We start from the raw sequence: 72,089 nt of genomic DNA, 5'->3' as shown, positions 1-72,089 counted from the left end.
AAACTGTCTTTCTCTCACACACACACACACACACTGGGAAACTGTCGCACATGCACAGAGACACTGGGAAATTTTCTCACACACACACGCACACTGTGAAACTGTCTCACACACACACACAAACTGGGAAACTGTCACATACACAAACACTGGGAAACTTTCTCACACACACACACAGGGAAACATTCTCACACACACTGCAAAACTTTCTCACACCAACAAACAAACAGACTGGGAAACGTCCCACACACACACACACTGAGTAACTGTCACACACACTGGGAAACTGTCTCACACACACACATTCCGGGTAACTGTTTCAAACACACACACACACCGGGTAACAGTTTCACACACACACACACAAACACACACTGGGAAACTGTCTCACACACACACAGACACTGGGAAACTGTCTCACTCACAAACACACACACTGGGAAACTGTCTCACAAAAACACACACACACAAACTGGGAAACTGTCTCACACACACACAGACACTGTGAAACTGTCACACACACACAAACACACATTGGGAAACTGTCACACACACACAAACATACACACACATGGAAAACTGTCTCACACACACACACACACCGGGTAACTACTTCACACACACACACACAAACACTGGGAAACTGTCTCACACACACACAGACAGTGGGAAACTGTCTCTCACACACACATACCGGGTAACTGTTTCAAACACACACACACACACACACACACACACACACACACACACACACACACACACACACACTGGGAAACTGTCTCACACACACACAGAGACACTGGGAAACTGTCTCACTCACACACACACACACACAGGGAAATTTGTCTCACACAAACACACACACACACAAACTGGGAAACTGTCTCATACACACACACAATGGGAAACTGTCTCACACACACACATACCGGGTAACTGTTTCAAACACACACACACACCGGGTAACTGTTTCACACACACACACACACACACACACACACACACACACACACTGGGAAATGTCACAAACACACACACACACACAATTGGAAACTATCTCACACATAGACACACATTGGGAAACTGTCTCACACACACGCACTGGGAAACTGTATCTCACACACACACACACACACACACACACTCACTGGGAAACTGTCTCACACACACACACACAGACAATGGGAAACTGTCTGTCACACTCACACACACACTGGGAAACATTTTCAGACACACACGCTCTCTAGGAAACTGTCTCACAGAAAAACAAACACACACACACACACACTGGGAAACTGTCTCTCTCACACACACACACTGGGAATCTGTCACACACACACACACTGGGAAACAGTCTCACACACACATATACACTGGGAAACTGTCTCACACACACACACACACTGGGAAATTGTCCCCCACACACACAGGGAAACTGTCTCTCTCACACACACAGTGGGAAACTTTCTCACACACACACATTGGGAAACTTTCTCACACACACACGCACACTGGGCAACTGTCTCTCTCACAGACACACACACCCACTGGTAACTGCCTCACACACACACACATTCAAAACTGTCTCACACACAAACACACATTTGCAACTGCCTCACACACACACATACACACACACATTGGGAAACTGTCTCACACACACACAAGTGCACACAGAATCTGAGAAACTGTCTCTCACACACACACACTGGGAAACTGTCTCACAGACACTCAAACTGGGAAAATATCTCATACAAACACACACAGACTGGGAAACTGTCACACACACAGACTGGGAAACTTTCTCATACACACACACACACACACACACACACACACTGGGAAACTGTCTCACACAGACACGCACACACTGGGTAACTATCTCATACGCACACACACACTGGGAAAATCTCTCTCTCACACGCACACACACACATAATGGGAAACTGACTCACAAACACACACACACAGAAACTGGGAAAATGCCTCACACACACACACACACACAATGGTAAACTGTCTCACACACACACACATACACACACAATGGAAAGCAGTCTCACACAAACACACACAAACACTGGCTAACTGTTTCACACACACACACACACTGGGAAACTGTCTCTCACAGACACACAAACAAACTCACACTGGGAAACTGTCTCATACACACACACAATGGGAAACTGTCTCACACACACACATACCGGGTAACTGTTTCAAACACACTCACACACCGGGTAACTGTTTCACACACACACACACACGCACACACACACACACTGGGAAATGTCACAAACACACACACACACACAATTGGAAACTGTCTCACACATAGACACACATTGGGAAACTGTCTCACACACACGCACTGGGAAACTGTATCTCACACACACACACACACTCACTGGGAAACTGTCTCGCACACACACACACAGACAATGGGAAACAGTCTGTCACACTCACACACACACTGGGAAACTTTTTCAGACACACACGCTCTCTGGGAAACTGTCTCACAGACACACAAACACACACACACACACACACTGGGAAACTGTCTCTCTCACACACACACACTGGGAATCTGTCTCACACACACACACTGGGAAACAGTCTCACACACACATATACACTGGGAAACTGTCTCAAACACACACACACACTGGGAAATTGTCCCACACACACACAGGGAAACTGTCTCTCACACACACACAGTGGGAAACTTTCTCACACACACACATAGGGAAACTTTCTCACACACACACGCACACTGGGCAACTGTCTCTCTCACAGACACTCACACCCACTGGTAACTGCCTCACCCACACACACATTCAAAACTGTCTCACACACAAACACACATTCGCAACTGCCTCACACACACACATTGGGAAACTGTCTCACACACACACAAGTGCACACAGAATCGGAGAAACTGTCTCTCACACACACACACTGGGAAACTGTCTCACAGACACTCAAACTGGGAAAATATCTCATACAAACACACACAGACTGGGAAACTGTCACACACACACTGGGAAACTTTCTCATACACACACAGACACACACACACACACACACACTGGGAAACTGTCTCACACAGACACGCACACACTGGGTAACTATCTCATACACACACACACACTGGGAAAATCTCTCTCTCTCTCTCACACACACAATGGGAAACTGACTCACAAACACACACACACACAAACTGGGAAAATGCCTCACACACACACACACACACACACAATGGTAAACTGTCTCACACACACACACACTGGCAAACTGTCTCACACACACACACATACACAGACACTGGGAAAGCAGTCTCTCACACACACACACAGACACTGGGAAACTGTCTCACACAAACAAACACACAAACTGGGAAACTGTCTCTCTCACACACACACAAACTGGGAAATTGTCCCACACACACACAGGGAAACTGTCTCTCACACACACACAGTGGGAAACTTTCTCACACACACACATTGGGAAACTTTCTCACACACACACGCACACTGGGCAACTGTCTCTCTCACAGACACACACACCCACTGGTAACTGCCTCACACACACACACGTTCGAAACTGTCTCACACGCAAACACACATTCGCAACTGCCTCACACACACCCATACACACACACATTGGGAAACTGTTTCACACACACACAAGTGCACACAGAATCTGAGAAACTGTCTCTCACACACACACACTGGGAAACTGTCTCACAGACACTCAAACTGGGAAAATATCTCATACAAACACACACACTGGGAAACTGTCACACACACAGACTGGGAAACTTTCTCATACACACACACACACACACAGACACTGGGAAACTGTCTCACACAGACACGCACACACTGGGCAACTATCTCATACACACACACTCTGGGAAAATGTCTCTCTCTCTCACACACACACACAATGGGAAACTGACTCACAAACACACACACACAAACTGGGAAAATGCCTCACACACACACACACGCAATGGCAAACTGTCTCACACACACACACACTGGCAAACTGTCTCACACACACACACATACACACACAATGGAAAGCAGTCTCACACAAACACACACACACACTGGGTAACTGTTTCACACACACACACACTGGGAAACTTTCTCTCACAGACACACACACACACTCACACTGGGAAACTGTCTCACACACACATACACAGACACTGGGAAACTGTCTCTCACACACACACACACTTTGGGAAACTGTCTCACACAAACAAACACACAAACTGGGAAACTGTCTCTCTCACACACACACAAACTGGGAAACTGCCTTACAAACACACACATTGGGAAACTGTCACACTCACACACTTTGGAAAACTGTCTCACACACACACACACACAGGGTAACTGTTTCACACACACACAAACACACATGGAAACTTTCTCAAACGCACACACACACACTCAGTGGGAAAATGTCTCTCTCTCTCACACACACACACACACACACACACACTGGGAAACTGTCTCACACATACACACACACATTGGGAAACTGTCTCATATACACTCACTGGGAAACTGTCTTTCACACACACACACACACACACACTGGGAAACTGTCACACACACATACACATACACAAACAATGGAAAGCTGTCTCACACACACACACACACACACACACACACACACACACACACATACACTCTGGAAAACTGACTCGCACATACACACAAACACACTGGGTAACTGTTTCTCACACACTTACACACACTGGGAATCTGTCTCTCACAGACACACACACACAATGGGAAACTGTCTCTCACACACACACAAACACAGAGACACTGGGAAACCGTCTCTCACACACACACCCAATGGGAAACTGCCTCACTCAAACACACACACAAATAGGGAAACTTTCTCACACAAACACACAGACACAAACACACAGGGAAACTGTCTCACAAATACAGAAACCTGGAAACTGTCTCACACACATACACACTGGGAAACTGTCTCACACACACACACACACACTGGGAAACAGTCTCACACACACATGCACCCTGGGAAACTATCTCTCTCACACACACAGAGGAAAAATGTCTCACACACACACACCGGGTAACTGTTTCACACACACACACACACTCACTGGGAAACTGTCTCACAAACAAACACACACACTTTGGGAAACTGTCTCACACAAACACACACTGGGAAACTGTCTCACACACACACAGAGGGAAACTGTCTCACACACACAAACACACACACACTGGGAAACTGACTCACACATACACACACACACTGGGAAACTGTCTAACATACACATACTGGGAAACTGTCTCTCTCTCACACACACACACACACACTGGGAAACTGTCTCACACATACACACACACATTGGGAAACTGTCTCATATACACTCACTGGGAAACTGTCTTTCACACACACACACACACACACACTGGGAAACTGTCACACACACATACACATACACAAACAATGGAAAGCTGTCTCACACACACACACACACACACACACACACATACACTCTGGAAAACTGACTCGCACATACACACAAACACACTGGGTAACTGTTTCTCACACACATACACACACTGGGAATCTGTCTCTCACAGACCCACACAGACAATGGGAAACTGTCTCTCACACACACACAAACACAGAGACACTGGGAAACCGTCTCTCACACACACACCCAATGGGAAACTGCCTCACTCAAACACACACACAAATAGGGAAACTGTCTCACAAATACACAAACCTGGAAACTGTCTCACACACACACACACTGGGAATCTGTCTCACACACACACACACACACACTGGGAAACAGTCTCACACACACATGCACCCTGGGAAACTATCTCTCTCACACACACACACACACAGAGGAAAAATGTGTCACACACACACACCGGGTAACTTTTTCACACACACACACACTCACTGGGAAACTGTCTCACGAACAAACACACACACTGTGGGAAACTGTCTCACACAAACACACACTGGGAAACTGTCTCACACACACACACAGGGAAACTGTCTCTCTCTCACACACACACACACACACACACTGGGAAACTGTCTCACACACACACACACTCAAACTGGGATAATGTCTCATACAAACACAAACAGACTGGGAAACTGTCACACACACAAACACAGTCTGGGAAACTTTCTCAAACAAACACACACACACACACACTGGGAAACTGTCTCACACACGCACACACTCTGGGAAACGGTCTCAAACACACACAAACGCTGGGAAACTGACTCACACACAGACGCATACACTGGGAAACTGCCTCACACACACACACACACAAACACTGGGAAAATGTCTCACACACACACACAAACACTGGGAAAGTGCCTCACACACACACACATTGGGAAACTGTCACACACACACACACACACTGGGAAACTGTCTCACTCACACACACAAAGGAAAATGTCTCACACACACACACACTGGGAAAATGTCTTTCTCTCACACACACACACACACACTGGGAAACTGTCTCACATACACAGAGACACTGGCAAATTTTCTCACACACACACGCACACAGGGAAACTGTCTCACACACACACACACACAAACTGGGAAACTGTTACATACACAAACACTGGAAAACTTTCTCACACACACACACACACTGGGAAACATTCTCACACACACTGCAAAACTTTCTCACACCAACAAACAAACAGACTGGGAAACGTCTCACACACACACACTGAGTAACTGTCACACACACATACACACACTGGGAAACTCTCTCACACACACACATTCCGGGTAACTGTTTCAAACACACACACACACACAGGGTAACTGTTTCACACACACACACACACACACACACTGGGAAACAGTCTCACACACACACAGACACTGGGAAACTGTCTCACTCACACACACACACACTGGGAAACTGTCTCACAAAAACACACACACACAAACTGGGAAACTGTCTCCTACACACACACTGGGAAACTGTCACACACACACAAACACACATTGGGAAACGGTCACACACACACAAACATACACAAACACTGGGAAACTGTCTCACACAAACACACACAGGAAAATATCTCTCACACACACACACTGGAAAACTGTCTCACACACACACACACACGCCGGGTAACTGCTTCACACACACACACACAAACACTGGGAAACTGTCTCACACACACACAGACAGTGGGAAACTGTCTCACACAAACACATACCGGGTAACTGTTTCAAACACACACACAAACCGGGTAACTGTTTCTCTCTCACACACACACACACACACACACACACACACACACACTGGGAAACTGTCTCACACACACACAGAGACACTGGGAAACTGGCTCACTCACACACACACACACACACAGGGAAACTGTCTCACACAAACACACACACACACAAACTGGGAAACTGTCTCATACACACACACAATGGGAAACTGTCTCACACACACACATACCGGGTAACTGTTTCAAACACACACACACACCGGGTAACTGTTTTGCACACACACACACACACACACACACTGGGAAATGTCACAAACACACACACGCACACAATGGGAAACTGTCTCACACATAGACACACACTGGGAAACTGTCTCACACAGACACACTGGGAAACTGTCTCGCAAACACACACACACACAATGGGAAACTGTCTGTCACACTCACACACACACTGGGAAACTTTCTCACACACACATGCACTCTGGGAAACTGTCTCACAGACACACAAACACACACACACACACACACTGGGAAACTGTCTCTCACACACACACACACTGGGAATCTGTCTCACACACACACACTGGGAAACAGTCTCACACACACATATACACTGGGAAACTGCCTCACACACACACACACACTGGGAAATTGTCCCCCACACACACACACACACTGGGAAACTGTCTCTCACACACACACACAGTTGGAATCTTTCTCACATACACAAGCACACAGGGCAACTGTCTCTCTCACAGACACATACACCCACTGGTAACTGCATCACACACACACACATTCGAAACTGTCTCACACACAGACACACATTTGCAACTGTCTCACACACACACATAAACACACACACACTGGGAAACTGTCTCACACACACACAAGTGCACACAGACACTGAGAAACTTTCTCTCACACACATATTCTGGGAAACTGTCTCACAGACACTCAAACTGGGAAAATGCCTCATACAAACACACACAGACTGGGAAACTTTCTCATACACACACAAACTGGGAAACTGTCTCACACAGACATGCACACACAGGGAAACTATCTCATACACACACACACACTGGGAAAATGTCTCTCTTTCACACACACACACAATGGAAAACAGACTCACAAACACACACACACACAAACTGGAAAAATGCCTCACACACACACACACACACAATGGTAAACTGTCTCACACACACACACACACACTGGCAAACTGTCTCACACACACACACATACACACACAATGGAAAGCAGTCTCACACAAACACACACACACGCACTGGCTAACTCTTTCACACACACACACACACACTGGGAAACTGTCTCTCACAGACACACACACAGACACACAGTGGGAAACTGTCTCACACACACATACACAGACACTGGGAAACTGTCTCTCACACACACACAGAGACACTGGGAAACTGTCTCACACAAACAAACACACAAACTGGGAAACTGTCCCTCTCACACACACACAAACTGGGAAACTGCCTTACAAACACACACATTGGGAAACTGTCACACTCACACACATTGAAAACAGTCTCACACACACACACACACACACACACACAGGGTAACTGTTTCACAAACACACAAACACCCATGGAAACTTTCTCAAACGCACACACACACACTCAGTGGGAAACTGTCTCTCACACACACACACACACTGGGAAACTGTCTCACACATACACACACACATTGGGAAACTGTCTCATATACACACACTGGGAAACTGTCTTTCACAAACACAAACACACACACACACTGGGAAACTGTCTCACACACATACACATACACAAACAATGGAAAGCTGTCTCACGCACACACACACACATACACTCTGGAAAACTGTCTCGCACATACACACAAATACACTGGGTAACTGTTTCTCACACACATACACACACTGGGAATCTGTCTCTCACAGACACACACACACAATGGGAAACTGTCTCTCACACACACACAAACACAGAGACACTGGGAAACCGTCTCTCACACACACACCCAATGGGAAACTGCCTCACTCAAACACACACACAAATAGGGAAACTTTATCACACAAACACACACACACAAACACACAGGGAAACTGTCTCACAAATACACAAACCTGGAAACTGTCTCACACACATACACACTGGGAAACTGTCTCACACACACACACACACTGGGAAACAGTCTCACACACACATATACACTGGGAAACTGTCTCACACACACACACACACTGGGAAATTGTCACACACACACACAGGGAAACTGTCTCTCACACACACACAGTGGGAAACTTTCTCACACACACACATTGGGAAACTTTCTCACACACACACGCACACTGGGCAACTGTCTCTCTCACAGACACACACACCCACTGGTAACTGCCTCACACACACACACGTTCGAAACTGTCTCACACGCAAACACACATTCGCAACTGCCTCACACACACCCATACACACACACATTGGGAAACTGTTTCACACACACACAAGTGCACACAGAATCTGAGAAACTGTCTCTCACACACACACACTGGGAAACTGTCTCACAGACACTCAAACTGGGAAAGTATCTCATACAAACACACACACTGGGAAACTGTCACACACACAGACTGGGAAACTTTCTCATACACACACACACACACACAGACACTGGGAAACTGTCTCACACAGACACGCACACACTGGGTAACTATCTCATACACACACACTCTGGGAAAATGTCTCTCTCTCTCTCACACACACACAATGGGAAACTGACTCACAAACACACACACACAAACTGGGAAAATGCCTCACACACACACACACGCAATGGCAAACTGTCTCACACACACACACACTGGCAAACTGTCTCTCACACACACACATACACACACAATGGAAAGCAGTCTCACACAAACACACACACACACTGGGTAACTGTTTCACACACACACACACTGGGAAACTTTCTCTCACAGACACACACACACACTCACACTGGGAAACTGTCTCACACACACATACACAGACACTGGGAAACTGTCTCTCACACACACACACTTTGGGAAACTGTCTCACACAAACAAACACACAAACTGGGAAACTGTCTCTCTCACACACACACAAACTGGGAAACTGCCTTACAAACACACACATTGGGAAACTGTCACACTCACACACTTTGGAAAACTGTCTCACACACACACACACACAGGGTAACTGTTTCACACACACACAAACACACATGGAAACTTTCTCAAACGCACACACACACACTCAGTGGGAAAATGTCTCTCTCTCTCACACACACACACACACACACACACTGGGAAACTGTCTCACACATACACACACACATTGGGAAACTGTATCATATACACTCACTGGGAAACTGTCTTTCACACACACACACACAAACACACTGGGAAACTGTCACACACACATACACATACCCAAACAATGGAAAGCTGTCTCACACACACACACACACACACACACAAACACACACACACACACATACACTCTGGAAAACTGACTCGCACATACACACAAACACACTGGGTAACTGTTTCTCACACACATACATACACTGGGAATCTGTCTCTCACAGACCCACACACACAATGGGAAACTGTCTCTCACACACACACAAACACAGAGACACTGGGAAACCGTCTCTCACACACACACCCAATGGGAAACTGCCTCACTCAAACACACACACAAATAGGGAATCTTTCTCACACAAACACACACACACAAATACACAGGGAAACTGTCTCACAAATACACAAACCTGGAAACTGTCTCACACACATACACACTGGGAAACTGTCTCACACACACACACACACACACTGGGAAACGGTCTCACACGCACACACACCTTGGGAAACTATCTCTCTCACACACACACAGAGGAAAAATGTCTCTCACACACACACCGGGTAACTGTTTCACACACACACACACGCACTGGGAAACTGTCTCACAAACAAACACACACACTTTGGGAAACTGTCTCACACAAACACACACTGGGAAACTGTCTCACACACACACACAGGGAAACTGTGTCACACACACAAACACACACACACTGGGAAACTGACTCACACATACACACACACACTGGGAAACTGTCTAACATACACATACTGGGAAACTGTCTCTCTCTCACACACACACACACACACACTGGGAAACTGTCTCACACATACACACACACATTGGGAAACTGTCTCATATACACTCACTGGGAAACTGTCTTTCACACACACACACACACACACACTGGGAAACTGTCACACACACATACACATACACAAACAATGGAAAGCTGTCTCACACACACACACACACACACACACACACACACATACACTCTGGAAAACTGACTCGCACATACACACAAACACACTGGGTAACTGTTTCTCACACACATACACACACTGGGAATCTGTCTTTCACAGACACACACACACAATGGGAAACTGTCTCTCACACACACACAAACACAGAGACACTGGGAAACCGTCTCTCACACACACACCCAATGGGAAACTGCCTCACTCAAACACACACACAAATAGGGAAACTTTCTCACACAAACACACACACACAAATACGCAGGGAAACTGTCTCACAAATACACAAACCTGGAAACTGTCTCACACACATACACACTGGGAAACTGTCTCACACACACACACACACACTGGGAAACAGTCTCACACACACATGCACCCTGGGAAACTATCTATCTCACACACACACACGCACTGGAAAAATGTGTCACACACACACACCGTGTAACTTTTTCACACACACACACACTCACTGGGAAACTGTCTCACAAACAAACACACACACTTTGGGAAACTGTGTCACACAAACACACACTGGGAAACTGTCTCACACACACACACAGGGAAACTGTCTCACACACACAAACACACACACACTGGGAAACTGACTCACACATACACACACACACTGGGAAACTGTCTCACATACACACACTGGGAAACTGTCTCTCTCTCTCACACACACACACACACTGGGAAACTGTCTCACACACACACACTCAAACTGGGATAATGTCTCATACAAAGACAAACAGACTGGGAAACTGTCACACACACAAACACAGTCTGGGAAACTTTCTCAAATAAACACACACACACACACACTGGGAAACTGTCTCACACACGCACACACTCTGGGAAACGGTCTCAAACACACACAAACGCTGGGAAACTGACTCACACACAGACGCATACACTGGGAAACTGCCTCACACACACACACACACAAACACTGGGAAAATGTCTCACACACACACACAAACACTGGGAAAGTGTCTCACACACACACACATTGGGAAACTGTCACACACACACACAAACACACACACACACTGGGAAACTGTCTCACTCACACACACAAAGGAAAATGTCTCACACACACACACACTGGGAAAATGTCTTTCTCTCACACACACACACACACACTGGGAAACTGTCTCACATACACAGAGACACTGGCAAATTTTCTCACACACACACGCACACAGGGAAACTGTCTCACACACACACACACACAAACTGGGAAACTGTTACATACACAAACACTGGAAAACTTTATCACACACACACACACACTGGGAAACATTCTCACACACACTGCAAAACTTTCTCACACCAACAAACAAACAGACTGGGAAACGTCTCACACACACACACTGAGTAACTGTCACACACACATACACACACTGGGAAACTCTCTCACACACACACATTCCGGGTAACTGTTTCAAACACACACACACACACACAGGGTAACTGTTTCACACACACACACACACACACACACACTGGGAAACAGTCTCACACACACACAGACACTGGGAAACTGTCTCACTCACACAAACAAACACTGGGAAACTGTCTCACAAAAACACACACACACAAACTGGGAAACTGTCTCCTACACACACACTGGGAAACTGTCACACACACACAAACACACATTGGGAAACGGTCACACACACACAAACATACACAAACACTGGGAAACTGTCTCACACAAACACACAGGAAAATATCTCACACACACACACACACTGGAAAACTGTCTCACACACACACACACACACACTCACACCGGGTAACTGCTTCACACACACACACACAAACACTGGGAAACTGTCTCTCACACACACAGACAGTGGGAAACTGTCTCACACAAACACATACCGGGTAACTGTTTCAAACACACACAAAAACCGGGTAACTGTTTCTCACACACACACACACACACACACACACACACACACACACACACACTGGGAAACTGTCTCACACACACACAGAGACACTGGGAAACTGGCTCACTCACACACACACACACACACAGGGAAACTGTCTCACACAAACACACACACACACAAACTGGGAAACTGTCTCATACACACACACAATGGGAAACTGTCTCACACACACACATACCAGGTAACTGTTTCAAACACACACACACACCGGGTAACTGTTTCGCACACACACACACACACACACACACACACACTGGGAAATGTCACAAACACACACACGCACACAATGGGAAACTGTCTCACACATAGACACACACTGGGAAACTGTCTCACACAGACACACTGGGAAACTGTCTCGCAAACACACACACACACAATGGGAAACTGTCTGTCACACTCACACACACACTGGGAAACTTTCTCACACACACACGCACTCTGGGAAACTGTCTCACAGACACACAAACACACACACACACACACTGGGAAACTGTCTCTCACACACACACACACTGGGAATCTGTCTCACACACACACACTGGGAAACAGTCTCACACACACATATATACTGGGAAACTGTCTCACACACACACACACACTGGGAAATTGTCCCCCACACACACACACATACTGGGAAACTGTCTCTCACACACACACACAGTTGGAATCTTTCTCACATACACAAGCACACAGGGCAACTGTCTCTCTCACAGACACATACACCCACTGGTAACTGCATCACACACACACACATTCGAAACTGTCTCACACACAGACACACATTTGCAACTGTCTCACACACACACATAAACACACACACACTGGGAAACTGTCTCACACACACACAAGTGCACACAGACACTGAGAAACTTTCTCTCACACACATTTTCTGGGAAACTGTCTCACAGACACTCAAACTGGGAAAATGCCTCATACAAACACACACAGACTGGGAAACTTTCTCATACACACACAAACTGGGAAACTGTCTCACACAGACATGCACACACAGGGAAACTATCTCATACACACACACACACTGGGAAAATGTCTCTCTTTCACACACACACACAATGGAAAACAGACTCACAAACACACACACACACAAACTGGAAAAATGCCTCACACACACACACACACACAATGGTAAACTGTCTCACACACACACACACACTGGCAAACTGTCTCACACACACACACATACACACACAATGGAAAGCAGTCTCACACAAACACACACACACGCACTGGCTAACTCTTTCACACACACACACACACTGGGAAACTGTCTCTCACAGACACACACACAGACACACAGTGGGAAACTGTCTCACACACACATACACAGACACTGGGAAACTGTCTCTCACACACACACAGAGACACTGGGAAACTGTCTCACACAAACAAACACACAAACTGGGAAACTGTCTCTCTCACACACACACAAACTGGGAAACTGCCTTACAAACACACACATTGGGAAACTGTCACACTCACACACATTGGAAAACAGTCTCACACACACACACACACAGGGTAACTGTTTCACAAACACACAAACACACATGGAAACTTTCTCAAACGCACACACACACACTCAGTGGGAAACTGTCTCTCTCACACACACACACACACACTGGGAAACTGTCTCACACATACACACACACATTGGGAAACTGTCTCATATACACCCACTGGGAAACTGTCTCTCACACACACAAACACACACACACACTGGGAAACTGTCTCACACACATACACATACACAAACAATGGAAAGCTGTCTCACACACACACACACACATACACTCTGGAAAACTGTCTCGCACATACACACAAATACACTGGGTAACTGTTTCTCACACACATACACACACTGGGAATCTGTCTCTCACAGACACACACACACAATGGGAAACTGTCTCTCACACACACACCCAATGGGAAACTGCCTCACTCAAACACACACACAAATAGGGAAACTTTCTCACACAAACACACACACACAAACACACAGGGAAACTGTCTCACAAATACACAAACCTGGAAACTGTCTCACACACATACACACTGGGAAACTGTCTCACACACACACACACACACTGGGAAACAGTCTCACACACACATACACCCTGGGAAACTATCTCTCTCACACACACACACGCACTGGAAAAATGTGTCACACACACACACCGTGTAACTTTTTCACACACACACACACTCACTGGGAAACTGTCTCACAAACAAACACACACACTTTGGGAAACTGTGTCACACAAACACACACTGGGAAACTGTCTCACACACACACACAGGGAAACTGTCTCACACACACAAACACACACACACTGGGAAACTGACTCACACATACACACACACACTGGGAAACTGTCTCACATACACACACTGGGAAACTGTCTCTCTCTCACACACACACACACACTGGGAAACTGTCTCACACACACACACACTCAAACTGGGATAATTTCTCATACAAACACAAACAGACTGGGAAACTGTCACACACACAAACACAGTCTGGGAAACTTTCTCAAACAAACACACACACACACACACTGGGAAACTGTCTCACACACGCACACACTCTGGGAAACGGTCTCAAACACACACAAACGCTGGGAAACTGACTCACACACAGACGCATACACTGGGAAACTGCCTCACACACACACACACACAAACACTGGGAAAATGTCTCACACACACACACAAACACTGGGAAAGTGTCTCACACACACACACATTGGGAAACTGTCACACACACACACAAACACACACACACACTGGGAAACTGTCTCACTCACACACACAAAGGAAAATGTCTCACACACACACACACTGGGAAAATGTCTTTCTCTCTCACACACACACACACACTGGGAAACTGTCTCACATACACAGAGACACTGGCAAATTTTCTCACACACACACGCACACAGGGAAACTGTCTCACACACACACACACACAAACTGGGAAACTGTTACATACACAAACACTGGAAAACTTTCTCACACACACACACACACACTGGGAAACATTCTCACACACACTGCAAAACTTTCTCACACCAACAAACAAACAGACTGGGAAACGTCTCACACACACACACTGAGTAACTGTCACACACACATACACACACTGGGAAACTGTCTCACACACACACATTCCGGGTAACTGTTTCAAACACACACACACACACAGGGTAACTGTTTCACACACACACACACACACACACTGGGAAACAGTCTCACACACACACAGACACTGGGAAACTGTCTCACTCACACACACACACACTGGGAAACTGTCTCACAAAAACACACACACACAAACTGGGAAACTGTCTCCTACACACACACTGGGAAACTGTCACACACACACAAACACACATTGGGAAACGGTCACACACACACAAACATACACAAACACTGGGAAACTGTCTCACACAAACACACACAGGAAAATATCTCACACACACACACACTGGAAAACTGTCTCACACACACACACACACCGGGTAACTGCTTCACACACACACACACACAAACACTGGGAAACTGTCTCACACACACACAGACAGTGGGAAACTGTCTCACGCAAACACATACCGGGTAACTGTTTCAAACACACACACACACCGGGTAACTGTTTCACACACACACACACACACACACACACTGGGATACTGTCTCACACACACACAGAGACACTGGGAAACTGTCTCACTCACACACACACACACACAGGGAAACTGTCTCACACAAACACACACACACAAACTGGGAAACTGTCTCAAACACACACACAATGGGAAACTGTCTCACACACACACATACCGGGTAACTGTTTCAAACATACACACACACCGGGTAACTGTTTCGCACACACACACACACACACACACTCTGGGAAATGTCACAAACACACACACACACAATGGGAAACTGTCTCACACATAGACACAGACTGGGAAACTGTCTCACACACACACACTGGGAAACTGTATCTCTCACACACACACAAACACGCACACACTGGGAAACTGTCTCACAAACACACACACACACACAATGGGAAACTGTCTGTCACACTCACACACACACTGGGAAACTTTCTCACACACACACGCACTCTGGGAAACTGTCTCACAGACACACAAACACACACATACACACACAGGGAATCTGTATCACACACACACACACACACACTGGGAATCTGTCTCACACACACACACTGGGAAACAGTCTCACACACACATATACACTGGGAAACTGTCTCACACACACACACACACACACTGGGAAATTGACCCCCCGCCCCCCCCCCCCCACACACACACAGGGCAACTGTCTCTCTCACAGACACATACACCCACTGGTAACTGCATCACACACACACACATTCGAAACTGTCTCACACACAGACACACATTTGCAACTGTCTCACACACACACATAAACACACACACACTGGGAAACTGTCTCACACACACAAGTGCACACAGACACTGAGAAACTTTCTCTCACACACATATTCTGGGAAACTGTCTCACAGACACTCAAACTGGGAAAATGCCTCATACAAACACACACAGACTGGGAAACTTTCTCATACACACACACACACTGGGAAACTGTCTCACACAGACATGCACACACAGGGAAACTATCTCATACACACACACACACTGGGAAAATGTCTCTCTTTCACACACACACACAATGGGAAACTGACTCACAAACACACACACACACAAACTGGGAAAATGCCTCTCACACACACACACACACGCACAATGGCAAACTGTCTCACGCAAACACACACACACAATGGCAAACTGTCTCACACACATACACACACTGGCAAACAGTCTCACTCACACACACACATACACACACAATGGAAAGCAATCTCACACAAACACACACACACACACTGGGTAACTGTTTCACACACACACACACACTGGGAAACTGTCCCTCTCAGACACGCACACACACACACACACACACACACACACCTGGAAACTGTCTCACACACACATACACAGACACTGGGAAACTGTCTCTCTCTCACACACACAAACTGGGAAACTGTCTCACAAACACACACATTGGGAAACTGTCACACTCACACACATTGGTAAACTGTCTCACACACACACACACACAGGGTAACTGGTTCACACACACAGACACACACACATTGGGAAACTTTCTCAACCGCACGCACACACACTCAGTGGGAAACTGTCTCACACACACACACACACACACACAACTGGGAAACCGTCTCACACACACTCAGACACAATGGGAAACTGTCTCTCTCACACACAAACACACACTTGGAAACTGTCTCACTCATACACACACACATTGGGAAACTGTCTTAAATACACACACAAGGAAACAGTCTCTCACACACTCAAACACACACACACAGGGAAACTTTCTCACACACACAAACACACACACACTGGGAAACTGTCTCACACATACACACACACACTGGGAAACTGTCTCTGTCGCACACACACACAATGGGAAACTGTCTCGCACACACACACACAGACAATGGGAAACTGTCTCTCACACTCACACACACACTGGGAAACTGTCTCACACACACACGCACTCTGGGAAACTGTCTCACAGACACACTCACACACACACACACACACACACACTGGGAAACTGTCTCACACACACACACACACACACACAGAGAGACACACACTGGGAATCTGTCTCACACACACACACTGGGAAACAGTCTCACACACACATAAACACTGGGAAACTGTCACACACACACACACACACAGGGAAATTGTACCCCACAAACACACACATACTGGGGAACTGTCTCTCACACACACACACAGTGGGAATCTGTCTCACATAAACATGCACACTGGGCAACTGTCTCTCTCACAGACACACACACACACTGGTAACTGCATCACACACACACACATTCGAAACTGTCTCACACACAAACACACATTCGCAACTGTCTCACACACACACATACACACACACACTGGGAAACTGTCTCACACACACACAAGTGCACACAGACACTGAGAAACTGTCTCTCACACACACACTCTGGGAAACTGTCTCACAGACACTCAAACAGGGAAAATGCCTCATACAAACACACACAGACTGGGAAAATGTCTCTCACACACACACACAGACTGGGAAACTTTCACATACACACACACACACACACACACTGGGAAACTGTCTCACACAGACATGCACACACAGGGAAACTATCTCATGCACACACACACACTGGGAAAATGTCTCTCTTTCACACACAGACACAATGGGAAACTGACTCACAAACACACACACACACAAACTGGGAAAATGACTCACACACACACACACACACACACAATGGCAAACTGTCTCACACAAACACACACACACAATGGCAAACTGTCTCACACACACACACACACATACACTCTGGAAAACTGTCTCGCACATAGACACAAACACACTGGGTAACTGTTTCTCACACACATACCCACAATGGGAATCTGTCTCTCACAGACACACACACACAATGGGAAACTGTCTCTCACACACACACAAACACAGAGACACTGGGAAACCGTCTCTCACACACACACCCAATGGGAAACTGCCTCACTCAAACACACACACAAATAGTGAAACTTTCTCACACAAACACACACAGCCAAACACACAGGGAAACTGACTCACAAATACACAAACTTGGAAACTGTCTCACACAAATACACACTGGGAAAATGTCTCACACACACACACACACACCCTGGGAAACTGTCTCTCTCTCACACACACACACACACTGGAAAAATGTCTCACACACACACACCGGGTAACTGTTTCACACACACACACACTCACTGGGAAACTGTCTCACACTCACACAGACAGTGGGAAACTGTCTCACACACACACATACCGGGTAACTGTTTCAAACACACACACACACCGGGTAACTGTTTCACACACACACACACAGGGCTACTGTCTCACACACACACAGAGACACTGGGAAACTGTCTCACTCACTCACACACACACACAGGGAAACTGTCTCACACAAACACACACACACAAACTGGGAAACTGTCTCATACACACAGACAATGGGAAACTGTCTCACACACACACATACCGGGTAACTGTTTCAAACACACACACACACACCTGGTAACTGTTTCGCACACACACACACACACACACACACACACACACACACACTGGGAAATGTCACAAACACACACACACACACAATGGGAAACTGTCTCACACATAGACACACACTGGGAAACTGTCTCACACACACACACTGGGAAACTGTATCTCTCTCTCACACACACACACACACACACACACACACTGGGAAACTGTCTCTCAAACACACACACACACACAATGGGAAACTGTCTGTCACACTCACACACACACTGGGAAAATTTCTCACACACACACGCACTCTGGGAAACTGTCTCAGAGACACTCAAACACAAACACACAGGGAAAGTGTCTCTCACACACACACACACTGGGAATCTGTCTCACACACACACACTGGGAAACAGTCTCACACACACATATACACTGGGAAACTGTCTCTCACACACACACACACTGGGAAGTTGTCCCCCCCACCCCACACACACACACACTGGGAAACTGTCTCTCACACACAAACACAGTTGGAATCTTTCTCACATACACAAGCACACAGGGCAACTGTCTCTCTCACAGACACATACACCCACTGGTAACTGCATCACACACACACACATTCGAAACTGTCTCACACACAGACACACATTTGCAACTGTCTCACACACACACATAAACACACACACACTGGGAAACTGTCTCACACACACAAGTGCACACAGACACTGAGAAACTTTCTCTCGCACACATATTCTGGGAAACTGTCTCACAGACATTCAAACTGGGAAAATGCCTCATACAAACACACACAGACTGGGAAACTTTCTCATACACACACACACACACACACTGGGAAACTGTCTCACACAGACATGCACACACAGGGAAACTATCTCATACACACACACACACTGGGAAAATGTCTCTCTTTCACACACACACACAATGGGAAACTGACTCACAAACACACACACACACAAACTGGGAAAATGCCTCACACACACACACACACATAATGGCAAACTGTCTCACACAAACACACACACACAATGGCAAACTGTCTCACACACACACACACTGGCAAACTGTCTCACTCACACACACACATACACACACAATGGAAAGCAGTCTCACACAAACACACACACACACTGGGTAACTGTTTCACACACACACACACACTGGGAAACTGTCTCTCTCAGACACGAACACACACACACACACACACCTGGAAACTGTCTCACACACACATACACAGACACTGGTAAACTGTCTCTCACACACACACACGCTGGGAAACTGTCTCACACAAACAAACACACAAACTGGGAAACTGTCTCTCTCACACACACACAAACTGGGAAACTGCCTCACAAACACACACATTGGGAAGCTGTCACACTCACACACATTGGTAAACTGTCTCACACACACACACACAGGGTAACTGGTTCACACACACAGACACACACACATTGGGAAACTTTCTCAAACGCACGCACACACACTCAGTGGGAAACTGTCTCACACACACACACACACACACAACTGGGAAACCGTCTCACACACACTCACACACAATGGGAAACTGTCTCTCTCACACACACACACACTTGGAAACTGTCTCACTCATACACACACACATTGGGAAACTGTCTTACATACACACACAGGGAAACTGTCTCTCACACACTCAAACACACACACACAGGGAAACGGTCTCACACACACAAACACACACACACTGGGAAACTGTATCACACATACACACACACACTGGGAAACTGTCTCTGTCGCACACACACACAATGGGAAACTGTCTCGCACACACACACACAGACAATGGGAAACTGTCTCTCACACTCACACACTCACTGGGAAACTGTCTCACACACACACGCACTCTGGGAAACTGTCTCACAGACACACTCACACACACACACACACACAGACACACACTTTGAATCTGTCTCACACACACACACTGGGAAACAGTCTCACACACACATAAACACTGGGAAACTGTCACACACACACACACACACACACAGGGAAATTGTACCCCCCACACACACACACACTGGGGAACTGTCTCTCACACACACACACACAGTGGGAATCTGTCTCACATACACACGCACACTGGGCAACTGTCTCTCTCACAGACAAACACACACACTGGTAAATGCATCACACACACACACATTCGAAACTGTCTCACACACAAACACACATTCGCAACTGTCTCACACACACACATACACACACACACTGGGAAACTGTCTCACACACACACAAGTGCACACAGACACTGAGAAACTGTCTCTCACACACACACTCTGGGAAACTGTCTCACAGACACTCAAACAGGGAAAATGCCTCATACAAACACACACAGACTGGGAAAATGTCTCTCTCACACACACACAGACTGGGAAACTTTCACATACACACACACACACACACTGGGAAACTGTCTCACACAGACATGCACACACAGGGAAACTATCTCATGCACACACACACACTGGGAAAATGTCTCTCTTTCACACACAGACACAATGGGAAACTGACTCACAAACACACACACACACAAACTGGGAAAATGACTCACACACACACACACACACAATGGCAAACTGTCTCACACAAAAACACACACACAATGGCAAACTGTCTCTCACACACACACACACACATACACTCTGGAAAACTGTTTCGCACATAGACACAAACACACTGGGTAACTGTTTCTCACACACATACCCACACTGGGAATCTGTCTCTCACAGACACACACACACAATGGCAAACTGTCTCACACACACACATACACATACACTCTGGAAAACTGTCTCACACATAGACACAAACACACTGGGTAACTGTTTCTCACACACATACCCACACTGGGAATCTGTCTCTCACAGACACACACACACAATGGGAAACTGTCTCTCACACACACACAAACACAGAGACACTGGGAAACCGTCTCTCACACACACACCCAATGGGAAACTGCCTCACTCAAACACACACACAAATAGTGAAACTTTCTCACACAAACACACACAGCCAAACACACAGGGAAACTGACTCACAAATACACAAACTTGGAAACTGTCTCACACACATACACACTGGGAAAATGTCTCTCACACACACACACACCCTGGGAAACTGTCTCTCTCACACACACACACACACACTGGAAAAATGTCTCACACACACACACCGGGTAACGGTTTCACACACACACACACTCACTGGGAAACTGTCTCACAAACAAACACACACACTGTGGGAAACTTTCTCACACACATACACAGGGAAACTGTCTCACACACACAAACACACACACACTGGGAAACTGACTCACACATACACACACACACTGGGAAACTGTCTCACATACACACACTGGGAAACTGTCTCTCTCACACACACGCACACACACACACACTGGGAAACTGTCTCACACACACACACTCAAATTGGGATGATGTCTCATACAAACACAAACAGACTGGGAAACTGTCACACACACAAACAAAGTCTGGGAAACTTTCTCAAACACACACACACACACACTGGGAAACTGTCTCACACACACACACACACTGGGATACGGTCTCAAACACAAACAAATGCTGGGAAACTGACTCACACACAGATGCATACACTGGGAAACTGCCTCACACACACACGCACACACTGGGAAAATGTCTCACACACACACACACAAACACTGGGAAACTGTCTCACTCACACACACACAGGAAAATGTCTCACACACACACACACTGGGAAACTGTCTTTCTCTCTCACACACATACACACACACACTGGGAAACTGTCTCACATACACAGAGACACTGGGAAATTTTCTCACACACACACGCACACTGGGTAACTGTCTCACACACACACACACACACAAACTGGGAAACTGTCACATACACAAACACTGGGAAACTTTCCCACACACACACACACACTGGGAAACATTCTCACACACACTGCAAAACTTTCTCACACCAACAAACAAACAGACTGGGAAACGTCTCACACACACACGCACTGAGTAACTGTCACACACACATACACACACTGGGAAACTGACTCACACACACAAATTCCGGGTAACTGTTTCAAACACACACACACACTGTGTAACAGTTTTACACACACACACACACACACACACACACTGGGAAACTGTCTCACACACACACAGACACAAGGAGACTGTCTCACTCACACACACACACACTGGGAAACTGTCTCACAAAAACACACACACACAAACTGGGAAACTGTCTCACACAAACACAGACACTGGGAAACTGTCACACACACACACACTGGGAAACTTTCTCACACACACACGCACTCTGGGAAACTGTCTCACAGACACACAAACACACACACACACACACTGGGAAACTGGCTCTCACACACACACACACTGGGAATCTGTCTCACACACACACACTGGGAAACAGTCTCACACACACATATACACTGGGAAACTGTCTCACACACACACACACACTGGGAAATTGTCCCACCCCCCCCCCCCCCACACACACACACTGGGAAACTGTCTCTCACACACACACACAGTTGGAATCTTTCTCACATACACAAGCACACAGGGCAACTGTCTCTCTCACAGACACATACACCCACTGGTAACTGCATCACACACACACACATTCGAAACTGTCTCACACACAGACACACATTTGCAACTGTCTCACACACACACATACACACACACACACTGGGAAACTGTCTCTCACACACACAAGTGCACACAGACACTGAGAAACATTCTCTCACACACATATTCTGGGAAACTGTCTCACAGACAGTCAAACTGGGAAAATGCCTCATACAAACACACACAGACTGGGAAACTTTCTCACACACACACGCACTCTGGGAAACTGTCTCACAGACACACAAACACACACACACACACACTGGGAAACTGGCTCTCACACACACACACACTGGGAATCTGTCTCACACACACACACTGGGAAACAGTCTCACACACACATATACACTGGGAAACTGTCTCACACACACACACACACTGGGAAATTGTCCCACCCCCCCCCCCCCCCCCCACACACACACACTGGGAAACTGTCTCTCACACACACACACAGTTGGAATCTTTCTCACATACACAAGCACACAGGGCAACTGTCTCTCTCACAGACACATACACCCACTGGTAACTGCATCACACACACACACATTCGAAACTGTCTCACACACAGACACACATTTGCAACTGTCTCACACACACACATACACACACACACACTGGGAAACTGTCTCACACACACAAGTGCACACAGACACTGAGAAACATTCTCTCACACACATATTCTGGGAAACTGTCTCACAGACACTCAAACTGGGAAAATGCCTCATACAAACACACACAGACTGGGAAACTTTCTCATACACACACACACACACACACTGGGAAACTGTCTCACACTGACATGCACACACAGGGAAACTATCTCATACACACACACACACTGGGAAAATGTCTCTCTTTCACACACATACACAATGGGAAACTGACTCACAAACACACACACACACAAACTGGGAAAATGCCTCTCACAAACACACACACACACACAATGGCAAACTGTCTCACACAAACACACACACAATGGCAAACTGTCTCACACACACACACACTGGCAAACTGTCTCACACACACACACACTGGCAAACTGTCTCACTCACACACACACTGGCAAACTGTCCCTCACACACACACATACACACACAATGGAAAGCAGTCTCACACAAACACACACACACACTGGATAACTGTTTCACAAACACACACACACTGGGAAACTGTCTCTCTCAGACACGCACACACACACGCACACACACCTGGAAACTGTCTCACACACACATACACAGACACCGGTAAACTGTCTCTCACAAACACACACATTGGGAAACTGTCACACTCACACACATTGGTAAACTGTCTCACACACACACACAGGGTAACTGGTTCACACACACACACACACACACTGGGAAACTTTCTCAAACGCACGCACACACACTCAGTGGGAAACTGTCTCACACACACACACACACACACACACAACTGGGAAACTGTCTCACACACACTCACACACACTGGGAAACTGTCTCTCTCTCACACACACACACACTGGGAAACTGTCTCACACATACACACACACATTGGGAAACTGTCTTACATACACACACAGGGAAACTGTCTCTCACACACACAAACACACACACACACATGGAAACTGTCTCACACACAAACACACACACACTGGGAAACTGTCTCACACATACACACACACCCTGGGAAACTGTCTCACACACACACACTGGGAAACTGTCTCTCTCGCACACACACACACACACTGGGAAACTGTCTCGCACACACACACACAGACAATGGGAAACTGTCTCTCACACTCACACACACACTGGGAAACTGTCTCACACACACACGCACTCTGGGAAACTGTCTCACAGACACACTCAAACACACACACGCACACACACATGGAAACAGTCTCACACACACATATACACTGGGAAACTGTCACAAACACACACACACACTGGGAAATTGTACTCCATACACACACACACACACACATACTGGGGAACTGTCTCTCACACACACACACAGTGGGAATCTGTCCCACATACACACGCACACTGGGCAACTGTCTCTCTCACAGACACACACACCTTCTGGTAACTGCATCACACACACACACATTCGAAAATGTCTCACACAAACACACATTCGCAACTGTCTCACACACACACATACACACACACACACTGGGAAACTGTCTCAAACACACACAAGTGCACACAGACACTGAAAAACTGTCTCTCACACACACACACTGGGAAACTGTCTCACAGACACTCAAACAGGGATAATGCCTCATACAAACACACACAGACTGGGAAAATGTCTCACACACACACAGACTGGGAAACTTTCTCATACACACACACACACACACTGGGAAACTGTCTCACACAGACATGCACACACAGGGAAACTATCTCATACACACACACACACTGGGAAAATGTCTCTCTTTCACACACAGACACAATGGGAAACTGACTCACAAACACACACACGCAAACTGGGAAAATGACTCACACACACACACACACACAATGGCAAACTGTCTCACACAAACACACACACACAATGGCAAACTGTCTCACACACACACACACACACACACACACACACACACACTGGCAAAATGTCTCTCTCACACACACACATACACACACAATGGAAAGCAGTCTCACACAAACACACACACACACACTGGCTAACTGTTTCACACACACACACACACACACACTGGGAAACTGTCTCTCTCAGACACACACACACACACACACTTGGAAACTGTCTCACACACACATACACAGACACTGGTAGACTGTCTCACACACAAACACACACTGGGAAACTGTCTCACACAAACAAACACACAAACTGGGAATCTGTCTCTCTCACACACACACAAACTGGGAAATTGCCTCACAAACACACACATTGGGAAACTGTCTCACACACACACACACAGACACACACACGGGGAAACTGTCTCACACACACACACTGGGAAACTGTCTCACACACACATATACACTGGGAAACTGTCACACACACGCAGTGGGAAATTGTACCCAATACACACACACACACACACATACTGGGGAACTGTCTCTCACACACACGCACAGTGGGAATCTGTCTCACATACACACGCACACTGGGCAACTGTCTCTCTCACAGACACACACACACACTGGTAACTGCATCACACACACACACATTCGAAACTGTCTCACACACAAACACACATTCGCAACTGTCTCACACACACACATACACACACACACTGGGAAACTGTCTCACACACACACAAGTGCACACAGACACTGAAAAACTGTCTCTCACACACACACACTGGGAAACTGTCTCACAGACACTCAAACAGGGATAATGCCTCATACAAACACACACAGACTGGAAAATGTCTCACACACACACACAGACTGGGAAACTTTCTCATACACACACACACACACACTGGGAAAATGTCTCACACAGACATGCACACACAGGGAAACTATCTCATACACACACACACACTGGGAAAATGTCTCTCTTTCACACACAGACACAATGGGAAACTGACTCACAAACACACACACACACAAACTGGGAAAATGACTCACACACACACACACACACAATGGCAAACTGTCTCACACAAACACACACACACAATGGCAAACTGTCTCACACACACACACACACACACACACACACACTGGCAAAATGTCTCTCTCACACACACACATACACACACAATGGAAAGCAGTCTCACACAAACACACAGACACACAATGGCTAACTGTTTCACACACACACACACACACTGGGAAACGGTCTCTCTCAGACACACACACACACACACACTGGGAAACTGTCTCACACACACATACACAGACACTGGTAAACTGTCTCACACACAAACACACACTGGGAAACTGTCTCACACACACATACACAGACACTGGTAAACTGTCTCACACACAAACACACACTGGGAAACTGTCTCACACAAACAAACACACAAACTGGGAATCTGTCTCTCTCACACACACACAAACTGGGAAATTGCCTCACAAACACACACATTGGGAAACTGTCAGACTCACACACATTGGAAAACTGTCTCACACAGACACACATAGGGTAACTGTTTCACACACACACACACACACACAGGGAAACTTTCTCAAACGCACGCACACACACTCAGTGGGAAACTGTCTCACACACACACACACACACACACAACTGGGAAACTGTCTCACACACACACACACACACTGGGAAACTGTCTCTCTTACATACACACACACACTGGGAAATTGTCTCACACATACACACACACATTGGGAAACTGTCTTACATACACACACAGGGAAACTGTCTCTCACACACACAAACACACACACACACTGGGAAACTGTCTCACACACATACACAAACAATGGAAAGCTGTCTCACACACACACACACACACACACATACACTCTGGAAAACTGTCTCGCACTTACACACAAACACACTGAGTAACTGTTTCTCACACACACACACACACTGGGAATCTGTCTCTCACAGACACACACACACACACTGGGAAACTGTCTCTCACACACACACAAACACAGAGACACTGGGAAACCGTCTCTCACACACACACACAATGGGAAACTGTCTCACACAAACACACACACCAACAGGGAAACTGTCTCACACACACACACACACACACACACAAACACACAGGGAAACTGTCTCACAAACACACAAACCTGGAAACTGTCTCACACACATACACACTGGGAAACTGTTTAACACACACACAAACTGGGAAACTGTCTCACACACACACGCACCCTGGGAAACTGTCTCTCTCTCACACACACACACACTGTAAAAATGTCTCACACACACACACACACCGGGTAACTGTTTCACACACACGCACACTCACTGGGAAACTGTCTCACAAACAAACACACACACAGTGTGAAACTGTCTCACACACACACAAAGGGAAACTGTCTCACACACAAACACTGGGAAACTGTCTCACACAAACAAACACACACACACTGGGAAACTGTCTGACACATACACACACAGCTTGGGAAACTGTCTCACATACACACAGTGGGAAACTGTCTCTCTCTCACACACACACACACACACACTGGGAAACTGTCTCACACACACGCACACACACACTGGGAAGCTGTCTCACATACAAAGAGACACTGCGAAATTTTCTCACACACACACACGCACACTGGGAAACTGTCTCACACACAAACACACACAAACAGGCAAACTGTCACATACAAAAACACTGTGAAACTTTCTCTCACACACACACACACACACATACACTGGGAAACTGTCTCACACACATACAAGTGCACACAGACGCTGAGAAACTGTCTCTCGCACACACACTCTGGGAAACTGTCTCACAGACACTCAAACAGGGAAAATGCCTCATACAAACACACGCAGACTGGGAAAATGTCTCTCACACACACACACAGACTGGGAAACCTTCACATACACACACACACACACACACACACTGGAAAACTGTCTCACACACACACACACAACGCGTAACTTCTTCACACACACACACACAAACACTGGGAGACTGTCTCACACACACACAGACAGTGGGAAACTGTCTCACACACACACATACCGGGTAACTGTTTCAAACACACACACACACCGGGTAACTGTTTCACACACACACACACACACACACACACACACACACACACTGGGATACTGTCTCACACACACACAGAGACATTGGGAAACTGTCTCACTCACACACACACACACAAACTGGGAAACTGTCTCATACACACACACAATGGGAAACTGTCTCACACACACACATACCGGGTAACTGTTTCAAACATACACACACACCGGGTAACTGTTTCGCGCACACACACACACACACACACACACACACACACACACACACTGGGAAATATCACAAACACACACACACACACAATAGGAAACTGTTTCACACATAGACACACACTGGGAAACTGTCTCACACACACACGCTGGGAAACTGTATCTCTCACACACACACACACACACACACACACACTGGGAAACTGTCTCACAACCACACACACACACACACAATGGGAAACTGTCTGTCACACACACACACACTGGGAAACTTTCTCACACACACAAGCACTCTGGGAAACTGTCTCACAGACACACAAACACACACACACACACAGAGGGAAACTGTCTCTCACACACACACACACACTGGGAATCTGTCTCACACACACACATTGGGAAACAGTCTCACACACACATATACACTGGGAAACTGTCTCACACACACACACACACACTGGGAAATTGACCCCCCGCCCCCCCCACACACACACACTGGGAAACTGTCTCTCACACACACACACAGTTGGAATCTTTCTCACATACACAAGCACACAGGGCAACTGTCTCTCTCACAGACACATACACCCACTGGTAACTGCATCACACACACACACACATTCGAAACTGTCTCACACACAGACACACATTTGCAACTGTCTCACACACACACATAAACACACACACACTGGGAAACTGTCTCACACACACAAGTGCACACTGACACTGAGAAACTTTCTCTCACACACATATTCTGGGAAACTGTCTCACAGACACTCAAACTGGGAAAATGCCTCATACAAACACACACAGACTGGGAAACTTTCTCATACACACACACACACTGGGAAACTGTCTCACACAGACATGCACACACAGGGAAACTATCTCATACACACACACACACTGGGAAAATGTCTCTCTTTCACACACACACACAATGGGAAACTGACTCACAAACACACACACACACAAACTGGGAAAATGCCTCACACACACACACACACACAATGGCAAACTGTCTCACACAAACACACACACACAATGGCAAACTGTCTCACACACACACACACTGGCAACCTGTCTCACTCACACACACACATACACACACAATGGAAAGCAGTCTCACACAAACACACACACACACTGGGTAACTGTTTCACACACACACAGGGTAACTGTCTCTCTCAGACACGCACACACACACACACACACACCTGGAAACTGTCTCACACACACATGCACAGACACTGGTAAACTGTCTCTCACACACACACACGCTGGGAAACTGTCTCACACAAACAAACACACAAACTGGGAAACTGTCTCTCTCACACACACACAAACTGGGAAACTGCCTCACAAACACACACATTGGGAAACTGTCACACTCACACACATTGGTAAACTATCTCACACACACACACACAGGGTAACTGGTTCACACACACAGACACACACACATTGGGAAACTTTCTCAAACGCACGCACACACACTCAGTGGGAAACTGTCTCACACACACACACACACACACACAACTGGGAGACTGTCTCACACACACTCACACACAATGGGAAACTGTCTCTCTCACACACACACACACACTTGGAAACTGTCTCACTCATACACACACACATTGGGAAACTGTCTTACATACACACACTGGGAAACTGTCTCACACATACACGCACACACTGGGAAACTGTCTCTGTCGCACACACAAACAATGGGAAACTGTCTCGCACACACACACACAGACAATGGGAAACTGTCTCTCACACTCACACACACACTGGGAAACTGTCTCACACACACACGCACTCTGGGAAACTGTCTCACACACACACACACACACACAGACACACACTGGGAAACTGTCTCACACACACACACTGGGAAACAGTCTCACACACACATAAACACTGGGAAACTGTCACACACACACACACACACACACACACACACACAGGGAAATTGTACCCCACACACACACACACTGGGGAACTGTCTCTCACACACACACACACAGTGGGAATCTGTTTCACATACACACGCACACTGGGCAACTGTCTCTCTCACAGACACACACACACACTGGTAACTGCATCACACACACACACATTCGAAACTGTCTCACACACAAACACACATTCGCAACTGTCTCACACACACACATACACACACACACTGGGAAACTGTCTCACACACACACAAGTGCACACAGACACTGAGAAACTGTCTCTCACACACACACTCTGGGAAACTGTCTCACAGACACTCAAACAGGGAAAATGCCTCATACAAACACACACAGACTGGGAAAATGTCTCTCTCACACACACACAGACTGGGAAACTTTCACATACACACACACACACACACTGGGAAACTGTCTCACACAGACATGCACACACAGGGAAACTATCTCATGCACACACACACACTGGGAAAATGTCTCTCTTTCACACACAGACACAATGGGAAACTGACTCACAAACACACACACACACAAACTGGGAAAATGACTCACACACACACACACACACAATTACAAACTGTCTCACACAAACACACACACACAATGGCAAACTGTCTCACACACACAAACACACATACACTCTGGAAAACTGTCTCGTACATAGACACAAAAACACTGGGTAACTGTTTCTCACACACATACCCACACTGGGAATCTGTCTCTCACAGACACACACACACAATGGGAAACTGTCTCTCACACACACACAAACACAGAGACACTGGGAAACCGTCTCTCACACACACACCCAATGGGAAACTGCCTCACTCAAACACACACACAAATAGTGAAACTTTCTCACACAAACACACACAGCCAAACACACAGGGAAACTGACTCACAAATACACAAACTTGGAAACTGTCTCACACACATACACACTGGGAAAATGTCTCACACACACACACACACCCTGGGAAACTGTCTCTCTCACACACACACACACACACACTGGAAAAATGTCTCACACAAACACACCGGGTAACTGTTTCACACACACACACACTCACTGGGCAACTGTCTCACAAACAAACACACACACTGTGGGAAACTGTCTCACACACACACACACTGTGGGAAACTTTCTCACACACACACACAGGGAAACTGTCTCACACACACAAACACACACACACTGGGAAACTGACTCACACATACACACACACACTGGGAAACTGTCTCACATACACACACTGGGAAACTGTCTCTCTCACACACACACACACACACACTTGGAAACTGTCTCACACACACACACTCAAATTGGGATAATGTCTCATACAAACACAAAAAGACTGGGAAACTGTCACACACACAAACAAAGTCTGGGAAAATTTCTCAAACACACACACACACACACTGGGAAACTGTCTCACACACACACACACACTGGGATACGGTCTCAAACTCAAACAAACGCTGGGAAACTGACTCACACACAGACGCATACACTGGGAAACTGCCTCACACACACACGCACACACTGGGAAAATGTCTCACACCCACACACAAACACTGGGAAACTGTCTCACTCACACACACACAGGAAAATGTCTCACACACACACACACTGGGAAACTGTCTTTCTCTCTCACACACATACACACACACACTGGGAAACTGTCTCACATACACAGAGACACTGGGAAATTTTCTCACACACACACGCCCACTGGGAAACTGTCTCACACACACACACACACACACAAACTGGGAAACTGTCACATACACAAACACTGGGAAACTGTCTCACACACACACACACACTGGGAAACATTCTCACACACACTGCAAAACTTTCTCACACCAACAAACAAACAGACTGGGAAACGTCTCACACACACACGCACTGAGTAACTGTCACACACACGTACACACACTGGGAAACTGACTCACACACACAAATTCCGGGTAACTGTTTCAAACACACACACACACTGGGTAACAGCTTCACACACACACACTGGGAAACTGTCTCACACACACACAGACGCTGGGAGACTGTCTCACTCACACACACACACTGGGAAACTGTCTCACAAAAACACACACACACAAACTGGGAAACTGTCTCACACACACACAGACACTGGGAAACTGTCACACACACACACACTGGGAAACTGTATCTCACACACACACACACACACACTGACTGGGAAACTGTCTCGCACACACACACACAGACAATGGGAAACTTTCTCACACACACACGCACTCTGGGAAACTGTCTCACACACACAAACAAACACACACACACACTGGAAAACTGTCTCTCACACACACACACACTGGGAATCTGTCTCACACACACACACTGGGAAACAGTCTCACACACACATATACACTGGGAAACTGTCTCACACACACACACACACTGGGAAATTGTCCCCCACCCCCCCCCCCCTCACACACACACACCGGGAAACTGTCTCTCACACACACACACAGTTGGAATCTTTCTCACATACACAAGCACACAGGGCAACTGTCTCTATCACAGACGCATACACCCACTGGTAACTGCACCACACACACACACATTCGAAACTGTCTCACACACAGACACACATTTGCAACTGTCTCACACACACACATACACACACACACACTGGGAAACTCTCTCACACACACACAAGTGCACACAGACACTGAGAAACTTTCTCTCACACACATATTCTGGGAAACTGTCTCACAGACATTCAAACTGGGAAAATGCCTCATACAAACACACACAGACTGGGAAACTTTCTCATACACACACACACACACACTGGGAAACTGTCTCACACAGACATGCACACACAGGGAAACTATCTCATACACACACACACACTGGGAAAATGTCTCTCTTTCACACACACACACAATGGGAAACTGACTCACAAACACACACACACACACAAACTGGGAAAATGCATCACACACACACACACACACAATGGCAAACTGTCTCACGCAAACACACACACACAATGGCAAACTGTCTCAAACACACACACACTGGCAAACTGTCTCACACACACACACACACTGGCAAACTGTCTCACTCACAAACACACTGGCAAACTGTCCCTCACACACACACATACACACACAATGGAAAGCAGTCTCACACAAACACACACACACACTGGGTAACTGTTTCACAAACACACACACACTGGGAAACTGTCTCTCTCAGACACGCACACACACACGCACACACACCTGGAAACTGTCTCACACACACACACACAGACACCGGTAAACTTTCTCTCACAAACACACACACTGGGAAACTATCACACTCACACACATTGGTAAACTGTCTCACACACACACACAGGGTAACTGGTTCACACACACACACACACACACACACTGGGAAACTTTCTCAAATGCACGCACACACACTCAGTGGGAAACTGTCTCACACACACACACACACACACAAAACTGGGAAACTGTCTCACACACACACACACACTGGGAAACTGTCTCTCTCTCACAAACACACACACTGGGAAACTGTCTCACACATACATACACACATTGGGAAACTGTCTTACATACACACACAGGGAAACTGTCTCTCACACACACAAACACACACACACACACAGGGAAACTGTCTCACACACAAACACACACACACTGGGAAACTGTCTCACACATACACACACACACTGGGAAACTGTCTCACACACACACACTGGGAAACTGTCTCTCTCGCACACACACACACACACACACTGGGAAACTGTCTCGCACACACACACACAAAAAATGGGAAACTGTCTCTCACACTCACACACACACTGGGAAACTGTCTCACACACACACGCACTCTTGGAAACTGTCTCACAGACACACTCACACACACACACGCACACACACTGGGAAACTGTCTCACACACACACACACACACACACACACACACGGGGAAACTGTCTCACACACGCACACTGGGAAACTGTCTCACACACACATATACACTGGGAAACTGTCACACACACACACTGGGAAATTGTACCCAATACACACACACACACACACACATACTGGGGAACTGTCTCTCACACACACGCACAGTGGGAATCTGTCTCACATACACACGCACACTGGGCAACTGTCTCTCTCACAGACACACACACACACTGGTAACTGCATCACACACACACACATTCGAAACTGTCTCACACACAAACACACATTCGCAACTGTCTCACACACACACATACACACACACACTGGGAAACTGTCTCACACACACACAAGTGCACACAGACACTGAAAAACTGTCTCTCACACACACACACTGGGAAACTGTCTCACAGACACTCAAACAGGGATAATGCCTCATACAAACACACACAGACTGGGAAAATGTCACACACACACACACAGACTGGGAAACTTTCTCATACACACACACACACACACTGGGAAACTGTCTCACACAGACATGCACACACTGGGAAACTATCTCATACACACACACACACTGGGAAAATGTCTCTCTTTCACACACAGACACAATGGGAAACTGACTCACAAACACACACACACACAAACTGGGAAAATGACTCACACACACACACACACACAATGGCAAACTGTCTCACACAAACACACACACACAATGGCAAACTGCCTCACACACACACACACACACACACACACACACACACACACACACACACTGGCAAAATGTCTCTCTCACACACACACATACACACACAATGGAAAGCAGTCTCACACAAACACACACACACACAATGGCTAACTGTTTCACACACACACACACTGGGAAACTGTCTCTCTCAGACACACACACACACACACACACACTGGGAAACTGTCTCACACACACATACACAGACACTGGTAAACTGTCTCACACACAAACACACACTGGGAAACTGTCTCACACACACATACACAGACACTGGTAAACTGTCTCACACTCAAATACACACTGGGAAACTGTCTCACACAAACAAACACACAAACTGGGAATCTGTCTCTCTCACACACACACAAACTGGGAAATTGCCTCACAAACACACACATTGGGAAACTGTCAGACTCACACACATTGGAAAACTGTTTCACACAGACACACATAGGGTAACTGTTTCACACACACACACACACAGGGAAACTTTCTCAAACGCACGCACACACACTCAGTGGGAAACTGTCTCACAAACACACACACACACACAACTGGGAAACTGTCTCACACACACACACACACACTGGGAAACTGTCTCTCTTACATACACACACACACTGGGAAATTGTCTCACACATACACACACACATTGGGAAACTGTCTTACATACACACACAGGGAAACTGTCTCTCACACACACAAACACACACACACACTGGGAAACTGTCTCACACACATACACAAACAATGGAAAGCTGTCTCACACACACACACACACACACACACATACACTCTGGAAAACTGTCTCGCACTTACACACAAACACACTGAGTAACTGTTTCTCACACACACACACACACACTGGGAATCTGTCTCTCACAGACACACACACACACACTGGGAAACTGTCTCTCACACACACACAAACACAGAGACACTGGGAAACCGTCTCTCACACACACACACAATGGGAAACTGTCTCACACAAACACACACACAAACAGGGAAACTGTCTCACACACACACACACACACACAAACACACAGGGAAACTGTCTCACAAACACACAAACCTGGAAACTGTCTCACACACATACACACTGGGAAACTGTTTAACACACACACAAACTGGGAAACTGTCTCACACACACACGCACCCTGGGAAACTGTCTCTCTCTCACACACACACACACACACACTGTAAAAATGTCTCACACACACACACACACAACGGGTAACTGTTTCACACGCATGCACACTCACTGGGAAACTGTCTCACAAACAAACACACACACAGTGTGAAACTGTCTCACACACACACACAGGGAAACTGTCTCACACAAACAAACACACACACACTGGGAAACTGTCTGACACATACACACACAGCTTGGGAAACTGTCTCACATACACACAGTGGGAAACTGTCTCTCTCTCACACACACACACACACACACACACACACTGGGAAACTGTCTCACACACACGCACACACACACTGGGAAGCTGTCTCACATACACAGAGACACTGCAAAATTTTCTCACACACACACACGCACACTGGGAAACTGACTCACACACAAACACACACAAACAGGGAAACTGTCACATACAAAAACACTGTGAAACTTTCTCTCACACACACACGCACACTGGGAAACATTCTCACACACACTGCAAAACTTTCTCACACCAACAAACAAACAGACTGGGAAACGTCTCTCACACACACACACTGAGTAAGTGTCACACACACACACATACTGGGAAACTGTCTCACAAACACACATACTGGGTAACTGCTTCAAACACACACACACACCGGGTAAATGTTTCACACACACACACACACTGGGGAACTGTCTCACACACACCCAGACACTGGGAAAATGTCTCACACGCACACATACCGGGTAACTGTTTCAAACACACACACACACACCGGGTAACTGTTACACACACACACACACACACACACACACTGGGAAACTGTGTCACACACACTCACAGACACTGGGAAACTGTCTCACTTACACACACACACTGGGAAACTGTCTCACACAAACACACGCAAACACACTGGGAAACTGTCTCACACACACACATACCGGGTAACTGTTTCAAACACACACACATACACACACACACACAGGGAAACTGTCACAAACACACACACACACACACTGGGAAACTGTCTCACACATAGACACACACTGGGAAACTGTCTCACACACACACACTGGGAAACTTTCTCTCTCTCACACATACACACACACACACACACACACTGGGAAACTGTCTCGCACACACACACACAGACAATGGGAAACTGTCTCTCACACTCACACACACACTGGGAAACTGTCTCACACACAAACGCACTCTGGGAAACTGTCTGACAGACACACAAACACACACACACACACACACACACACACACACACACACAGGGAAACTTTCTCACACACACACACACACACACGCACTGGTAAACTGTCTCACACACACACACTGGGAAACAGACTAACACACACATATACACTGGGAAACTGTCTCACACACACACACACACACTGGGAAATTGTCACACACACACACACACTGGGAAACTGTCTCACATACAAACGCACACTGGGCAACTGTGTCTTTCACAGACACACTCACCCACTGGTAACTGCATCACACACACACACATTTGAAACTGTCTCACACACAAACACACATTCGCAACTGTCTCACACACACACATACACACACACACTGGGAAACTGTCTCACACACACACAAGTGCACACAGACACGGAGAAATGTCTCTCAAACACACACACTGGGAAACTGTCTCACAGACAATCAAACTGGGAAAATGTCTCATACAAACACACACAGACTGGGGAACTGTCTCACACACACACACACAGACTGGGAAACTTTCTCATACACACACACACACACACTGGGAAACTGTCTCACACAGACACACACACACTGGGAAACTGTCTCACACAAACAAACACACACACACTGGGAAACTGTCTGACACATACACACACAGCTTGGGAAACTGTCTCACATACACAAACTGGGAAACTGTCTCTCTCTCACACACACACACACACACACACTGGGAAACTGTCTCACACACACGCACACACACACTGGGAAGCTGTCTCACATACACAGAGACACTGGGAAATTTTCTCACACACATACACGCACACTGCGAAACTGTCTCACACACAAACACACACAAACAGGGAAACTGTCACATGCAAAAACACTGTGAAACTTTCTCTCACACACACACACACACTGGGAAACTGTCTGACACATACACACACAGCTTGGGAAACTGTCTCACATACACACACTGGGAAACTGTCTCTCTCTCACACACACACACACACACTGGGAAACTGTCTCACACACACGCACACACACACTGGGAAGCTGTCACACATACACAGAGACACTGGGAAATTTTCTCACACACATACACGCACACTGGGAAACTGTCTCAAACACAAACACACACAAACAGGGAAACTGTCACATGCAAAAACACTGTGAAACTTTCTCTCTCTCACACACACACACTGGGAAACATTCTCACACACACTGCAAAACTTTCTCACACCAACAAACAAACAGACTGGGAAACGTCTCACACACACACACACTGAGTAACTGTCACACACACACACACACACACACACACTGGGAAACTCTCTCACAAACATACATACTGGGTAACTGCTTCAAACACACACACACACCGGGTAAATGTTACACACACACACACACACACTGGGGAACTGTCTCACACACACCCAGACACTGGGAAAATGTCTCACACACACACACATACCGGGTAACTGTTTCAAACACACACACACACACCGGGTAACTGTTTCACACACACACACTCACACACACACACTGGGAAACTGTCTCACACACACTCACAGACACTGGGAAACTGTCTCACTCACACACACACACACTGGGAAACTGTCGCACACAAACACACACAAAGACACTGGGACACTGTCTCACACACACACATACCGGGTAACTGTTTCAAACACACACACACACACCAGGTAAGTGTTTCACACACACACACATACACACACACACACTGGGAAACTGTCTCACACATAGACACACACTGGGAAACTGTCTCACACACACACACTGGGAAACTTTCTCTCTCTCTCTCTCACACACACACACACACACTGGGAAACTGTCTCGCACACACACACACAGACAATGGGAAACTGTCTCTCACACTCACACACACACTGGGAAACTGTCTCACACACAAACGCACTCTGGGAAACTGTCTGACAGACACACAAACACACACACACACACACACACACACACACACACACACACACAGGGAAACTTTCTCACACACACACACACACGCACTGGGAAACTGTCTCACACACACACACTGGGAAACAGACTCACACACACATATACACTGGGAAACTGTCTCACACACACACACACTGGGAAATTGTCCCACACACACACACACACACACACTGGGAAACTGTCTCACATACAAACGCACACTGGGCAACTGTGTCTTTCACAGACACACTCACCCACTGGTAACTGCATCACACACACACACATTTGAAACTGTCTCACACACAAACACACATTCGCAACTGTCTCACACACACACATACACACACACACTGGGAAACTGTCTCACACACACACAAGTGCACACAGACACGGAGAAACTGTTTCTCAAACACACACACTGGGAGACTGTCTCACAGACACTCAAACTGGGAAAATGTCTCATACAAACACTCACAGACTGGGGAACTTTCTCACACACACACACACAGACTGGGAAACTTTCTCATACACACACACACACACTGGGAAACTGTCTCACACAGACACGCACACACTGGGAAACTATCTCATACACACACACACACCTGGAAAATGTCTCTCTTTCACACAGACACACACAATGGGAAACTGACTCACAAACACACACACACACAAACTGGGAAAATGCCTCACACACACACACACACACACAATGGCAAACTGTCTCACACAAACACACACTGGCAAACTGTCTCACACACACACACATACACACAGAATGGAAAGCACTCTCACACAAACACACACACACTGGCTAACTGTTTCACACACACACACACACACTGGGAAACTGTCTCTCTCAGACACACACACACACACACATACTGGAAAACTGTCTCACACACATATACACAGACACTGGGAAACTGTCTCTCACAAACACACACACACTGGGAAACTGTCTCACACAAACAAACACACAAACTGGGAAACTGTCTCTCTCACACACACACAAACTGGGAAACTGCCTCACAAACACACACATTGGGAAACTGTCACACTCACACACATTGGAAAACTGTCTCACACACACACACACACACACACACACACACAGCGTAACTGTTTCACACATACACACACACACACACAGAAACTTTCTCAAACGCACGCACACACACAGTGGGAAACTGTCTCACTCACAGACACACGTGAAAATGTCTCACACACACACACTGGGAAACTGTCTCACACACACGCACAAACACACTGGGAAGCTTTCTCACATTCACAGAGACACTGGGAAATTTTCTCACACACACACGCACACTGGGAAACTGTCTCACACACAAACACACACAAACTGGGAAACTGTCACATACAGAAACACTGGGAAACTTTCTCACACACACACACACACACTTGGAAACATTCTCACACACACTGCAAACCTTTCTCACAACAACAAACAAACAGACTGGGAAACGTCTCACACACACACACACACACGAGTAACTGTCACACACACATACACACACTGGGAAACTGACTCACACACACACATACCGGGTAACTGTTTCAAACACACACACAGACACACTGGGTAACTGTTTCAGACACACTCACACACACACACACACTGGGAAACTGTCTCACACACAGACACAGACACTGGGAAACTGTCTCACTCACACACACAGACACACACTGGGAAACTGTCTCACACAGACATGCACACACAGGGAAACTTCTCATACACACACACACACACTGGGAAAATGTCTCTCTTTCACACACAGACACAATGGGAAACTGACTCACAAACACACACACACAAAAACTGGGAAAATGACTCACACACACACACAATGGCAAACTGTCTCACACAAACACACACACACAATGGCAAACTGTCTCACACACACACACACACACTGGCAAACTGTCTCTCTCACACACACACATACATACACAATGGAAAGCAGTCTCACACAAACACACACACACACTGGCTAACTGTTTCACACACACACACACACTGGGAAACTGTCTCTCTCAGACACACACACACACACAAACTGGGAAACTGTCTCTCTCAGACACGCACACACACACACACACACACACCTGGAAACTGTCTCACACACACATACACAGACACCTGAAAACTGTCTCTCACAAACACACACATTGGGAAACTGTCACACTCACACACATTGGTAAACTGTCTCACACACACACACAGGGCAGCTGGTTCACACACACACACACACACACTGGGAAACATTCTCAAACGCACGCACACACACTCAGTGGGAAACTGTCACACACACACACACACACACACACACACACACAACTGGGAAACTGTCTCACACACACTCACACACACTGGGAAACTGTCTCTCTCTCACACACACACAGACTGGGAAACTGTCTCACACATACACACACACATTGGGAAACTGTCTTACATACACACACAGGGAAACTGTCTCTCACACACACAAACACACACACACACAGGGCACCTGTCTCACACACAAACACACACACACTGGGAAACTGTCTCACACATACAAACACACACACTGGGAAACTGTCTCACACACACACACTGGGAAACTGTCTCTCTCGCACACACACACACACACACACACACACATACACACTGGGAAACTGTCTCGCACACACACACACAGACAATGGGAAACTGTCTCTCACACTCACACACACACTGGGAAACTGTCTCAAACACACACACACTCTGGGAAACTGTCTCACAGACACACTCACACACACACACACGCACACACACTGGGAAACTGTCTCACACACACACACACAGACAGACACACTGGGAAACTGTCTCACACACACACACTGGGAAACAGTCTCACACACACATATACACTGGGAAACTGTCACACACACACACACACACTGGGAAATTGTACCCCATACACACACACACACACACACATACTGGGGAACTGTCTCTCACACACACACACAGTGGGAATCTGTCTCACATACACACGCACACTGGGCAACTGTCTCTCTCACAGACACACACACCTTCTGTTAACTGCATCACACACACACACATTCGAAACTGTCTCACACACCAACACACATTCGCAACTGTCTCACACACACACATACACACACACACTGGGAAACTGTCTCACACACACACAAAAACTCAGAGACACTGTGAAACCGTCTCTCTCACACGCACACAATGGGAAACTGCCTCACACAAACACACACACACACACACACACACAGGGAAACTGTGTCACAAATACACAAACCTGGAAACTGTCTCACACACATACACACTGGGAAACTGTCTCACACACACACACACACACACACACAATGGGAGACTGTCTCACACACACACGCACCCTGGGAAACTGTCTCTCTCTCACACACACACACACTGGAAAAATGTCTCAAAAATACACAAACCTGGAAACTGTCTCACACACATAAACAGAGGGTAACTGTTTCACAAACAGACCCTCACAGGGAAACTGTCTCACAAACAAACACACACTCTGTGGGAAACTGTCTCACACAAACACACACACTGGGAAACTGTCTCACACACACACACAGGGAAACTGTCTCACACACACAAACACACACACACTGGGAAACTGTCTCACACATACACACACACACTGGGAAACTGTCTCACATACACACACTGGGAAACTGTCTCTCTCACACGCACACACACACACACTGGGAAACTGTCTCGTACACACACACACACTCAAACTGGGATAATGTCTCATACAAACACAAAAAGACTGGGAAACTGTCACACACACATAGTCTGGGAAACTTTCTCAAACACACACACACACTGGGAAACTGTCTCACACACACACACGCACGGGAAACGGTCTCACACACACACAAACGCTGGGAAACTGACTCACACACAGACGCATACACTGGGAAACTGCCTCACACACACACGCAAACACTGGGAAACTGTCTCTCACACACACACACTGGGAAACTGTCTCACAGACACTCAAACTGGGATAATGCCTCATACAAACACACACAGACTGGGAAAATGTCTCACACACACACACAGACTGGGAAACTTTCTCATACACACCCACACACACTGGGAAACTGTTTCACACACACACACACACACACACACACATACACACACACTGGGAAACTGTCTCACACACACACACAGACACTGGGAAACTGTCTCACTCACACACACACACACACACACTGGGAAACTGTCTCACACAGACATGCACACACAGGGAAACTATCTCATACACACACACACACACTGGGAAAATGTCTCTCTTTCACACACACACACAATGGGAAACTGACTCACAAACACACACACACACAAACTGGGAAAATGACTCACACACACACAGACACACACAATGGCAAACTGTCTCACACAAACACACACACACAATGGCAAACTGTCTCACACACACACACACACACACACTGGCAAACTGTCTCTCTCACACACACACATACACACACAATGGAAAGCAGTCTCACACAAACACACACACACACACTGGCTAACTCTTTCACACACACACACACCCACTGGGAAACTGTCTCTCTCAGACACACACACACACACACACACTGGGAAACTGTCTCTCTCAGACACGCACACACACACACACACACACATCAGGAAAGTGTCTCACACACACTTACACAGACACCTGTAAACTGTCTCTCACAAACACACACATTGGGAAACTGTCACACTCACACACATTGGTAAACTGTCACACACACACACACAGGGTAAATGGTTCACACACACACACACACACACTGGGAAACTTTCTCAAACGCACGCACACACACTCAGTGGGAAACTGTCACACACACACACACACACACACACACAACTGGGAAACTGTCTCACACACATTCACACACACTGGGAAACTGTCTCTCTCTCTCACACACACACACTGGGAAACTGTCTCACACATACACACACATTGGGAAACTGTCTTACATACACACACAGGGAAACTGTCTCTCACACACACAAACACACACACACACAGGGAAACTGTCTCACACACAAACACACACACACTGGGAAACTGTCTCACACATACACACACACACTGGGAAACTGTCTCACACACACACACTGGGAATCTGTCTCTCTCGCACACACACACACACACACACAAACTGGGAAACTGTCTCGCACACACACACACACACAGACAATGGGAAACTGTCTCTCACACTCACACACACACTTGGAAACTGACTCACACACACACACACTCTGGGAAACTGTCTCACAGACACACTCACACACACACACGCACACACACTGGGAAACTGTCTCACACACACACACACAGACACACACACTGGGAAACTGTCTCACACACACACACTGGGAAACAGTCTCACACACACACATATACACTGGGAAAATGTAACACACACACACACTGGGAAATTGTACCCCATACACACACACACACACACATACTGGGGAACTGTTTATCACACACACACACAGTGGGAATCTGTCTCACATACACACGCACACTGGGCAACTGTCTCTCTCACAGACACACACACCTTCTGGTAACTGCATCACACACACACACATTCGAAACTGTCTCACACACCAACACACATTCGCAACTGTCTCACACACACACATACACACACACACTGGGAAACTGTCTCACACACACACAAGTGCACACAGACACTGAAAAACTGTCTCTCACACACACACACTGGGAAACTGTCTCACAGACACTCAAACAGGGATAATGCCTCATACAAACACACACAGACTGGGAAAATGTCTCACACACACACACAGACTGGGAAACTTTCTCATACACACACACACACACTGGGAAACTGTCTCACACAGACATGCACACACAGGGAAACTATCTCATACACACACACACACTGGGAAAATGTCTCTCTTTCACACACAGACACAATGGGAAACTGACTCACAAACACACACACACACAAACTGGGAAAATGACTCACACACACACACACACACACAATGGCAAACTGTCTCACACAAACACACACACACAATGGCAAACTGTCTCAAACACACACACACACACACACACACTGGCAAACTGTCTCTCTCACACACACACATACACACACAATGGAAAGCAGTCTCACACAAACACACACACACACACTGGCTAACTGTTTCACACACACACACACACACACTGGGAAACTGTCTCTCTCAGACACACACACACACACACACACTGGGAAACTGTCTCACACACACATACACAGACACTGGTAAACTGTCTCACACACAAACACACACTGGGAAACTGTCTCACAAAAAACAAACACGCAAACTGGGAATCTGTCTCTCTCACACACACACAAACTGGGAAACTGCCTCACAAACACACACATTGGGAAACTGTCAGACTCACACACATTGGAAAACTGTCTCACACAGACACACACAGGGCAACTGTTTCACACACACACACACACTGGGAAACTTTCTCACACACACACATCCGGGTAACTGTTTCAAACACACAGACACACACCAGGTAAGTGTTTCACACACACACACATATACAAACACACACACTGGGAAACTGTCACAAACACACACACACACACACTGGGAAACTGTCTCACACATAGACACACACTGGGAAACTGTCTCACACACACACACTGGGAAACTTTCTCTCTCTCACACACACACACAGGGAAACTGTCTCGCACACACACACACACACACACAGACAATGGGAAACTGTCTCTCACACTCACACACACACTGGGAAACTGTCTCACACACAAACGCACTCTGGGAAACTGTCTGACAGACACACAAACACACACACACACACACACACACAGGGAAACTTACTCACACACACACACACTCACTGGGAAACTGTCTCACACACACACACTGGGAAACAGACTCACACACACATATACACTGGGAAACTGTCTCACACACACACAAACTGGGAAATTGTCCCACACACACACACACACACACACACACACACACACTGGGCAACTGTCTCACATACAAACGCACACTGGGCAACTGTGTCTTTCACAGACACACTCACCCACTGGTAACTGCATCACACACACACACATTTGAAACTGTCTCACACACAAACACACATTCGCAACTGTCTCACACACACACACATATACACACACACTGGGAAACTGTCTCACACACACACAAGTGCACACAGACAGGAGAAACTGTCTCTCAAACACACACACTGGGAAACTGTCTCACAGACACTCAAACTGGGAAAATGTCTCATACAAACACACACAGACTGGGGAACTGTCTCACACACACACATACAGACTGGGAAACTTTCTCATACACACACACACACACACTGGGAAACTGTCTCACACAGACACGCACACACTGGGAAACTATCTCATACACACACACACACCTGGAAAATGTCTCTCTTTCACACAGACACACACAATGGGAAACTGACTCACAAACACACACACACACAAACTGGGAAAATGCCTCACACACACACACACACACAATGGCAAACTGTCTCACACAAACACACACTGGCAAACTGTCTCACAAACACACACATACACACAGAATGGAAAGCACTCTCACACAAACACACACACACACTGGCTAACTGTTTCACACACAGAGACACACTGGGAAACTGTCTCTCTCAGACACACACACACACACACTGGAAAACTGTCTCACACACACATACACAGACACTGGGAAACTGTCTCTCAAACACACACACACTGGGAAACTGTCTCACACAAACAAACACACTAACTGGGAAACTGTCTCTCCCACACACACACAAACTGGGAAACTGCCTCACAAACACACACATTGGGAAACTGTCACACTCACACACATTGGAAAACTGTCTGACACACACACACACACACACAGACACACACAGGGTAACTGTTTCACACATACACACACACACACAGAAACTTTCTCAAACGCACACACACTCAGTGGGAAACTGTCTCACACACACACACTGGGAAACTGTCTCACACACACGCACACACACACTGGGAAGCTTTCTCACATACACAGAGACACTGGGAAATTTTCTCACACACACACGCACACTGGGAAACTGTCTCACACACAAACACACACAAACTGGGAAACTGTCACATACACAAACACTGGGAAACTTTCTCACACACACACACACACACACTTGGAAACATTCTCACACACACTGCAAAACTTTCTCACAACAACAAACAAACAGACTGGGAAACGTCTCACACACAGACACACTGAGTAACGGTCACACACACATACACACACTGGGAAACTGACTCACACACACACATACCGGGTAACTGTTTCAAACACACACACACACACTGGGTAACTGTTTCACACACACACACACACACACACACACTGGGAAACCGTCTCACACGTACACACAGACACTGGGAAACTGTCTCACTCACACACACACACACACACACACACACACACACACTGGGAAACTGTCTCACACAGACATGCACACACAGGGAAACTATCTCATACACACACACACTGGGGAAATGTCTCTCTTTCACACACAGACACAATGGGAAACTGACTCACAAACACACACACACACAAACTGGGAAAATGACTCTCACACACACACACAATGGCAAACTGTCTCACACAAACACACACACACAATGGCAAACTGTCTCACACACACACACACACACACTGGCAAACTGTCTCTCTCACACACACACACATACACATACAATGGAAAGCAGTCTCACACAAACACACACACACACTGGCTAACTGTTTCACACACACACACACTGGGAAACTTTCTCTCTCAGACACACACACACACACACACTGGGAAACTGTCTCACACACACATACACAGACACTGGTAAACTGTCTCACACATAAACACACTCTGGTAAACTGTCTCACACAAACAAACACACAAATTGGGAATCTGTCTCTCTCACACACACACAAACTGGGAAACTGCCTCACAAACACACACATTGGGAAACTGTCAGACTCACACACATTGGAAAACTGTCTCACACAGACACACACAGGGCAACTGTTTCACACACACACACACACTGGGAAACGTTCTCAAACGCACACACACACACACAGTGGGAAACTATCTCACACACACACACACACAACTGGGAAACTGTCTCACACACACTCACACACATTGGGAAACTGTCTCTCTTACATACACACACACACTGGGAAATAATCTCACACATACACACACACATTGGGAAACTGTCTTACATACACACACAGGGAAACTGTCTCTCTCTCACACACACACACACACACACTGGGAAACTGTCTCACACACATACACATACACAAACAATGGAAAGCTGTCTCACACACACACACACACATACACTCTGGAAAACTGTCTCGCACTTACACACAAACACACTGAGTAACTGTTTCTCACACACACACACACACGCACTGGGAATCTGTCTCTCACAGACACACACACACACACTGGGAAAGTGTCTCTCACGCACACACAAACACAGAGACACTGGGAAACCGTCTCTCACACACACACACAATGGGAAACTGTCTCACACAAACACACACACAAACAGGGAAACTGTCTCACACACACACACACACACACACACACACACACAAACACACAGGGAAACTGTCTCACAAACACACACACACACACACACACACACACAAACACACAGGGAAACTGTCTCACAAACACACAAACCTGGAAACTTTCTCACACACATACACACTGGGAAACTGTTTAACACACACACAAACTGGGAAACGGTCTCACACACACACACGCACCCTGAGAAACTGTCTCTCTCTCTCACACACACACACACACTGGAAATATGTCTCACACACACACACACACACACCGGGTAACTGTTTCACACACACACACACTCACTGGGAAACTGTCTCACAAACAAACACACACACAGTGTGAAACTGTCTCACACACACACACAGGGAAACTGTCTCACACACACACACAGGGAAACTGTCTCACACAAACAAACACACACACACTGGGAAACTGTCTCACACATACACAGACATATTGGGAAATGTCTCACACACACTGGGAAACTGTCTCACACAAACAAACACACAAACTGGGAAACTGTCTCTCTCACACACACACAAACTGGGAAACTGCCTCAAAAACACACACATTGGGAAACTTTCACAGTCACACACTTTGGAAAACTGTCTCACACACACACACACATGGTAACTGTTTCACACACACACAAACACACTGGGAAACTTTCTCAAACGCACGCACACACACTCAGTGGGAAACTGTCTCACACACACACACACACACAATGGGAAACTGTCTCACACATACACACACACATTGGGAAACTGTCTCACATACACACACTGGGAAACTGTCTCTCTCACACACAAACAGACACACACACTGGGAAAAAGTCTCACACACATACACATACACAAACAATGGAAAGCTGTCTCACACACACACACACTCACAGACAATCTGGAAAACTGTCTTGCACTTACACACAAACACACTGGGTAACTGTTTTTCACACACACGCACACACTGGGAATCTGTCTCTCACAGACAAACACACACAAACTGGGAAACTGTCTCTCACACAAACACAAACACAGAGACACTGGGAAACCGTCTCTCACACACACACACAATGGGAAACCGTCTCACACAAACACACACACAAGCAGGGAAACTGTCACACACACACACACACACACACACACAGAGAGAAACTGTCTCAAAAACGCACAAACCTGGAAACTGTCTCACACACATACACACTTGGAAACTGTCTCACACTCACACACAAACTGGGAAACTGTCTCACACACACACGCAACCTGGGAAACTGTCTCTCTCTCACACACAGACACACTGGAAAAACGTCTCACACACACACACACACCGGGTAACTGTTTCACACACACACACACTCACTGGGAAACTGTCTCACAAACAAACACACACACTGTGGGAAACTGTCCCTCACACACACACACACTGGGAAACTGTCTCACACACACACACACAGGGAAACTGTCTCACACGCACAAACACACACACACACACTGAAAAACTGTCTCACACATATACACACACCCTGGGAAACTGTCTCACATACACACACTGGGAACCTGTCTCTCTCACACATACATACACACACACTGGGAAACGGTCTCACACACACACACGCACCCTGAGAAACTGTCTCTCTCTCTCACACACACACACACACTGGAAATATGTCTCACACACACACACACACACCGGGTAACTGTTTCACACACACACACACTCACTGGGAAACTGTCTCACAAACAAACACACACACAGTGTGAAACTGTCTCACACACACACACAGGGAAACTGTCTCACACACACACACAGGGAAACTGTCTCACACAAACAAACACACACACACTGGGAAACTGTCTCACACATACACACACACATTGGGAAATGTCTCACACACACTGGGAAACTGTCTCACACAAACAAACACACAAACTGGGAAACTGTCTCTCTCACACACACACAAACTGGGAAACTGCCTCAAAAACACACACATTGGGAAACTTTCACAGTCACACACTTTGGAAAACTGTCTCACACACACACACACATGGTAACTGTTTCACACACACACAAACACACTGGGAAACTTTCTCAAACGCACGCACACACACTCAGTGGGAAACTGTCTCACACACACACACACACACAATGGGAAACTGTCTCACACATACACACACACATTGGGAAACTGTCTCACATACACACACTGGGAAACTGTCTCTCTCACACACAAACAGACACACACACTGGGAAAAAGTCTCACACACATACACATACACAAACAATGGAAAGCTGTCTCACACACACACACACTCACAGACAATCTGGAAAACTGTCTTGCACTTACACACAAACACACTGGGTAACTGTTTCTCACACACACGCACACACTGGGAATCTGTCTCTCACAGACAAACACACACAAACTGGGAAACTGTCTCTCACACAAACACAAACACAGAGACACTGGGAAACCGTCTCTCACACACACACACAATGGGAAACCGTCTCACACAAACACACACACAAGCAGGGAAACTGTCACACACACACACACACACACACACACAGAGAGAAACTGTCTCAAAAACGCACAAACCTGGAAACTGTCTCACACACATACACACTTGGAAACTGTCTCACACTCACACACAAACTGGGAAACTGTCTCACACACACACGCAACCTGGGAAACTGTCTCTCTCTCACACACAGACACACTGGAAAAACGTCTCACACACACACACACACCGGGTAACTGTTTCACACACACACACACTCACTGGGAAACTGTCTCACAAACAAACACACACACTGTGGGAAACTGTCTCTCACACACACACACACTGGGAAACTGTCTCACACACACACACACAGGGAAACTGTCTCACACGCACAAACACACACACACACACTGAAAAACTGTCTCACACATATACACACACCCTGGGAAACTGTCTCACATACACACACTGGGAAACTGTCTCTCTCACACATACACACACACACACTGGGAAACTGTCTCACACACACACACACGCTCAAACTGGGATAATGTCTCATACAAACACAAACAGACTGGGAAACTGTCACACACACACACAGTCTCGGAAACTTTCTCAAAAACACACACACACTGGGAAACTGTCTCAAACACGCACACACACTGGGAAACGGTCTCACACACACACAAACGCTGGGAAACTGACTCACACACAGACGCATACACTGGGAAACTGCCTCACACAAACACGCACAAACTGGGAAAATGTTTCACACACACACACACACACACACTGGGAAACTGTCTCACACACACACACACACTGGGAAACTGTCACACACACACAAACACAAACACACACACTGGCAAACTGTCTCACTCACACACACACAGGAAAATGTCTCAAACACACACACACTGGGAAACTGTCTCACACATACACACACACACTGGGAAACTGTCTCACACAAACAAACACACAAACTGGGAAACTGTCTCTCTCTCACACACACAAACTGGGAAACTGCCTCACAGACACTCACATTGGGAAACTGTCACACTCACACACATTGGAAAACTGTCTCACACACACACACAGGGTAACTGTTTCACACATACACACACACACACAGAAACTTTCTCAAACGCACGCACACACACTCAGTGGGAAACTGTCTCACACACACACACACACACACAACTGGGAAACTGTCTCACACACACCGGGAAACTGTCTCTCACACACACACAAACACACACTGGGAAACTGTCTCACACATACACACACACATTGGGAAACTGTCTCACATACACACACTGGGAAACTGTCTGTCACCCATACAAACACTAACACACAATGGGAAACTGTCTCACACACATACACATACACAAACAATGGAAAGCTGTCTCACACACACACACACACACACACACACACATACACTCTGGAAAACTGTCTCGCACATACAAACAAACACACTGGGTAACTGTTTCTCACACACACACACACACACACACACACACACACACACACACACTGGGAATCTGTCTCTCACAGACACACACACACACACTGGGAAACTGTCTCTCACACAAACACAAACAAGGAGACATTGGGAAACCGTCTCTCTCACACACACACAATGGGAAACTGTCTCACACAAACACACACACGAACTGGGAAACTGTCACACACACACACACCCAACCTGGGAAACTGTCTCTCTCTCACACACATACACACTGGAAAAATGTCTCACAAATACACAAACCTGGAAACTGTCTCACACACATACACACCGGGTAACTGTTTCACACACACACACACACTCACTGGGAAACTGTCTCACAAACAAACACACACTCTGTGGGAAACTGTCTCACAAATACACACACACACTGGGAAACTGTCTCACATACACACATTGGGAAACTGTCTCTCTCACACACACACACACACACACTGGGAAACTGTCTCGTACACACACACACACTCAAACTGTGATAATGTCTCATAGAAACACAAACAGACTGGGAAACTGTCACACACACACACACAGTCTGGGAAACTTTCTCAAACACACACACGCACACACACGGGAAACGGTCTCACAAACACACAAACGCTGGGAAACTGACTCACACACAGACGCATACACTGGGAAACTGTCTCACACACACACGCACACACAGGGAAAATGTCTCACACACATACACACACACTGGGAAACTGACTCACACACACACACACTGGGAAACTGTCACACACACACAAACACACTGGGAAACTGTCTCACACACATGCACACACACACACTGGGAAACTGTCTCACATACACAGAAATACTGTGAAATTTTCTCACACACACACGCACACTGGGAAACTGTCTCACACACATACACACACACACTGGGAAACTGTCTCACACACACACACACACACTCAAACTGGGATAATGTCTCATACAAACACAAACAGACTGGGAAACTGTCACACACACACACACAGTCTGGGAAACTTTCTCAAACACAAACACACACACACACTGGGAAACTGTCTCAAACACGCACACACACTGGGAAACGGACTCACAGACACACAAACGCTGGGAAACTGACTCACACACAGACGCATACACTGGGAAAATACCTCACACACACACGCACACACTGGGAAAATGTCTCACACACACACACTGGGAAACTTTCTCACACACACACACACTGGGAAACTGTCTCACTCACACACACACAGGGAAATGTCTCACACACACACACACTGGAAAACTGTCTCACACATACACACACACACTGGGAAACTGTCTCACACAAACAAACACACAAACTGGGAAACTGTCTCTCTCACACGCACACAAACTGGGAAACTGCCTCACAAACACACATGTTGGGAAACTTTCACACTCACACAGATTGGAAAACTGTCTCACACACACACACACATGGTAACTGTTTCACACACACACACAAACACACTGGGAAACTTTCTCAAACGCACGCACACAAACTCAGTGGGAAACTGTCTCTCTCAAACACACACACACATTGGGAAACTGTCTCACACATACACACACACATTGGGAAACTGTCTCACATACACACACTGGGAAACTGTCTCACACACATACACATACACAAACAATGGGAAGCTGTCTCACACACACACACACTCACAGACAATCTGGAAAACTGTCTCGCACATACACACAAACACACTGGGTAACTGTTTCTCCCACACACACACACACACTGGGAATCTGCCTCTCACAGAAAAACACACACACACTGGGAAACTGTCTCACACACACACAAAAACTCAGAGACACTGTGAAACCGTCTCTCTCACACACACACAATGGGAAACTGCCTCACACAAACACACACACACACACACACACACAGGGAAACTGTCTCACAAATACACAAACCTGGAAACTGTCTCACACACATACACACCCAGAAACTGTCTCTCACACACACACACACACACACACACTGGGAAACTGTCTCACACACACACACACCCTGGGAAACTGTCTCTCTCACACACACACACACATTGGAAAAATGTCTCAAAAATACACAAACCTGGAAACTGTCTCACACACATAAACACAGGGTAACTGTTTCACAAACAGACCCTCACTGGGAAACTGTCTCACAAACAAACACACACACTGTGGGAAACTGTCTCACACAAACACACACACTGGGAAACTGTCTCACACAAACACACAGGGAAACTGTCTCACACACACAAACACACACACACTGGGAAACTGTCTCACACATACACACACACACTGGGAAACTGTCTCACATACACACACTGGGAAACTGTCTCTCTCACACACACGCACACACACACTGGGAAACTGTCTCGTACACAGACACACACTCAAACTGGGATAATGTCTCATACAAACACAAAAAGACTGGAAAACTGTCACACACACACAGTCTCGGAAACTTTCTCAAACACACACACACACTGGGAAACTGTCACACAGACACACACACACGGGAAACGGTCTCACACACATACAAACGCTGGGAAACTGACTCACACACAGACGCATACACTGGGAAACTGCCTCACACACACACGCACACACTGGGAAACTGTCTCACACACACACACACTGGGAAACTGTCTCACTCACACACACACAGGGAAATGTCTCACACACACACACTGGAAAACTGTCTCACACATACACACACACACTGGGAAACTGTCTCACACAAACAAACACACAAACTGGGAAACTGTCTCTCTCACACGCACACAAACTGGGAAACTCCGTCACAAACACACACGTTGGGAAACTTTCACACTCACCCACATTGGAAAACTGTCTCACACACACACACACATGGTAACTGTTTCACACGCACACAAACACACTGGGAAACTTTCTCAAACGCACGCACACAAACTCAGTGAGAAACTGTCTCTCTCACACACACACACACACTGGGAAACTGTCTTACACATACACACACACATTGGGAAACTGTCTCACATACACACACTGGGAAACTGTCTCACACACATACACATACACAAACAATGGAAAGCTGTCTCACACATACACACACTCACAGACAATCTGGAAAACTGTCTCGCACATACACACAAACACACTGGGTAATTGTTTCTCACACACACACACACACACACTGGGAATCTGTCTCTCACAGACAAACACACACACACTGGGAAACTGTCTCACACACACACAAAAACTCAGAGACACTGTGAAACCGTCTCTCTCACACGCACAAAATGGGAAACTGCCTCACACAAACACACACACACACACACACACACAGGGAAACTGTGTCACAAATACACAAACCTGGAAACTGTCTCACACACATACACACTGGGAAACTGTCTCACACACACACACACACACACAATGGGAGACTGTCTCACACACACACGCACCCTGGGAAACTGTCTCTCTCTCAAACACACACACACTGGAAAAATGTCTCAAAAATACACAAACCTGGAAACTGTCTCACACACATAAACACAGGGTAACTGTTTCACAAACAGACCCTCACAGGGAAACTGTCTCACAAACAAACACACACTCTGTGGGAAACTGTCTCACACAAACACACACACTGGGAAACTGTCTCACAAACACACACAGGGAAACAGTCTCACACACACAAACACACACACACTGGGAAACTGTCTCACACATACACACACACACTGGGAAACTGTCTCACATACACACACTGGGAAACTGTCTCTCTCACACGCACACACACACACACTGGGAAACTGTCTCGTACACACACACACACTCAAACTGGGATAATGTCTCATACAAACACAAAAGGACTGGGAAACTGTCACACACACACAGTCTGGGAAACTTTCTCAAACACACACACACACTGGGAAACTGTCTCACACACACACACGCACGGGAAACGGTCTCACACACACACAGACGCTGGGAAACTGACTCACACACAGACGCATACACTGGAAAATGCCTCACACACACACGCACACACTGGGAAACTGTCTCACACACACACACTGGAAAACTGTCACACACACAAAGACACACACACACACTGGGAAACTGTCTCACTCACACACACACAGGAAAATGTATCACAGACACACACACCTGGAAACTGTCTCACACATACGCACACACACACTGGGAAACTGTCTCACATACACAGAGATACTGTGAAATTTTCTCACATACACACGCACACTGGGAAACTGTCTCACACACACACACACACACTGGGAAACTGTCTCACACACACACACACACTCATACTGGGATAATGTCTCATACAAACACAAACAGACTGGGAAACTGTCACACACACACACACACACACACAGAGTCTGGGAAACTTTCTCAAACACACACACACACACACACTGGGAAACTGTCTCAAACACGCACACACACTGGGAAACGGACTCACACACACACAAACGCTGGGAAACTGACTCACACACAGACGCATACACTGGGAAAATGCTTCACACACACACGCACACACTGGGAAAATGTCTCACACACACACACACACACACTGGGAAACCGTCTCACACACACACACACTGGGAAACTGTCACACACACACAAACACACACACACACTGGGAAACTGTCTCACTCACACACACAATCTGGGAAACTGCCTCACACACACACACACTGGGAAACTGTCTCACTCAGACACACACACACTGGCAAACTGTTTCACACAAACAAACACATGGTAACTGTTTCACACACACACAAACACACTGGGAAACTTTCTCAAACGCACGCATGCACACTCAGTGGGAAACTGTCTCTCTCACACACACACACACACAAACACACTGGGAAACTGTCTCACACATACACACACACATTGGGAAACTGTCTCACATACACACTCTGGCAAACTGTCTCTCACACACACAAACACACACACACACTGGGAAACTGTCTCACACACAAACACATACACAAACAATGGAAAGCTGTCTCACACACACACACACACACAGACAATCTGGAAAATGGTCTTGCACATACACACAAACACACTGGGTAACTGTTTCTCGCACACACACACACACACTGGGAATCTGTCTCTCACAGACAAACACACACACACTGGGAAACTGTCTCGCACACACACACAAACACAGAGACACTGGGAAACCGTCTCTCACACACACACACAATGGGAAACTGCCTCACACAAACACACACACAAACAGGGAAACTGTCTCACACACACACACACGCACACACACTGGGAAACGGTCTCACACACACACAAACGCTGGGAAACTGATTCACACACAGAAGCATACACTGGGAAACTGCCTCACACACACACGCACACACTGGGAAACTGTCTCTCACACACACACTGGGAAACTCTCTCTCACACACACACACACACACACAAACTGGGAAACTGTCTCGCACACACACACACAGACAATGGGAAACTGTCTTTCACACTCACACACACACTGGGAAACTGTCTCACACACACGCGCACTCTGGGAAACTGTCTCACAGACAAAGACACACACACACACACACACACAAACTGGGAAACTGTCACACACACACACACTGAGAAACTGTCTCACACACACAAACTGGGAAACAGTCTCACTCACACACACACACACACAAACTTGGACAATGTCTCATACAAACACAAACAGATTGGGAAACAGTCACACATGCACACACACAGTCTGGGAAACTTTCTCAAACACACACACACACACACACACTGGGAAACTGTCTCAAACACACACGCACTCTGGGAAACTGTCTCACAGACAAAGACACACACACACACACACACACAAACTGGGAAACTGTCACACACACACACACTGAGAAACTGTCTCACACACACAAACTGGGAAACAGTCTCACTCACACACACACACACACAAACTTGGACAATGTCTCATACAAACACAAACAGATTGGGAAACTGTCACACATGCACACACACAGTCTGGGAAACTTTCTCAAACACACACACACACACACACTGGGAAACTGTCTCAAACACGCACACACACTGGGAAACGGACTCACACACACACAAACGCTGGGAAACTGACTCACACACAGACGCATACACTGGGAAACTGACTCACACACACACGCACGCAGTGGGAAAATGTCTCACACACACACACACACACTGGGAAACTGTCTCACACACACACACACTGGGAAACTGTCACACACACACAAACACACACACACACTGGGAAACTGTCTCACTCACACACACAGGGAAATGTCTCACACACACACACACACACTGGGAAACTGTCTCACACATACAGACACACACTGGGAAACTGTCTCACACAAACAAACAGACAAACTGGGAAACTGTCTCTCTCACACGCACACAATCTGGGAAACTGCCTCACAGACACACACATTGGGAAACTTTCACACTCACACACATTGGAAAACTGTCTCTCACACACACACACATGGTAACTGTTTCACACACACACAAACACACTGGGAAACTTTCTCAAACACACGCACGCACACTCAGTGGGAAACTGTGTCTCTCTCACACACACACACACACACACACACTGGGAAACTGTCTCACACATACACACACACATTGGGAAACTGTCTCACATACACACTCTGGCAAACTGTCTCTCACACACACAAACACACACACACACTGGGAAACTGTCTCACACACAAACACATACACAAACAATGGAAAGCTGTCTCACACACACACACACACACACAGACAATCTGGAAAATGGTCTTGCACATACACACAAACACACTGGGTAACTGTTTCTCGCACACACACACACACACACTGGGAATCTGTCTCTCACAGACAAACACACACACACTGGGAAACTGTCTCACACACACACACAAACACAGAGACACTGGGAAACCGTCTCTCACACACACAATGGGAAACTGCCTCACACAAACACACACACAAACAGGGAAACTGTTTCACACACACACACATGCACACACACTGGGTAACGGTCTCACACACACACAAACGCTGGGAAACTGATTCACACACAGAAGCATCCACTGGGAAACTGCCTCAAACACACACGCACACACTGGGAAACTGTCTCTCACACACACACTGGGAAACTCTCTCTCTCTCACACACACACACACACACACACTGGGAAACTGTCTCGCACACACACACACAGACAATGGGATACTGTCTTTCACACTCACACATACACTGGGAAACTGTCTCACACACACACGCACTCTGGGAAACTGTCTCACAGACACACACACACACACACACACACACTGGGAAACTGTCAGACACACACACACACACACTGGGAAACTGTCTCACACACACACACTGGGAAACAGTCTCACACACACATATACACTGGGAAACTGTCACACACAAACACACACTGGGAAATTGCACCCCACACACACACACACACTGGGGAACTGTCTCTCACACACACACACAGTGGGAATCTGTCTCACATACACACACACACTGGGTAACGGTCTCACACACACACACACACACAGGAAACGGTCTCACACACACACAATCGCTGGGAAACTGACTCACACACAGACGCATACACTGGGAAAATGCCTCACACACACACACTGGGAAACTGTCACACACACACAAACACACACAGGAAAATGTCTCTCACACACACACACACACTGGGCAACTGTCTCACACACACACACACTGGGAAACTGTCTCACATACACAGAGATACTGTGAAATTTTCTCACACACACACGCACACTGGGAAACTGTCTCACACACACACACACACACACACACTGGGAAACTGTCTCACACAGACACACACACACACTCAAACTGGGATAATGTCTCATACAAACACAAACAGACTGGGAAACTGTCACACACAGACACACACAGTCTGGGAAATTTTCTCAAACACACACACACACACACACACTGGGAAACTGTCTCAAAAACGCACACACACTGGGAAACGGACTCACACAAACACAAACGCTGGGAAACTGACTCTGACACAGACGCATACACTGGGAAAATGCCTCACACACACACGCACACACTGGGAAAATGTCTCACACACACATACACACACTGGGAAACTGTCTCACACACACACACACTGGGAAACTGTCACACACACACAAACACACACACACACCTGGAAACTGTCTCACTCACACACACACAGGGAAATGTCTCACAAACACACACACTGGGAAACTGTCTCACTCAGACACACACACACTGGGAAACAGTCTCACACAAACAAACACACAAACTGGGAAACTGTCTCTCTCACACGCACACAAACTGGGAAACTGCCTCACAAACACACACATTGGGAAACTTTCACACTCACACACATTGGAAAACTGTCTCACACACACACACACATGGTAACTGTTTCACACACACAAACACACTGGGAAACTTTCTCAAACGCACGCACACACACTCAGTGGGAAACTGTCTCTCTCTCACACACACACACACACTGGGAAACTGTCTCACACATACACACACACATTGGGAAACTGTCTCACATACACCCACTGGGAAACTGTCTCTCTCATACTCAAACACACACACACACTGGGAAACTGTCTCACACGCATACACATACACAAGCAATGGAAAGCTGTCTCACACACACACACACACACAGACAATCTGGAAAACTGTCTTGCACATACACACAAACACACTGGGTAACTGTTTCTCGCACACACACACACACTGGGAAACTGTCTCACACACACACACACACACTCAAACTGGGATAATGTCTCATACAAACACAAACAGATTGGGAAACTGTCACACACACACACACAGTCTGGGAAACTTTCTCAAACACACACACACACACACACACACACACTGGGAAACTGTCTCAAACACGCACACACACTGGGAAACGGACTCACACACACACAAACGCTGGGAAACTGACTCACACACAGATGCATACACTGGGAAACTGCCTCACACACACACGCACACAGTGGGAAAATGTCTCACACACACACGCACACACTGGGAAACTGTCTCACACACACACACACACTGGGAAACTGTTACACACACACAAACACACACACACACTGGGAAACTGTCTCACTCACACACACACAGGCAAATGTCTCTCACACACACACACACTGGAAAACTGTCTCACACATACACACACACACTGGGAAACGGTCTCACACAAACAAACACACAAACTGGGAAACTGTCTCTCTCACACGCACACAATCTGGGAAACTGCCTCACAAACACACACATTGGGAAACTTTCACACTCACACACATTGGAAAACTGTCTCACACACACACACACATGGTAACTGTTTCACACACACACAAACACACTGGGAAACTTTCTCAAACGCACGCACACACACTCAGTGGGAAACTGTGTCTCTCTCTCACACACACACACACACACACACTGGGAAACTGTCTCACACATACACACACACATTGGGAAACTGTCTCACATACACACTCTGGCAAACTGTCTCTCACACACACAAACACACACACACACTGGGAAACTGTCTCACACACAAACACATACACAAACAATGGAAAGCTGTCTCACACACACACACACAGACAATCTGGAAAATGGTCTTGCACATACACACAAACACACTGGGTAACTGTTTCTCGCACACACACACACACACACACACTGGGAATCTGTCTCTCACAGACAAACACACACACACTGGGAAACTGTCTCGCAAACACACACAAACACAGAGACACTGGGAAACCGTCTCTCACACACACACACAATGGGAAACTGCCTCACACAAACAAACACACAAACAGGGAAACTGTCTCACACACACGCACACGCACACACACTGGGAAACGGTCTCACACACACACAAACGCTGGGAAACTGATTCACACACAGAAGCATACACTGGGAAACTGCCTCACACACACACACACACACTGGGAAACTCTCTCTCACACACACACACACACACACACACACACACACTGGGAAACTGTCTCACGCACACACACACACAGACAATGGGAAACTCTCTTTCACACTCACACACACACTGGGAAACTGTCTCACATACACACGCACTCTGGGAAACTGTCTCACAGACACACACACACACACACAAACAAACACACACACACACTGGGAAACTGTCACACACACACACAAACACTGGGAAACTGTCTCACACACACACACTGGGAAACAGTCTCACACACACACACACACACACTCAAACTGGGATAATGTCTCATACAAACACAAACAGATTGGGAAACTGTCACACACACACACACACAGTCTTGGAAACTTTCTCAAACACACACACACACACACACATTGGGAAACTGTCTCAAACATGCACACACACTGGGAAACGGACTCACACACACACAAACGCTGGGAAACTGACTCACACAAAGACGCATACACTGGGAAACTGCCTCACACACATACGCACACAGTGGGAAAATGTCTCTCACACACTCACACACACTGGGAAACTGTCTCACTCACACACACACAGGGAAATGTCTCACACACACACACACACTGGAAAACTGTCTCACACATACACACACACACTGGGAAACTGTCACACACACACAAACACTCACGCACACTGGGAAACTGTCTCACTCCCACACACACAGGGAAATGTCTCACACACACACACACACTGGGAAACTGTCTCACACATACACACACACACTGGGAAACTGTCTCACACAAACAAACACACAAACTGGGAAACTGTCTCTCTCACACGCACACAATCTGGGAAACTGCCTCACAAACACACACATTGGGAAACTTTCACACTCACACACATTGGAAAACTGTCTCACACACAAACACACATGGTAACTGTTTCACACACACACAAACACACTGGGAAACTTTCTCAAACGCACGCACACACACTCAGTGGGAAACTGTCTCTCACACACACACACACACACACACACACACACTGGGAAACTGTCTCACACATACACACACACATTGGGAAACTGTCTCACATACACACTCTGGCAAACTTCTCTCACACACACAAACACACACACACACTGGGAAACTGTCTCACACACAAACACATACACAAACAATGGAAAGCTGTCTCACACACACACACACACACAGACAATCTGGAAAATGGTCTTGCACATACACACAAACACACTGGGTAACTGTTTCTCGCACACACACACACACACTGGGAATCTGTCTCTCACAGACAAACACACACACACTGGGAAACTGTCTCGCACACACACGCAAACACAGAGACACTGGGAAACCGTCTCTTACACACACACAAAATGGGAAACTGCCTCACACAAACACACACACAAACAGGGAAACTGTCTCACACACACACACACGCACACACACTGGGAAACGGTCTCACACACACACAAACGCTGGGAAACTGATTCACACACAGCAGCATACACTGGGAAACTGCCTCACACACACACGCACACACTGGGAAACTGTCTCTCACACACACACTGGGAAACTCTCTCTCTCACACACACACACACACACACACACTGGGAAACTGTCTCATGCACACACACACACAGACAATGGGAAACTGTCTTTCACACTCACACACACACTGGGAAACTGTCTCACACACACACGCACTCTGGGAAACTGTCTCACAGACACACACACACACACACACACACAAACACACACACACACTGGAAACTGTCACACACACACACAAACACTGGGAAACTGTCTCACACACAAACACACACACACTCAAACTGGGATAATGTCTCATACAAACACAAACAGATTGGGAAACTGTCACACACACACACACAGTCTGGGAAACTTTCTCAAACACACACACACACACACAGTGGGAAACTGTCTCAAACACGCACACACACTGGGAAACGGACTCACACACACACAAACGCTGGGAAACTGACGCACACACACACGCATACACTGGGAAACTGCCTCACACACACACGCACACAGTGGGAAAAAGTCTCTCACACACACACACACACTGGGAAACTGTCTCACACACACACACAGTGGGAAACTGTCACACACACACAAACACTCACACACACTGGGAAACTGTCTCACACACACACAGGGAAATGTCTCACACACACACACGCACACTGGAAAACTGTCTCACACATACACACACACAAAGGAAACTGTCACACACAAACAAACACACAAACTGGGAAACTGTCTCTCTCACACGCACACAATATGGGAAACTGCCTCACAAACACAGACATTGGGAAACATTCACACTCACACACATTGGAAAACTGTCTCACACACACACACACATGGTAACTGTTTCACACACACACAAACACACTGGGAAACTTTCTCAAACGCACGCACACACACTCAGTGGGAAACTGTCTCTCAGACACACACACACACACACACACACACACACTGGGAAACTGTCTCACACATACACACACACATTGGTAAACTGTCTCACATACACACTCTGGCAAACTGTCTCTCACACACACAAACACACACACACACTGGGAAACTGTCTCACACACAAACACATACACAAACAATGGAAAGCTGTCTCACACACACACACACACACAGACAATCTGGAAAATGGTCTTGCACATACACACAAACACACTGGGTAACTGTTTCTCTCTCACACACACACACACACTGGGAATCTGTCTCTCACAGACAAACACACACACACTGGGAAACTGTCTCGCACACACACGCAAACACAGAGACACTGGGAAACCGTCTCTTACACACACACAAAATGGGAAACTGCCTCACACAAACACACACACAAACAGGGAAACTGTCTCACACACACACACATGCACACACACTGGGAAACGGTCTCACACACACACAAACGCTGGGAAACTGATTCACACACAGCAGCATACACTGGGAAACTGCCTCACACACACACGCACACACTGGGAAACTGTCTCTCACACACACACTGGGAAACTCTCTCTCTCACACACACACACACACACACTGGGAAACTGTCTCATGCACACACACACACAGACAATGGGAAACTGTCTTTCACACTCACACACACACTGGGAAACTGTCTCACACACACACGCACTCTGGGAAACTGTCTCACAGACACACACACACACACACACACACAAACACACACACACACTGGGAAACTGTCACACACACACACAAACACTGGGAAACTGTCTCACACACAAACACACACACACTCAAACTGGGATAATGTCTCATACAAACACAAACAGATTGGGAAACTGTCACACACACACACACAGTCTGGGAAACTTTCTCAAACACACACACACACACACAGTGGGAAACTGTCTCAAACACGCACACACACTGGGAAACGGACTCACACACACACAAACGCTGGGAAACTGACGCACACACACACGCATACACTGGGAAACTGCCTCACACACACACGCACACAGTGGGAAAAAGTCTCTCACACACACACACACACTGGGAAACTGTCTCACACACACACACAGTGGGAAACTGTCACACACACACAAACACTCACACACACTGGGAAACTGTCTCACACACACACAGGGAAATGTCTCACACACACACACGCACACTGGAAAACAGTCTCACACATACACACACACAAAGGAAACTGTCACACACAAACAAACACACAAACTGGGAAACTGTCTCTCTCACACGCACACAATATGGGAAACTGCCTCACAAACACAGACATTGGGAAACATTCACACTCACACACATTGGAAAACTGTCTCACACACACACACACATGGTAACTGTTTCACACACACACAAACACACTGGGAAACTTTCTCAAACGCACGCACACACACTCAGTGGGAAACTGTCTCTCAGACACACACACACACACACACACACACACTGGGAAACTGTCTCACACATACACACACACATTGGTAAACTGTCTCACATACACACTCTGGCAAACTGTCTCTCACACACACAAACACACACACACACTGGGAAACTGTCTCACACACAAACACATACACAAACAATGGAAAGCTGTCTCACACACACACACACACACAGACAATCTGGAAAATGGTCTTGCACATACACACAAACACACTGGGTAACTGTTTCTCTCTCACACACACACACACACTGGGAATCTGTCTCTCACAGACAAACACACACACACTGGGAAACCGTCTCTCACACACACACACAATTGGAACCTGCCTCACACAAACACACACACAAACAGGGAAACTGTCTCACACACACACACGCACACACACTGGGAAACGGTCAACACACACACACAAACGCTGGGAAACTGATTCACACACAGAAGCATACACTGGGAAACTGCCTCACACACACACGCACACACTGGGAAACTGTCTCTCACACACACACTGGGAAACTCTCTCTCACACACACACACACACACACACACACACTGGGAAACTGTCTCACGCACACACACAGACAGACAATGGGAAACTGTCTTTCACACTCACACAAACACTGGGAAACTGTCTCACACACACACGCACTCTGGGAAACTGTCTCACAGACACACACACACACACACACACACACACACACACACACACACACACACTGGGAAACTGTCACACACACACACACACTCTTGGGAAACTGTCTCACACACACACACTTGGAAAAAGTCTCACACACACATATACACTGGGAAACTTTCACACACACACACACACTGGGAAATTGTACCCCACACACACACACACACTGGGGAACTGTCTCTCACACACACACACAGTGGGAATCTGTCTCACATACACACGCACACTGGGCAACTGTCTCTCTCACAGACACACACACCCACTGTTAACTGCATCGCACACACACACATTCAAAACTGTTTCACACACAAACACACATTCGCAACTGTCTCACACACACACATACACACATACACTGAGAAACTGTCTCTCACACACACACACTGGGAAACTGTCTCACAGACACTCAAAATGGGAAAATGCCTCATACGAACACACACAGATTGGGAAACTGTCTCTCACACACACACACAGACTGGGAAACTTTCTCACAGACACACACACACACACACACACTGAGAAACTGTCTCACACAGACATGCACACACAGGGAAACTATCGCATACACACACACACTGGGAAAATGTCTCTCTTTCGCACACAAACACACAATGGGAAACTGACTCACAAACACACACACACACAAACTGGGAAAATGCCTCACACACACACACACACAATGGCAAACTGTCTCACACAAACACACACACACACAATGGCAAACTGTCTCACTCACACACACACTGGCAAACTGTCTCACACACACACACACATACACACACAATGGAAAGCAGTCTCACACAAACATACACACACTGGGTAGCTTTTTCACACACACACACACACACACTGGGAAACTGTCTCTCTCAGACACACACACACCCACCCACTGGGAAACTGTCTCACGCACACATACGTAGACACTGGGAAACTGTCTCTCACACGCACACACACTGGGAAACTCTCTCACACAAACAA

The sequence above is a fragment of the Carcharodon carcharias genome, chromosome 7 (genome assembly GCF_017639515.1).
Source record: "Carcharodon carcharias isolate sCarCar2 chromosome 7, sCarCar2.pri, whole genome shotgun sequence".
NCBI lineage: Eukaryota > Metazoa > Chordata > Chondrichthyes > Lamniformes > Lamnidae > Carcharodon > Carcharodon carcharias.
The sequence above is the reverse complement of the archived record's forward strand: the minus strand, read 5'-3'. Positions refer to the sequence as shown.